The sequence below is a fragment of the Gossypium arboreum genome, chromosome 2 (assembly GCF_025698485.1).
Source record: "Gossypium arboreum isolate Shixiya-1 chromosome 2, ASM2569848v2, whole genome shotgun sequence".
NCBI classification, from domain to species: domain Eukaryota; kingdom Viridiplantae; phylum Streptophyta; class Magnoliopsida; order Malvales; family Malvaceae; genus Gossypium; species Gossypium arboreum.
Window position 1 is genome coordinate 21,118,019 of NC_069071.1, and position 72,089 is coordinate 21,190,107.

General features: G+C 33.3%; 1 protein-coding gene, 1 long non-coding RNA gene and 1 pseudogene across 4 annotated transcripts; all 3 read left to right on the plus strand.

The window, feature by feature from the left end:
• The first annotated feature begins 228 nt into the window (after positions 1-228).
• On the plus strand, positions 229-5,086 carry LOC108467151 (uncharacterized). Of its 3 annotated transcripts, none has more exons than XM_053024435.1 (7): positions 229-304; positions 1,523-1,658; positions 2,465-2,546; positions 3,219-3,394; positions 3,945-4,082; positions 4,164-4,303; positions 4,649-5,086. In XM_053024435.1, the coding sequence occupies exons 2-7, from the start codon at positions 1,534-1,536 to the stop codon at positions 4,909-4,911; spliced, it is 924 nt and encodes a 307-aa protein (XP_052880395.1). In that variant the 5' UTR covers positions 229-304; positions 1,523-1,533; the 3' UTR covers positions 4,912-5,086. The 3 variants fall into 3 exon arrangements, with proteins under 3 accessions (XP_052880395.1, XP_017623179.1, XP_052880393.1); XM_017767690.2 differs by lacking the exon at positions 229-304 and adding an exon at positions 349-977; XM_053024433.1 differs by lacking the exon at positions 229-304 and adding an exon at positions 407-1,059.
• A 13,876-nt stretch (positions 5,087-18,962) lies between these two features.
• Positions 18,963-21,976, plus strand: LOC128283411 (uncharacterized). Its single transcript, XR_008273750.1, has 3 exons — positions 18,963-19,059; positions 19,536-19,623; positions 21,693-21,976. It is a non-coding gene; the product is annotated as an uncharacterized LOC128283411 (long non-coding RNA).
• An 11,514-nt stretch (positions 21,977-33,490) lies between these two features.
• On the plus strand, positions 33,491-34,828 carry LOC108475136 (tubulin beta-3 chain-like; annotated as a pseudogene).
• The last annotated feature ends 37,261 nt before the right edge of the window (positions 34,829-72,089 follow it).

The window sequence follows — 72,089 nt, forward strand, 5'->3', positions numbered from 1 at the left end:
CTAATGAGTTGATAATGATTAATATAAATGTTTACATGATTTCAGATATTATGTCGTGACTTGGTATTGAATGACCTTGTATAGTTGAATTGATTATGCAACTCGTGTATATAGAACTAATATGTATACTTTTTTATTCCACATATAATCTAAAAAAATTATCATGTACATATTTTTAAATATTTTTTATACTATTATATAATACTTATCAACCTTGTAATCTACTTTGTGTAACAAATATTTTTCCATCGCTAATAGATAGTGGATGACGTAATTTTATTGTGATCACGATTGGATGAACAGAGTAAGAAATTTATACAAAAATTTCATTGCTTAATTTCGTAATTTGGGTTATGATATGGTGAGTAAGTTTGAATGGAAGTGGGAGGATATATAAAAATTACATTTGCAAATACTAACAAAATGCCAAAACCTCACACTATTATATAAACCCCTCTTTCCCATGTTCTTCCTTGCTCTCAAAGCCCTTATATATTATATATTTTTCTTTTCTTTTTTTTTTTGAAAAATATTCTTATCAATAAAAAATTGTGTTGATTCTCATATCCAAACACTTCTTATTATCTACCAATTTATAAATTTCCAGCGTAATAAAGAAATCAAACCCTACACTTAGGGTTTCCTCTCTATACCCTTCTCTTAGAAAAAAAGAAAAGGAAAAGCATTTCTTTTTAAGTATCATAATTTTTGACAATTCCAGTTATGTAATATTGACCCACTTTGTTAAGATTAAGAAAAAAAATCATCTTTTTTGCTGTTAAACGAGATTGATCGAAAAGGATTAAGTATTTGTTTTATTGGTTTTTTTTTTTACTATTTTTGTTGTTAAATTGGAGAAATGGAGAAGAAAAAGGTGACTGTGCCATTAGTGTGCCATGGGCATTCAAGGCCGGTGGTTGATTTGTTCTACAGTCCTATAACTCCTGATGGATTTTTTCTTATTAGTGCCAGTAAGGGTATGGGTTTCAGTTTTCATTATTGATTCACGCCAATTTAAAATCTGGGCTTCTTTTGAATTTTATTTTAGTGATCATTTAGGTATAATCAGCTATGTATCTCTGTCCAGTTACTCTAATGTTGAATTGAATTTGGGTTTTTCTTTTGAGTTAGTCTGTTCTGCTCTTCCCGATCATATTGATTTTCTGTTTTGAATTTTATTTATATATTTACTGTTTTAAGCTGGCTTTTTAACTGCCAGTTTTTTTTTTTTTTCCTTTTATTAGTTATATAGTAATGATTTTAGTCTCATTAGATTGAATTGCAGACTCTTAAGTAGACTTGTAGTTATGTGAATTCGATTCCAATGTTGATGTAGATTGCGTTGAGCAGGACTTTAGCTATTGTTTTGTTGTAAAAAACTGTTAAATTATTGTTGTTCTGTAACTTGAAATGGAATAGTAGTTTTGGAGCAGGAAATCTGATTTGTGGTTGATCGGATTGTCAATGGGATTTGTTTTAATGTTAAATCAACTCTATTTCTAATGATGCGTTGGAAATTCAGACTCCAGTCCAATGTTAAGAAATGGGGAAACTGGAGATTGGATTGGTACATTTGAAGGGCATAAAGGTGCAATATGGAGCTCCTGCCTGGATACCAAAGCATTACGTGCAGCATCTGCCTCGGCTGACTTTTCTGCGTATGTAATTTTATTCAGCTATGAAATCAATTTTTTGGGGGAATGATTTTTTCTGTGCGTTCTTGTACATACCCAATTATTCCTCTGCATCCGTTTTTGTTCTCCATTTGGATTTATTTTCTATCAAACACTCCCCTGGAAAAAATGGACCGCATCCTTGTGGGCTACTGGCTCTTTGTTCCTCATTAGCTCGTTCTGAGAAGAAGTATTGTTGATGAGACTGCAAAACTATGCTCTAGAGGGCAAGCTTTAGGATGGTGTATGATCATGAATCTTAGCTTGGGAAGTAGTCTTTTTCTCCACTATGTTGATTTTGTAAAGAGCACTGCACGATAACATGGGTTGGATGCTGTTTATTTTATTTTATGTGTTGTATTATTGATCTTTCCCAAGATGCAACAATAATATACATTCATGCAGCATGTGAAATACATGCTTTATGTGAATGGTTATTCTGGTGTTAGAATTTTTGTTACTTGATAAATTCAGCTGATACTTGTTCTAATCATATTAATGATTGAAAGATATCTTCTATGGGCTTTCTTTGAAGATCTTGCATAATTACCAATGTTCCACCTTTCTTTTTCTTTCGAGAGTCAAATGTGTCCACTTTTCTTAGTATTTAGGTTCGGGAATCACCTGTGTGTTAACTAATAGAAACTGCTTTTCTTCTTATTGTTTCTCTTGCCCCCCTGTCTCTCTGTATACATTTATATATATGATATATATCATAGTGTTATTGACTCATTGTTAATGATGATGGTCAATTGATAAGTGGATTTATCATTTTCGTCTGATATTTACAGGAAACTGTGGGATGCATTGACCGGAGATGAATTGCACTCTTTTGAGCACAAGCATATTGTTCGAGCATGTGCGTTTTCAGATGTAGGGCTTAATTGCCTTTCTATTGGAATTCTTCTTTTGAATATATCTTATAATTTGAACCATAGACCTGCATCTAATGCTTGTGTAATGCACATTGAAAAGTTTTTCTTGATGGTGCTACCTGGATAACAAGTATTTTTTCTTCTTTTTTTTATTCTGAGCAAGTTATTCTGATAATAGCCAGGCACTACTGCTTTCTATGTAGATTTTATTGCAAGAACTTTATATCTTGAAATGCCAGTATAGTTCTTTTTTCAGAGTAGCATGTGTTTTGACCCAGTTAATAAAGTCCTGTACAAATATCAGTGAAAAAAAACTGCGTTAAATTAATGGCTTGGATATTCTTTTTTGAACCTTGTGTTTACATTTTCTTATTACCGTTGAGAGGAGTTTTAGCATATCTTTTTCATTGATTAATCTTTCGGTTTCTCTATTTGTATTCTGCGTTCTTTTATTCAGCATTTGAATGGTTTGCTAGATAATAATCACATATCCTCTTTGATGGACTGAAGTTGGGTCAGTTTAAGTGGCCTCTGGTGCAATTTTTTTCTTTCTGAAACCTTCAGATATTAAAAATGTATTTTTATTTAATATATGGGAGTTTATCTATCTATGCGTTGCCCACTTGTTATCTGTTTGCAGCGGCATCTGAGTAAATTGTTTTATTTACAGGACACACACTTTCTACTCACTGGTGGAGTTGAGAAAATTCTCCGAATATTTGATTTGAATCGTCTAGATGCGCAGCCAAGACAAGTGGATAATTCTCCTGGTTCAATTAGAACTGTTGCATGGCTCCATAGTGACCAGATGATCTTAAGTTCTTGCACTGAGACTAATGGTGTTAGGTACAACTTTATTCAAATGATAGCACCTTTACTTTCCTTTTTCTCCCATTGTTTGCCACAAGATATTTTAGTTGTAACAAAGTATCATATATGACTTGAATTGATATTGTGTCACTCCAGGACTTTTGAGACAAGGGTGACTAATAGGTAGACTACTCTCTTCTTCTGTATTGGATGCATATTGTTTGTCAAGGTTAAAAGTTAAGCATGGAAGTTTTAGGGCATTTTGCAGGTTATGCAAAATGTTCCTTTGGGTTCACTTTACTTAACTGAATAAAATGCTGGTGCCAGTATTGCTGGTTGACTTCATAAATTGATTCTTAGTATCGGGCCAAATGGGAAGTTGTAAAATCTCAATCTCTTGGATGCCTGATGGAATTTATGAAAATAAAAACAAAGAGAGAGATTTCAGTTTAAATTATTGGTGAAGTATTATATATTGGAAATTGTCTTCCATTTCTTGGTGCATTCTCAAACCCTTTGTGTGTTCACATGATTATATGTTTGAGTATGTGACTTCCTAAACCGTTGTTATGTTGTCTACTTGTAGGTTGTGGGATCTGAGAAGTGGCAAAATTGTTCAAACACTTGAGACCAAATCACCCGTCACCAGCTCGGAAGTGAGTCAGGATGGTCGCTATATAACTACTGCTGATGGATCTACTGTTAAGTTTTGGGATGCAAATCAGTAAGTTCATGTCTTGATTATTTGTGCAAGATCTATTCTTTGCCACCATGGCTGCTGACATTTGTATTCGCTCTTTTTTAGTTTTGGATTGGTGAAAAGCTATGACATGCCATGCAATGTAGAATCAGCTTCATTGGAACCAAAGCATGGTAATAAGTTCATTGCTGGAGGGGAAGACATGTGGGTCCATGTCTTTGATTTTCATACTGGAGAAGAGCTTGGTATGTGCCTCGAGATTGTCAGATAAACACTGAATATTTATGAAGACCATTCTTTTGAATTTCATATTCCTTAATGCCTAAAGTGGATCCATTTTTGCATTGTCTTGGAATGGCCGCATAAACACCTCCATTATTACATGGCAATATTTTAAAAGAATATCTAGGTCTCATGTTCTTGTATTGTGCAAATGCTGCAAGTAATATAAAACAATCTGAGAAATATAATGCCGGATCCTCACTGCGTTGGATGAGCTGCGTTATCGTGTGAGACTGATTGGATGATGTCTATATGGGTTTTTGTCAATGTTTGAGAGTTCTAACTAATCTTGTGCTTAATCTTTGTAGGTTGCAACAAGGGTCACCATGGTCCTGTCCACTGTGTTCGTTTCTCACCAGGAGGGGGGTCCTTTGCATCAGGATCTGAAGATGGTACCATTAGAATATGGCAGACAAGTCCAGTGACTCACGATGAGAGTGATCTACTTGGAAGCGAACCAAGTGGGAAAGTGAAGGCTGTCGCTGATGAGGTTGCCCGTAAGATTGAGAGTGGCCTCCATATTGGCGGGGAAGGTAAAACTGGAGATACGGATAAGGCAACCGATGCCTGACATGGTATTAAAATTGTTTAATGCATTCAACGAGTGTTTGTTTCAGCTTGCGTGCCAGGTTTGTAGGATTATGGTGTCTTTCCGCACCTTGCCTGTTCGTCTTTTCTATCGAAATAAAATGAACTGCCAAACTTCCTTTAATTTTCAAGTAAAGTTTGAAGTTTTGATCTTAAAATCAATGAACGTTTTGGCTTTGTTTAAGGTTGGTAGATGCTGTTAAAATTCTGGGAAAGTCGAGGCCATGTCTCATATCAATATCTAATAGATTTACGTCATTGATTCGGAATCCAAATGCGGTACGTAGCAATTAGTTATCGCAGCAGGCTTGGGAAGTGACTATGAAACGGATGAAGATACGAGCTCCAAATAATACTCGTGTAAAAGCAATTTGGTAACAGAGAAATAAAAGAAACTTGGCAATAAGCTTCAAATATAATGCTTTTATCTTGTTACCAATTGAATCAAAAAGTAGATACGTAATTGCTGAACAGAAGCATGGCTTTCCACATAAATCACAGTCGAGAAAAGTTGCAAAGCACCTGTGATACGCAGGGTTTCCCCTGTTTCATTCCCCAGATTGAACCAAGCTGGCTGACAACCTCCGCATCATCAAGCAATATTCTATTCCAACAGCAGTGGTGTGTAATATACTGGTCAGCCATTGATCTCGAGACAGATAAAGTAACTCCGTCCATGACTCTTTCACTCCATATTGTTTCATCACCCATAGATTTATATGATCCTCCACTGGACAAGTTGAGTGGTCTCGAGAATCACAAACATTCCCCCAGTACAGCATTCATATACTCAAAATGTGAACGGTTGCTCCCACATTTTTTCACTTTGAAGCTCGTGTCACCTTCTGGGACTTCATAGTATTCCTCGGTGCCAAGGTCCAGAGCAAAAATTACTTGGTGATATCATACCCAAATCCAAGTATTGGATTGCTATCATGATCCATGGTTATATCATTATCCAACGGTTTCTTCACGGTGATAAACGGCAAGTAAACCATTGCAAGAACCAAATATTCTTGGTTTCAGCTGTTAAAGGGCGAGGAAATTGAACGAGGTTGTTGAGAGAGTCGAAATCCACGGAGTAGGCTTTATCATCGTGTTCAAGACAATTATCAAGGAAGAGTTTGAGATTGGTGTTGGTTGTCAAGGAATGGTCGAGATGGAGTTTGGCAAAATCTGGGTCATCTACGAGGCAATCCCATGACTTGGTTACGCTTTGGAGCGTACAACTGTCTTCATTGGAAGCCGACACAGGATGAGGGATGAAGGTAAAATTACAGTATGAAAAACTGATAATATAGGGACTAAAATTTACAAAAGGGAGAAGAAGGATTTCTTCTTTGTTTAAGAAAAACTGAGAAATATCTTGAATGCCTTCATTGGGGTCTTCCACCTCATTTTATAGGATCATAACTCAATTTAAAAAATTAGAATTCCGCACAATTTCTTGATAAAGATGACATATTTTCTTTGGATAAGGCTGACATCTTTTGTTTAGTTGTGGTTACTTTCACGTTGCTTCCTTTTTTGTCGTTTCTTCTCGTGGTTGTGCTCACGTTGCTCTTTTTTTTCTTGTTTCTTGGTCGTGATTTTTTTGCACGTTGCTTCCTTTATCTTTTATGTCAACTTTCTTAGATATTGTTCAAATTCATTTCTTCAATTTCATCTAAATTTAATGAATCTATTCACAATTCTGGTGAGTTTCAATTTTCTCATGTGTTTTTGATGTCTTTAATTGTATGGGATGAAAAATCATCAATCTCTATTTTAGTTATCTTTTTTGGTAGTTGAATAGATTCTTCATTTATATCATCCTGGTGATTTCTAGTATTATATGCCAGTAATCTTTGACCATCAGTCCAAAATCTATATGTTTTTTTGTTGAAGTAGGTTCTAGGATTTGGCGATTAGATCTATTCCTGCTTGGATTTGATAATAAACATGATTATTATAACACTTGTCAACATATTTTGTCAAGTGCTCTTTTTCTTCTAAAGCTGCAGATATGTTTCTTCCTGTAATCATTTTTGAGATAGTCCAAATTTGGTATGGCTGATAAAATTTTTCACGTTCAACTATATCAATAAGACTATAGATTTCAAGATGAAAATAGTAAAAGAAGTCATCTTCATTTACCATATGCAATAACGAAGATTTAATAAATGTTGGAAAATATTTTAATAAATGAAAAGAAAAATTTTGAACTGTTATTTTTTTAACAAAATCCCATTCAATCTAACTAATATCAAAAGGTTCATGATCAAGTCTAAATTTTATAGTAGAAAATTTTTCATCTAAAATAATTAATAAAACATAAACTTGTAAAAATGTTCGAAAAAACTTTTTGAAATTAAGCTTGCGATTGCAAATAGCTTCATTTATTTTAAAAAATATTTCTATAGGTAAAATAATTCTAGCCTTATTATATAAACATAATCTAAATTTTTATTTATAACTAGATTAATTGTTCCCTTGTTAATAAAATCTCGGGATATATCAAGAAGATTGTTTATCTCCTTGATATCTAAAAACTAATTTTAGTTCTTCCCAATCACGATATAAAATAAATTTTAACAATAAATCATGAGCTTATTGTTCTTTAGTTATTTTTCAACTAAGAATTGTGAAAGCTTAGTAAGAGCACTTCTAAAGTTTGCTCTTTGTCCAATAATATAGGTTTTCCATATTTCATTTATAAAACTACATAATTTTAAGGGTAAACCTAAATTATAAAAATATTTTATTTCCTGTACTTGTTGTGGTTTCAACAAATTTTCTGCCTCACAAAATTTTTCCGCCCCTCAAATGATTTCAGCATAACTAGCTTGGTATATTGAATTTGGATCTTGAGACCATGATAATTGACTTACTAGCTATGATGTAATTGAGCATTGAGTTGAAATTCCAACTGGTGTTCTTATCATTGGATATGAAACATGATATCCTTGATTAGGATAAAATGATACCTGGGAAAGTATTAACACAAATCCTTGATTAGGATATTTTGATTTGAATGTGTTCCATCTGTTGGGCCTTTTATTAATGATAGTCCATTCACCAACTTTTTTTAGAGGTTGTTTACCTCTATCCATAAGGCCTGCTAAGATAATCAGCAATAATATTGTTAGTGCCTTTGATATATAAAACTTCAAAATTAAAAGTACATAATTCATTATACCATCTAATTCTTCTTCGTACAATTTTTAAACTTTAATTAGTAAGAAAATGTTTAACCGATTGATTATCAATTTTTATCATAAATTATACATCCCAAAAACCGGGTTAGAAGAAATTGGGTTAGTGAAACCAAGAATGGTCACGTCTTGATTTTGAGTTAAGATTGTGAAAATTTTGTCGAGTGAGTTAATCTGGTTCAGTGGATAGGTGTTGGGGTGATGTGTGTGAGATGCTGGGTTCGAATTCTTCCCTTAGAATTTTGTTAATTTTGGCTTAAATATAATTTTTGTTCAATTTGTGTCAGAATGAGCTTACTGGTTTAGTGGTAAGGTGTTAGTTTATCTTTTAATCTTGCGCTCAAGTCATTACGTGAGCAAAATGGTAATATTTGCTTCTCCATGTGTGTACCGTTTATGTAGTAGTGGTTGGACGGATTAGGGTACCTAATTTAGTGGGCAATAATTGGTTGTTTTTAAAATATATATTTTTTATTTAGAAAATCTCAAAATTTTCTCCTCTTTTTCCCTTACCCCTTTCTTCATCATTTGTTTCATTTATGTATTTATTTTTCATTCTTTGGCTACTTTAATTCTTTTTTCTTTTTTTGTGTTCCTTCCTTTTTGCTTTTGTTTCCTTTCTGTTTGATTCCCTTTCTTTACATAGTCGACGTGTGTTCCTATCAGGAGAGGAACAATTAACATTCAACGATTTTCCAACGATTTGAATTTGTGCATTGCTATTTATGTACAAGGGTTCTGGAAGTCTCATGGGTGTTTTGCATAAAAAACAGTCAATGTGTGTAATGAAAAACCTGAAAAATAGTGATTGATGCAAAGTAAAAAAGTAGACTGTCGATGCTACACGGCCGTGTGCCAGGCTATATGTGCCATATAGTTGTGTGACAAGCCGTGTGCCAGACTGTGTAAACCACACGGCCTAGGTCAATTGGGCCATGTGGGCCACATGGGCGTGTATGAGGCCATGTGGGTCACACGGGTTGGTTAATTGGGCTATGTGGGCCCAGTTTTTGAAAATTTTCACTTAGGCCTGATTTGATCCATGAATCGTAATTAGACTCTCCGTAGGGTCCATACTGCTTAAATAAGACTTGAAAACAATGTATTTGTTAATATTCTTTCATATGGGATATGTTTAAGGTGTGTGATTTATACATATATTATCTATGTTCTGTTAATTTTGACAGTATGTTTCTGTGTTACTATGTTTGGATGTGAGCATGTGATGTCAGAATATGTTAATTTTTATATCTCTAAATCAGTTATATAACCATGCATGTGACTTCATGGCAAAACTGATGTGTTTCAATAAGGTTTGGTAAATCTGTTCTACAAAGTGTGAACTCCCGTGCCTTTTTTTTTTGTTATTGTACGTTAGCATGTCTTACATGCTTGTCATTCTAGTTCTATATATACATGCCATGATACGTTGCATGAGGTTTGGGATGATGTTGAAAGGAGGAAGATTCTGGTAGTTTAATGATCTGTGTATTCTGGAAGTTTATCCACATTTCTGTTTGGTAGCTTGTCTGCTATTATGGTGGCTCGATCACATATGTTTGTTTTGGCAATTGGGCTGCAATATAGTGGCTTGACCATATATATCCGTATATATATATAGAACCAGAACTATTCGGTTGGTGTGATTTGGTTGGATGAGTTCTGAGAAATTCTATTTCGGTGTGTAGCGGAGTTGGGTAGGATGTTTTCTGAAAAATTCGCATTATGATTTTCTAAATTATACCGTATTTGCATAATCATGCATTCTCAATTATGTTTAATTGATTGTTATGAAATTTTCTGTGGTTCTCTTATTTGTATATTGTATTGTGTATAATCTCAGTTTGAGTTTTAGTTATACATTGATCTTTATAGTTCACCCCTTTCTTTTATCTTTGACTTTTCATGTAAACTGTGAGTTTAGGATCGAACAGTGTACAGGAGCTCGGATTGTTTCTCGGTTAATAAAATAAGATATTTACCTTTTTTTAGTTATTTTGGACTGTAAATTTGTTTGGACTTCGTTTTTTGTTTTTGTTTTGTTTGTTTGTTTTTGTTTTGTTTGTTTGTTTTTGAGTAATCTAACATGAAATTGCAAATTACACGGGTTAATAATTTAAAATTCAGTTTTCAAAATTAAAACTCCAAAAATTTTCTACTATAAAATTAAGTAACCTCTTAAGTGTTTTTCTGAAAATAAACAAATAGTTCTAACGTATGTTTGCCTTAAAGCTGGAAAAGATTTGCCAAAATTATGACTTTCAAAATATGGTTTTGGATACAAATTCTGGGTTTGAAATAAGTGACTCCAGACTTAAGTATTTCTAAACATTTGTGAGAGTTTTGTCAAATTTTATGTTTACGAAACACAATCTGAATTTGATTAAAACAAAAGTTTTTAAACAAATTGATGTAATTCCTCAAAATCCGGTCATAACGACTAGGCCGGGTTTGAGGTGTTCTATAAAATTTTCAGGTGCTAAATATATAAGAAAATTTTTTATTCCTTTTTTATAGCTAATAATTCTTTTTCAAATATGACATAATTAATTTCATTGGTTTAAATTTTCCTGAACTATATCCACATATTAATTCTTCGTTATTTTTGTTCTAACTTTTAAAACACATCCCCAATAATTTTGTGAGGCATCTATTTCAAAAATTAATTTGTCGCCTTGTTTAGGTAAATAAACTTTTGGAATCTGAACTTTTTCAGATTTTAAATTTTTAGTCTTTTTAGACCGGAAAAGGATTTATCATTTTTAATTTTTCATATAACATACTTTTTTTCTTGATAGGTTTGGAAAGAAATTTCTTCCATAATTTATAATTCTTAAAAATTGTGAAGCTACTTCTTATCTTCAATCTTTTCAGAAACTCTTTTATTTTTATTATAATATGATATTGTAGTTTAAGACAATCAGAGATAATTTTAATCTTAAAAATTTTATTTCTATTTTTTCTAGCTCTATTTTCTTTGGGCTTAATATTATCCCATGTTTTATGAATTTTTAGGAAATAATATTTAAATGTTTTCTATGTAACTCTAGAGTATTTGAAAATATCAAATGTCATCTATATAAACTACACAAAATATCTTATATTTATTAAAAATAGAATCCACTCATCTTTGAAATATTTGTGATGCATTACATATTTCAAATGGCATCACTTTCTATTGGTAATGTTTATTGGGTAAACAGAAGGTTGTTAAAGGTTTAGATTCTTCTGTTAGCATGATTTGCTAGAATCCTGATTTACAGTCAAATTTACTAAAGTATTTTGTTTGTTTAGCCTGATTAATTAATACATCTTTTCTTGGAATGGAATAAACATAAATAATAATATTTTGATTTAATCTTTTATAATTAATGAACATTCTAGCTTTACCTCTTTTTATTTTTGCATGATTTCTAACCGTAAAGGCTAGACTAGAATGTAGACTATTAATTTTTTTATCAATCATTTATCTAATAACTCCTTAATTTGTATATCAAATTCTTCTATATCTTGTTTATTATAAATCATTGGTTTAACTCTAATAATTTTACTGGGATTTTCTAATTTTATACTACAATATCTAGGGCTATTTTGCCATAACTTGAATGGTTCATCACTAAAATTATTATCTACTATATTAAACAACCGATGACATATTTTTAGTTATTTAATTTGTTCCTTTCTTGGTGGTCTAAATTTTTGTCACATATAAATTTATGGTTTTCTACTAATGGTATTTCTATAGAAGTTTTTTCTACAAATAACATAATTAAATTTTTATCAATAGAAAATGACAAATGTTGATATATAAAATTATTACCTAATAATAAGTCTCCATGCATTTCTAAGAAGCATAATAATTTGGGTATTACAAATATTACATTATTTATATAAATTGGTATGTTTCTAGCTTTATATTGAATAATGGTTTTATTACCACCTATTCTTATAGCTCTTATTAGATGCTTCAAAGGTCCCACTTTTCTAGAGGAATAACATTTTTTCTTCAACTACTAGTCGTAGTTCCAGATATCTAGTAAAGCATGTAAATAATATGTTTTATATTTTATCAATTGAAATGTTATTTTAATATATGTATAATATTTTCTGGATTAAAAATTTGAGAATGTAATTACATCTCTCGTTCCAAGTTTCATTTGTTGGAGTATAATTAAAGTTTGTATTTTCTTCATTCTAGTGCTTCTAGAAGTTATAGAACTTCTAATTAGTTCTATAAAAAAAATAGAAATATAAACTTTTTCATTCCTATTGGTGTTGAAGAATTTGGAGTTTCCTCATCTTCATCTATTTGTGTATTTGAGGGTAAAATCAAATTATTGTTAGTATTTGCCACTATTGTATTTTTAAAATATAATTTATCTCTAGACACTACATATGCTATTGTAGTAATTGGTTTAAATGTAGTTGGACTATTAATTCTTTCCATCGTCCAATCTCTTGGAATTGATAGATCACTTAGATATAATAATTTTGGTTGTATTTCAATAGTAATTTTATTAAGTTCAATGAGTTCAATAATTTTGTTATTGATTTATTTGATTTCTACTTTTGCTGTATTAGTATATTCATTAATAGAAGTCCAATTGATTGCTAGATCTTCAGCTAATTAAATCATTAATTTCATAATTTTTGTTTGAATTTTGAGACATAAACATTCTTCTATCAATGGATCTGTAATAAAGTGATTAGGTTTAACTTTAAATTCTATTAGTCCCGAATGTAAATTTGATTGAATTCTTCAAATAAGTACTTTTCTTGGATTTTCAAATCTTTTATCTAATAATACTGCTATTATTGGTATATCATGTCATCTTCTAAATAAAGCTCTTATACTTATCATTATAATGCCTAAATGTATGTATCTAACTTGGGGATATTTCTTTTTAATCCTCTTAATTTTCTCTTTAGTGAATAATGGAATTTCTTTTAATCCATTTTTAGTATCTTTGGCAACTGTATTACCACTTATTTTTTCTATATGTCTTTGACACCAAATTTTGTATTTAGATATTTTATAAATTTCCTCTTTAGAAATATGATTTTATTAATCTTTTCTATCATTTCATCGAAAAATCTTTTTCTTCTCCGATTATATTTTTTAATTTTATATCTTATTGTTCATTATTAGGAATTTCTTCTAATTGATTATTTGAACTACTTCATATATTAAATATAAGGCTTAATGATAAATTTGGCCACTAACGTTTGCATGTTTTATCAAAATGACCCTAATTATATTTTTAAGCCTTTTTGGTGATCAACCTTTGTTCTTTTTTTTTATATGTTTTTTCTAACAAATTTAATGAATAAATTTAGGGTTTCAATTTTCTTTTCTTTCAAAAGTTTCAATTTTTCTTATGTTTATTTACTAAGAAGTTTTTCTCTTGAGTTAATTTTTTAGATAATTACTTTTATTTTCTTTAAATTAAGAGTTGTTTTTTAATTTAATGTATTATTTATTTATTTTATTATTTTCCACATGTAATTATCTTATTAGGTTATCTAAGTAATAAATTGCATCTCATTAAAAATATTTCACATATGAAATTTCACATCATCCCGTTAACTTTTTTAACAGTATTTTCATTAAATCTATTAGAAAAGCAGATTGAAAAAAAAAAAGAACAAAGGTTGATGAAAAAAAAAGGCTCAAAAATACAATTAGAGCCATTTTGACAAAACATGCAAATGTTAGTGGCCAAATTTATTATTAAGACTAAATATAAATATATATTCTTCATTATCTGTATCATAATTTGTTTATGATATTCATTTGTATAATATTTCCTTAGGATTATTTCCTCTCCGGAGCAAATTTCTAATTTTTTTTCTTCAAGTGTTTTAATAATTTTTCTTGCACTTTTTCCTTTATTAGGACAATTTGATTCTATATAATCTTCTTCATCACATATAAAACATTTATATTTTTGCTTTTTAGGATTTTTAAAAGCTTTTCTTCTAAGAAATCTTTTATTATTATTATTTGGATTTTTATTTGTTTCCAAGGTTTCCTTCTAACTAGCTTATATCTTCTATTTTTCTTTTATGTTTTTTATAAATATTAGGACCTACTGATTTACATCCAAATTCCCATTCATTATCTAAAATTTTGTACAATGTTTGTTATTTTATTTATGCTTAACTTGTTTAGAAGCCTTACTTTGTAAGAAATAATTGATTATTGTTTCTTTTGCAAAATTAATTCTATTTCCCATAGAATCTATAGTATTTATATGTGCACAAGATATTTTGCTATGTTTTTCTAAATAAGAATCATATTTTTTTATACAAATCTCATTCAATGGTGGTGATAATTTATGAAAATATTTTTTTCAAAATTCTATATTTTTATTTTTTAATTTTGATATTCATGAAGAATTCTTTTAGAAAAATCTTCTAAATATCTAATATCACATAATTTAATTTTTGGCAACATATAACTAGATAGACTATCTTGATCTTTTTATCAAGATAACTACAAAATTCTATTTTTAGAATATAGATTAGTCCTTTTAATACATCTTTGGGAGTTTGAATATGATTGATTAACTATCTTTTTGTTAACTTCCTTTTCTAGTTCTGCCCATCTTCTTAAAATTGTAAAACATTTCCTTGAAATGTTCCAATAAAATAATTAAAATTTTTGTCCAATTATTGTTGTTTACAACTAGAGTCATAGACTATGCCCAATCATCTATGATTTTTTTATAATCTGCTATAGGAATATTTGTAAGATCTAAATGTATTCTTCATTGAGCAATATTTCTTTTGTTTAGATAGTTTATCCTATGTGAGATAGGTTGGGTAGACAACTTTCCTAAATTTTCATATTTTATTTCATTAGTAGCAATATTTTTAGTTTGATTACCAAACATTCTAGTTATATTTTTCAACTTGTTCACAATTTCTATTAAAGGATCTTAAATAATCATATTTTAAAATATCCAAATCTAATTTTTTTTCATTAGGACTTTGATCTGTTTGATCGTTTCTATTAGTTCGGTATATATAATTTCATCATCTGTTGAAGAATTTTCTCCATCGATTTATAACTTGTAACTTTTATATCTTCTAGGTTTATAGAATTATTAGAACTACTACTACTTTATGTAGAATCATAATTTAAGTTATAATAATAATTAAATAACATAAATAACTCTTTATGTTTTTCATAAAGTTGTTCAATAAGTTTTAAATATTCTATTTTTTTCATTTTTATCAAATGTTTGAGTAAATTTAATTTTCCAATGTTCTATAAGTTCTTTATAAGATTGAAAGTCATATTTTGTTGATATGTAAAATTTCTTTTTTGTTTTTAGAATTTTTATGCTTTTCATCTTTTGTAGATGATTCTTCAGAGGAAATGCCTTCTTTTTCTGACAAAGCTAATATTATATTGCTATTACCATAATACAAATGTCCTAAATCTATTTCTTGTTTTATATTTTTATTAATAAGAACTTGTTCTAATTTATCAACTTCAGATAAGATATTTTTAGACTCGTAATTCAAATCTAATTCAGTTACTTCTCCTAAATTATTTATTTGTTGTTCTATTTTATTAATTTTATTATATAACTTATAAAAATATATAGAAGTAATATCCATTAAACCATTAAAACCTTTACTAATTGATGAAATATTATTTTAGTCAATATACATAGTATGATTGCAACTTTTATCCCTATATAGACAATTTATTTCTTTCATGAAATTTATTTTAGGTACCTAAAACCGTCTATTATCTATTAAATTTCTCTTATTATAAAAAGCCGTTGTCTCAACCAGGATAAAAACAGACAACAGTAAGATAAAATAATATATATATATATAAGTTTTAAAATAAATAACAATGAAATAAATAGAAGTGAGAATAAATGATAGAACTTATAATGAATACTAAGATATTATTTTTTCTAGAAACCATTACAAATTTACAGGATGAATACTAAGATATTGTGGGATTCTTCAAGAGAAAAATAAAAAAGTTTGGTTGAATTTGAGAAATAAGAAGTTGTTCAAATCCAATAAACAAACAAGGTGAATGGAAAAAGTGGATTTAGCTTAATTGTAAACTACTATTGGTAAATTCATTATTAGAATGCTAAGTCAAACATGTGCCTTTTTCAAAAAAATCATTCAACTATGTTGTGTCTAAACTTTTAATAATTTTTAAAGCTATCTATAACTACAAACAACCAATTATATAAGGCCACTGAAGATGATAAGGACAAACATGCGAAGTTGAGAAGTTTGAAAAAAAAAAGAAAAAAGAAGGGTAAATCACAAGAATCGTCTACCAATTATGCCTTTGATTCTATTTTAGTCACTCAATTAATAATTTTTTTTTTGATTTAGTCACTCTCCTCGTTAGTTGTTGTTAGGTGAGTGATGAAAATTTGATGTGGGCTTTTTTATTAACCTGATAACAAATTTAGCTTTTCAATATTTACACATTTTATCAATTTAATTCTAAATCTAAAATTTAACAAATTTAACCCTTAATATTTACAAAACTTGACATTTTGGTTTTAATCTAAAAAAAAATCAATAAGCTTAGACCTCAACTTTTAAAAATTTTGTCAATTTAATTTTAATTCTAAAAGTTTCAAAACAAAGAAAAATATTAAACAAATCATTTTTTGATAAAAAATAAAAAAATTTAAAAATATAAAAACTCACAAAATGAAAAATATATCAAATGATTCAAAAGAAGTAAACAAGAAATGAATTGATGGTTAGAGAGAGATGAAGTTGGTCATTTGCATGTAATTGACAAAATTATCTCTCTTGATTCAATTTAGTTTGTATTTTTAATTATTGGACTAAATTATCTAGGACTTTGGATGTTTGATTGATGTACTTGGACTACCTAAATTTAAAAGTTACTCTTTAAAATATATTTATGTAATTAGTATATATTAATATATAAATTTTTATATGTTAGCGTGAAATATGTAAATCAATTACTTTCTTTTAAAATTACGATAATTTATTTAAATTAATTTTTAAAAATATTATATACTTACCAAAATTTATGATTTCACCTTAAATAAATATTTATATTTTTAAATTCCTTGAGATGCGTTTACCTAAAGAATATTAAAATTTTGAAAAATCTGATAATGCTAACGTTAGGGTAATATTTGTGATTATTTCATTTGGATAAATAATTTTTTAAGAAAAATCAAGTCAGTGAAGTTTAGTAAATTAAAAATAATTAAAAAGAAAACTAATGATATTAAAATTAAATAATATAAAACTATGTAATATGAATATTATTACATAAATATTTTTAATAACATAAAATATAAAATATATATTGAGATTCAATAAAAATAAAAATTAAAGTTATTATTATTATTATTATTATTATTATTATTATTATTATTGTGAGACTACATGTATTAAATGAAAAGAGATTTTGAAAATTAAAACCAACTATTTAGGTGGAATTTGAGTTACTTAAAACTCATTTTGAATTTTTTAAAAAAATTAATTATGAGGTGCTACATGATGGTCGCTCGCCTTATCTCTTGGTCATATGGTAGGGGATTCGATTATCACTCATGAGAAAATAATATATTTTATGGTCAATTTTTTATTTCTTCGAAGAGCATTTATGATTTAGAAAATTAACCACTACTATAGGCGATGGATACCCTATTTTGACCAAAATAAATTTATTAAAAAATTTAAAAATTTCTATTATGTTTATCCAAATAAATAATTTTTTAAAATTTTAAAATTCTACTAAAAGTAAAAGTTCTCCAAATCCCTCATCCAAACTTTGAATATATTTATTTCAAAAAAAAAAAACTTTGGAAGTTTTATATTTTGTTAGAGTTAAGAATAAAATTAAGTTGATAGGACAGTTGATAACTTTCAATTTTGAAATTTGATAATATAGGTGAAGTAGGATAGACTGTTTTATATTTTTAAATTAACTTTTAACCCATTAATGATATAATTTTTATAAAATTAACTCATGACTACTATTATTATATTATAATATTATGCTTACAAATTCTTTTTAAGAAATAAATTTGATCATTGTAAATTTCTTTCTTGAAAAATTTAACTCAATAAAATTTGCGGTTTTATAAAAGTATCTGTTATATATTGAATTGTAAAACTAATTTCCAATTTCCAATTTGTAATATGTAATTTTAAAATAAAATTAATGGATAAAACTTTTAACCTACTAATAATATATGTTGCAATATTTAAAAAATTGTAATCTATTATTGAGGATTTATTTTAAAATTTGTAATATGAAAATTTAAGCTAAAATTGATTTTAAAAAATATTTTACTTAAAATTTTTATAAAATTTATGATTTTATTATAAAATAAAAATACAAAAAGTAAAGAACAAAAAGAACGAGAGAGCAAAGAGAAGGCGTATTTTATTGATCAATTAGAATATTTACTGTAATAGCCCAAAATTGGGTCTAGTCGGAACAGTGGTTTCGGGACCACAAACCCGACGAGAAAAAAATTATTTTTATTATATTTTTATAGTCTATAAATTTGTGAAAATATTTTGTAAAAAATTTCGTTCGAAAATTTTGACGTTTGGGCACTCAATTTAGTCAAAAGGACTAAATTGTAAAAAGTGTAAAAGTTGAGTTCTTTATAAATGAGGTGCCTAATTGTTATGAGTTTTAAATTGAAAGTCCTTATGTGATAATTATTCCTTTAATAAGTTAGTGAATGGATATTTGTTTGGTATTTTTGAAATTTGGTTGAAATAAAAAAGGGTAATTTTGTAAATTAATTAAAATAACCTAATAAGACAAAAATGATAAAAGCTATCATTTTTTTTTCCATTCTTTCTTCTTCAACCGTGGGAAAGAACCGAAAATGGCAGCCATGGATGAGCTCCATTTGGCCAAGCTTCTATGGCTTATATAGGTACGGTTTTTGTCCCGTTTTTAATGATTTTCGTATTTTTGAGATCCCCGAAGCTTAAATTTTCTATTTCTACCAATTGATTGAAGAGAAATTAGAGTTTAAAAAATTACCCATTCATGATATGGTTGTGTTTTGATGATTTATAGTAGATAATGAATGCTTGATGTGTTAAATATGAGTTTTATTCAATGAATTTCGGTAAAAATGTCAAAAAGGGGTTAAATTGTAAAAGTTATAAATTGGTCATAAGTGTGTGAATTAGTGAAAATTTGGAGTTTCCATAGAAGAGAAAAATGTTCAGCATGTCTTAAACCTTATAGAAATTGAATAAAAAATTATTTTACGAGCCTAGGGTAAAAGTGTAATTTTTGAAAAGTTAGGGGGCATAATTGTAAATTTTCCAAATTTTGATATATGAATTGAATTGGTTAGTGTGTTGATAAAATGTGTTAAATAAGTGTTATTTGACATGTTAGATCAAGAAAACATGAAATTTTGGATTAAGATCAGGGAAGAACAAAGTTGTGTGCTAAGTCAGAAAAGTTAGCCGTTTCAGCATTTGAGGTAAGTTGGTATGATAATAATACTGCAATAATGTTATTGCCTTGATATTAAATGAGATGTAAGTTTATATGTAAGTAATACATCAATTTTACTTGTATTATGATATTTTATAATAATATTGGAAATATGTTTGTTGATAATTACTTGATTGGTGAAATTATTGGAAAAGAGAGAGAAATCCCGGTTGAACCTTCGGAAAGATTGAATGATACAGATGGTATGTAGCTAGGTCACATGTATGGTGCTGAGTGCACATCATGTGTACAAGAGAGCTACGAGACATTATAATATAGCTAGGTCGCATAGGTGATACTATTTGTACACCATGTAGACAAGAGAGCTACGAGATAAACTGGCTAGATCACATGGGTGGTACTAAGTGTTCACCATGTGTACAAGAGAGCCGAACTATATAATGGGTGGAGCTATGTGCTGAAACCACCAAGTATCGAGTATTGATCCGAAGTGTTCAACAGGAGACTTACTACGTACTGCTTTGTGAGTTTTGTGAGGAATAAGTGCAGGAACTTGGTTATGTGAATGATGTATTCATTAAGTGACTGGGATGTGGTAAGGTTATAAACAAGTAAGTTCGTACGTATTAAGTATTATTATATTGAGCATTTAATGCGTTGGAATCATATAAATGGAATATTTATGAGTATTTTAATGATTAATGATTTATCGACCAAACGAACGGCACTTAGTGTGCGAAGTATTGAGGATGACACTTAGTGTGCAAGACATCCGAAATGGCACTTAATGTGCGAAGTATCGAGGATGGCACTTAGTGTGCGAAACATCCGGTATAGCACTTAGCGTGCAAGACATCGATTGTGCAGCGACATTTCGTGTAAGTATGATTTTGTTATGGATCGGTACAGGTATGTATGAGCTTGTTAATAGCATTATTATAATTGAGATTTAATGCTGTATAATTGAATTGTTGATGATTATGATTGTACGAAAGTATTTTATGAAAATTTGGCATTGGAAATTCCTGTTGAACTTTAGGAATAAATTAGGATACAAAGGGCATGTCATTAAAGTTACATTGATTTGGCTTCGAACCATGATACTGACACTTAGTGTGCGAGATTCCCGAGTATCCAATTTTTATTCCAAATAGTTCAACGGGTATATCAAAAATATGAATGAGTAATTTAGCCTTGACAGATTTGAGTTACTGCAGTAGTGTAACTTTGAAAATACACTAAAAATAGTGGAAAATGAGTTAGAGGTAGAATAAAACATGGGATTAAATCTTAATGAGTCTATTTTCACATGAAAGAAACAAGGGAAGAAAAAGAATTTCATATTGTGTGATATTTGAATTCATGTGAAACAGGGTCTGAATGAATTCGAGATCCCCTGTTCTGACTTTAGAAATTCACCAACAATTGTAAAAAAATTATTAAGAGTCATAACTTAGATACATGGATTCATTATTGAGTCTATTTTTAGGAGAAATAAACAGTATGGTCGTTGGAATTCTGTACAGGGAGAAATTCGGTTCGTAGTGCATAGGGGTCAGAGTGGTCATACCCTAAAATAGGGGAGACTTTAACTAATAAATTGTACTAATTGGCCCAACCAAAAATTATAGAAAAAAATTAGTAAGTAGACATATGAGTCTAGTTTCAAGAGAAATAGACAAGAACATTATTCGAGTCTTGTACTATGAGATAATTGAACTTTAGTACAGAAGGGTAGGAACTGTCAGATAGTGAATCAGGGGTAACTTTGAGGAATAAACTTTACTATTTGGCTTAACCAAAAATTCTGGAAATTTTATGGAAGAAAGGAAAATAAGTCTAGTTTCATGGAAAATTAACGGAACTTAATTCGGAGTTTCGTAGCTCCAGATATAAATAATTTAGTGACTATGATTCAGGAAAATAGCCTTAGCTGATCTTGTGTAAAAAGATGAAATCATGTGATTAATGATTCTATTTTCTTGAGCATAATCATTGAGGAATGGGATAATATTGTTAATTAAATTGCTTATTATTATTAATATTCCAACTTACTAAGCTTTTAAGCTTACACCATTTTCCCATTTCTCTTAGTGTTGTCAGGTTGGCTCGGGGTTGGAGATCGTCGGAAGTATCATCACACTATTAGTTTATCAAATTAGAATAATGGTAATTCTTATTTATTGTTAAATAAGTGGCATGTATAGATAATAAGTTATTGATATTAGGTAATATCATGATTTAGCCAAATGTATAGGCTCATTTTGCTTCATTGTATATAGCCATAAGATTTGGCTCATAATGGTTAAAGTTATGTAAACCTATTTTATGTATGCGTAGATAAATATCTTGGTGTGGCTAAGTTAAGAACACAAAAAGGGCTTGGAAAATAGCATATGATACACATGGGCTTGAGACACGACCGTGTGTCTCAGCCGTGTGAAGAACACGGCCACCACACGGATGTGTGGTCTAGCCGTGTGAGCAAGTCAGTAGCTAGCTAATTTTTACACGGGGTCTAGACATGGGCGTGTGACCCTGCTTTGGTAAAAAAAAAAATTACTAAGTGTCTGAAAGATTTTGGTTTATTTCCAAACCAATTTCAATGATTGTTTTGGGCCTCGTAGGTCTTTTTAAGGGACAAATTATATATGTTTGAAAAGTTTAAAATTTGATGAAATTTTATGTCTTATTTTTAAATGATTACAAGTACTTAAGTCCGGTAATACCTCGTACTGCTCAAGGCCGACATCGGGTAAGGGTGTTACATTTACAATGCTTCTCCAAAGTCTATATTTATAGACATAAGAAGTATAAATGAAATAGAACTATACTTCTAATGACTATTAGAATATAAAATATATCAAAACATATCTTGATTTTAATGAACATCCACTTAATAAGATATTCATAACACTCCCCCTTAGATGTCCATTGGAAGATATTGTGTCTCGTTAAAACCTTACTAATATAAAAATTATCACATCCTAAAAATCAGGTTGGAAGAAATTGGATTGGTGAAACCTAGAGGGGTCACATTGTGATTTTTGAGTTAAGATTCTAAAATTATACTAAGTAAATTGTTCTGGCTAAGTGGTTAGGAGTTGTGCTTGTGTGAGGAAGGTTTTGGGTTCAAATATTTTCAGTTGTATTTTTGCCATTTTTTTCTAAATCCCTAGTTTTTGGTATTTGGTTTAAGAAATATTTGAGTGCATTTATTGATAAGAATGAGCCTGCTGATTCGGTGGTAAGGTGATTGTTAGCTTACCTTTTGATTTTGTGTTTGAGTCATTGTGTGACAAGTGGAAATTGTTTTTGTTTTGAACTATGAGGGAATCTGGTGGGTGGTTAATTGTGGGATTTAGTGGGGTGTGGGTGGTTAATTATGAGACTTAGTAGGATGTGGGTGGTTAAGAAATTATCCCAATTGTCTCTCCTACTTTCACGTTCCTCTCACCCACTTTCTCTTTTCTCAATATTTTCTTTCTCTTTCTTTGGGTTTCCTCATCCTTTTCTTCTTTTGAATCTTTTGAGACTTCTTTTTCTTTTTCCATTGGACATTCCTTGCTGCTGTTGTCTCTAGTGGGATTTTGGTGTTTCTCTAGATTCAATTATATCCAAGGTTAGTGTAAGTTTCAGTTATTTTGGTTGTGTTTTTTGGTTTTATGTTGTTCGTCATAAAAGGATGATTTCGTTTTTATTATCCTCATAGGTTGGTTGATGAACAATTATTGGTTTTCTTTTTATGCGAGGGGGTTTTGAATCGAGAATCTTCAACAGTGTAATCATCGTAAGTTCGCTATTATGGAGTAGGTAAGTATTTGAATGTTGTTTGGGATAATGTTTGTAAGAAAAGAAAGTGTCTTCGAGAAGGTTTTTTGGGATTTAATTGTGTTATAATCAGTTTATTTAAACATTATATGTAAGATTCAGAGTGCATTTGTTGTGTACTCGATCAATTCTACTATCAGGTGTGTGATTCTAACCCAAGTCATTGCTCAAAATTTGAGAAATTCACGAAACAAGAGTTGTTTTCGAAATTGCCTAGCGACTACACGATCGTGTGGTAGAACTTGTGTACCACACAGTGGTGTGGTAGGCCGTGTGGGGCACACAACCATGTGAAATCATGCGGCCCGTGTGGCTTAGCTATGAGAGGCACACGGTCGTGTGAGATTTTGCAGACCGTGTAGGTAGACCGTATGGACACACGGGCTAGCTTTTTGGGCCGTATAGGCCTTTGGTTACAGGACTTGGAAATTAGGTTCGTAGGTATTATGTAGACCTAGAAAAGCATAAATCTCAGTAAACAAACATGGATAACTGTTGGAGGTATGTTAAATAAGTTCCGATAAGTATAATAATGTGTTAGGATTTGCTATAAGTAGGTATGTAAGTTAAGCTTGTGTGTTATACGTATTCTATTATCTGTTCTAATAAGCTATCCGATTCGACTATGTAATATGTTATGCTATGATCTGTGTAATACTCCAAACCTGTCTCTATCTTTGTCATCGGATTAAGGTTACGGAGTATTACTAATTAATTAGAAAACATTTATCATCATAATAACTAATAAATGTGTCTCAATTAGAATCATATCAAACATATGCATTTGGTCCTTAAATCGAGCTTTCGAGGCCCTAAAAATAGCTTAAAAGTAATTCAAGACTAATTTGAAACAAAACAAAATTTTTAAGGCAAAGTTGCAAAAATTGGAAACCAGGGGTCACAAGACCGTGTAACAATAGAACAAGGGACACACGACCATGTGCCAGGCCATGTAACTATCTAACTTGCCACACATGGCTGTGTCGCAGGCCCTGTGTGTAACACCCCAAACCTGGCCTAGACGTCATGGCCGAATCTGGCGAAGTCACATGAGAATGTATGTAAAACCGTGTTTACCCCAAAACTGTTCTAGTTACCACCTTTTACTTAACTCAAAAAACATATATATTGATTAATTTGCTTGAAAAAGTTTCTTAGTTCGTGGAAGCTTAAGAACAAATAAAGTTGCAGTTCTAAAATCCATAAATAGGATTTCAAAATTCCAAACTTAAACCAAATAGTCTGAAACCAGAAATTACATAGTTACCCTCAACTATAGCAAACAAAATAATAAAAGTATTAAAAACCTTTAAAACCAAAGTGTATGTAGCAGTGGTCACCGTCGAGCCCTCCGCTATACCAATCCACCTACTACTGGGGATTACCTGATAGACAAATAAAATAAGGGGTGAGTTTTTGCGCTCAGAGCGCTTCACCTCCTCGGTTATCTTGGCCTTCTCGACCAAGATGGAGATATCTCGCTCTCTCTGAGGAGCTATCAGAACTCGCAGACTGTCTCGAAGACCATCCTCGAATCGAACACAGCGTTCATACTTAGTTGTCGCCATACCCCTCACATAGTGACTCAGTCTAAAAAATTCGGCCTCATACTCAGCCACTGAACGGTCACCCTGAGTGAAATTTAGGAACTCACGTCGCTTAGCATCAGTGTAGCTAGCTCCTACGTACTTACTCTGATTAGTGGTCTTAAACAGTTCCCAAGTGAGTTAATTGGCTGAATGCCCTTCTTAACGGTCAGCCACCACTGATACACCTCATCTCGCAATAATGACACAACCCCCTTGAGCTTCTGCTCATCAGAAAAGTCCAGATCGTCTTTGATATACTCCGTGGCCTCCATCTAGTACCCAGCCACACTCAGAGTAACCCTAGCGATGCCTCTGAATATCTCATCCCCATTTGACCGGAGTCATTCTGTAACCGACCCACGGCCTCCAGATCCAGTATTAGCCCTAGCGACTCTCTCTAGAATTCGAAGTATGGCCTAGGATAGTGTGTCGTCCCCAACTGTATGATCTTGAGACTCAGCACCAGCCTCAGTAACAGGTGACACCGTCATCTCACTAGTGTCCAGATTAAGGATTATATCAGATGCGAAAGACTCAGCTCGAATCCTTCTACGGCCTCTACCTCAGCCTCTAGTACCCCGTCCATGAGTACCACGTGCTCTCATCGTAACTATCGAATTAATCTGTAATTAGAAGTTTTATTAACATCAGTTTACAGTTTTAATAATTATTAGCAGATATTTTATGCGATATAGGAATAGAGTTTCAGACTCAGTTATCGCGAGAAGCAGTCTCACTACAGTTTCAGTCCACACTACCTAAAGTGTTTCAGTAACGTACTACCCATAGTAGCCTCATAACACATACAAAATATTTTAGACAGATACAGACAAAATTTCAGTATAATTATGCTTTCAGACAATATATATTAGAGTTTTAGAGAACTTACAGGATCAATGCTAATGGCTCGGTGTACCACATACTTGTTATCAAAAATATTTCAAATCGCTTTACAAATCATTTTCTTAAAACCAAATTTTGAAACCCAAATCCACATCCGAGTTTTTTAACTTGACTCTGATACCACTAAATGTAACACCCTAAACCCGACCTAAATGTTATGGCCGAATCTGGCGAAGTCACATGAAAATGTATTTAAAACTGTGTTTACTTAAAAACCGTTCCAGTTACCACCTTTTACTTAACTTAGAAAATATATATATTGATTAATTTGCTTGAAAACGTTTCTTAGTTCGCAGAAGCTTAAGAACAAATAAAGTTGCAGTTCTAAAATCCATAAACAGGATTTTAAAGTTTTAAACTTAAACCGAATAGTCTGAAACTAGAAATTACATAATTACCCTCAACTATAGCAAACAACATAATAAAAGCATTAAAAACCTTTAAAACCAGAGTGTATGTAGCAGTGGTCACCGTCGAGCCTTCCACTGCACCGATCCACCTATTGCTGGGGGTTACCTGATAGACAAATAAAATAAGGGGTGAGTTTTCACAAACTCAGTGTGTACATCCGCACAGTAAAGCATGCATGTAAACGAATAGCAGTCAAACAGTCATAATCGAACCTGAGCTCTTAACAGAATCAGTGTAGGCCTTAGCCCACCCAGAACAGTATCAGATACATTCGGGCCTTAGCCCATACAGACATACATGCATATCAATTAGAATAGTTATGTTAGCCTGTACTCTATTTTAGTGTAAATGGACAGAAAGTTACACGGCTTGTTCCCATGGCCATGTCCCTAGTCCATAGGAGCATCTGCCTCTCTTCACACGGGTATGTGCCTCAGCCACACGGCTGTGTGCCCCTTTTTACAAAGGCTTTTGACCTCCCACACAGCCTAGGCGTTTCCACCCGGCCAGAGCATACGGGCATGTGGTTCTAAGACACTTATATTAATTTTGTGTACGTTTTTGATCTGATAATATGTTCATGTGCTTCAGCCCTTAGCTAAGCCTTAGGAATTAAAACTTTGTTTTGGGATACGGCTTATATGATATTGGTAATTGTTGTGTGAGATGTCTAACTCTGAACCTGGTTAGTTGGGTATGTGTGTGCATATCTGTTTCTGTCTGACTAACTATGGATGTGCTTATTGTTTCCTGTGATAATGTAAACATACATACACTTGCATAAAGTTAAGTTTTAGGTTGGATTACGAAGAGAAGGGATTCTGGTTCTAATCTGATCTGGCAATTCTACTGCAACTTATTTATACAACAATTTATCACACTGCATCATAAGTCGTTAGCTTTCTTTGCGACTATTATCTCGATCTGCCAGTTTAAATCGCAACATGACAAGATAGCGTATCATCGCATTGCATCAGATTGCATATACATCAGCCCTGCTGCGTATTAATATCTGAGTGGCTTAGTCCACATATATGGTGCGTGGGGTTGGATGGGCCTTCGAGGTCCTATGTGGTGTGTTTTGGTTAGATGAGCTTAATCAACTCTTATGGGGTGTGATCGGGGGACGGAGAGTTGTGTTGGCTGGTTGGGTGAGTTTTATTGCTTGATTACTTTTCATACACATCTGTTTGAACATTTTGGATGCTAGATGATCTGATTGTATTTCGTCTGACTAAAAACACATATGACTGAGTGGCTGTGCGTGATTTGGTGTGTGTTTGAAATGTTACATTCCGTTGGGACGTTAATCTCGAAATCACCTTCTACTTCTATATATATATATCTGTAGTTGTTTGATACTGAATTGTGTTCTGTATTTCTCTTTTTAGTCTTGATTCAGACTCACACTGAGCTCGAGTAGCTCACCCCTTCCTAGTGTTTCCCTTTCAGGTACCTTTTCTGATTTTTTATGCTAAGCTCAGTATGCGGAGGCCTCAGACAGTCTCAGTGGAAAATAAACTATCAGTTTCTGTTTTCAGTTTCTACTCTGTTATTTAGTTTTGAAAAATAAGGTTTTATAAAACTGTGGCACAAGTTCCGATAGTAAGGTTTTATAAAACTGTGGCACAAGTTCTGATTTAAGTTTATTCCACTCATATATATTAACTTAACTATAATTTTACTAATTGGATTTTAAACGATTAAATGTTACGATTTGACGTGTCAACTTGTTTTGTAAAAAATTACCTACGATCACTTCGGTGATCAATGTGACATCTAAAATTCATTCTAAATATCTAGGCCAGATTTAGGGTGTTACATTTAGTGGTATCAGAGTCAGGTTTGTAAAAACTTGGCCTGTGTTTTTACATATCCAGGTGCGCATGTGGTTGTTTTAAAAAAAAGAATTTTTGAGAAAACTTTACCACAGTAAGCTGAAACGATTTGTGTTTTGGAAAAATTTTTACAGAAAAGAACTGTCTGAAACTTTGATACTGGTCTAGGTAGAAACTCGAAACTGTTTTGTTCTCTGAAAATGTAGATATTCTAAGTTAGCGACAAGACTGATATGGATTCTGAGGGTAAGCAAGATAGGGAGGAGGCATCTACTTCTCCAGAGCGTGAGTCTGTTCAAGAGTCAGGGGTCAGTATGATTCTGCCAATTTCGGGTAGGGATAACCTGAAGCTTGTTATTGAGGCATTGGCTTAGGTAGTGAGGAAAGTACTAGAGAAGGTGTTTGAGGCTAGGGTAAGGGGGACTAGTGAAACAGTTCAAGCTAGGTGTGTAGATTATAAAAAGAAAAGAGATCGCAGTTCTCCGAGGTTGGGCCTCATTCTGTGAAGCATGTTAAAATGCATTTAAATGGCAATAGTGGTTGTGTGAAGGGTGCCGGTAGTTGTGCGAGCACTTTGTTTTGTGAGCACTATAAGAAGTGCCATCCGGGCGATTGCTGGAAAAAGGCAGGAGCATGTTTTCAATGTGGGTCCATAGAACATCGTATCTGGGAGTATCCTCAATGATTTTGGGACATGTATGGATGTGAATGATTCAACGTTTAGATTAGAGTATTGAAAATTATGTCTGATAGGATATTGTGTATCTGCTTCAGTAGTTAAGTGTTTTGGGTGTGTATGAGGTCTTAAGTTTGATTCGGTCCTACTCGGGCTAGAGTGCGCAGTGGGAGTGTGGTGGCATAGGTTGTGTTATACCACTATTCTGTTAGTTGGAAATTTTGGGGACGAAATTTCTTTAAGGAGGGGTAAGTTGTAACACTTCAAATTTTAGGGTTAGGAGTTTTGACTTTTATGGTTAGGGTCAGTGAGAATATTGCGCTATTGTGTTTGGTTGAATGTTTAAGTGACAGAATGGGCTTGCTGGTCTAGTGGTTGAGTGTGTGTTAGTTTGTCAAAGGGTCCTTGATTCGAGTCCTTGTGTGCTTTTTGAGAGGAATACTTTTGTTTTTTTTAATTTAATATATAATTGTTTAATTATTTAATTATTTATTTTTATTTTTATTTTATTTTTGGGTTTTTATTTTTCTTCTTTTGGCTGGGACGTTCTTTTGCTCTTCTATTGGTTTTATTTTATTTTATTTTATTAAGGTTATGGTTTTCTCTTCGATTTTCCTTTCTTTCCTCTGAAAAGTGAGTTTTGTTGCAAGTACAATAAAGAATTTTGCTCTACCATTGTCGAATCAGGTGTGGGTTTCGTATATTTTTCTGTCTTATTTGCGAATCCTGTTTCAACTTTATGAAAAGTCATTATTGTGTGTATGAGTTGTCGCAAACATATTAATACTGATGTTGTTTTATTGTCTTATGCTTAGAAGTTGTATAAATTGGTTTATTTTTTTATCTATCGAGGGCTGGAGAGTGCTTTGTGGCTGATAGCATGTTTTTCAAGGCTATTTTAGGGTGGTTTTGTGACCACACGGGTGTCCACATTGGCGTGTGCTGGTACACATGGCTGTGTGCTTTTGGAAATTAGGGTTTCCGGGCTGATTTAGGTGTCACATGACCGTGTGGCTGATTTGGGGATTTTTGTCCTTTTTCACACGGTCGTGCCTCTCGGGCACACGAGCATGTGTGTTTGGGGGTTAGAGTTTGAGTGATTTTGTGCCACATGGTCGTGTGACTAATTTAGTGATTTAGGGATCCCACTCGGGCGTGTAAGTCCCTCACATGGCCGTGTCAGCCTGTACTCTATTTTAGTGCAAATAGATAGAGAGTTACGCAGCCTGCTCCCACAACCATGTCCTTAGTCCACACAGGCGTTTGCCTTAGTCAAACGGCCGTGTGCTTCTCTTCACACGGGCGTCTGCCTCAGCTACATGGTCGTGTGCCCCTTTTTACATAGGCTTTTGACCTCCCACATGACCTAGGCATTTCCACATGGCCGGAGAACATGGGCGTGTGGTTTTAAGACACTTACATTGGTTCTGTGTGCGTTTTTGATCTAATAATGTGTTTATGTGCTTCAGCCCTTGGCTAAGCCTTAAGAAGGGTAATTAAAACTTTATTTTGGGTTGCGAATTATGTGATATTGGTAATTGTTGTGTGAGATGTCTAACTCTGAACTTGGTTAGCTGGGTATGTGTGTGCATATCTGTTTCTATTTGATTGACTATGGATGTGCTCATTATTTCCTGTGATAATGTAAACATACATATACTTGCATAAAGTTAAGTTTTAAGTGGGATTGCGAAGAGAAGGGAGTTTGGTTCTGATCTGATCTGGTAGTTCTACTTTAATTTATTCGTACAATTATTTATCACACTATACCATAAGTGCGTCAGCTTTGCTGCACACTATTATCTGATCTGGTAGTTTAAACTGCAACATGACTGTACAGTGGACTACCGCATTGCACTGTACTGCATATACGTCAGCTCTACTATGTATAAATATCTGAGTGGCTTAGTCCATATACATGGTATGTGGGGTTGGATAGGCCTTCGAGGTTCTATGTGGTGTGTTTTGGTTGGATGAGTTTAATCAGCTCTTATGGGGTGTGATCAGGGGACGCAGAGGTGCGTTGGCTGGTTGGGTGGGTTTTATTGCTTGACTACTTTTCATACGCATCTGTTTGAGCATTCTGAGTGCTAGATGATTTGACTGTATTCCGTCTAACTAAAAACACATATGACTGAGTGGCTGTGCATGATTTGGTATGTTTGAAATATTACGTTCCGTTGGCACGTTGATCTCGAAATCACCTTCTATTTCTGTATATATATTTGTAGTTGTTCAATATTGAATTGTGTTGTGTATTTCTATTTTTAGTCTTGATTTGGACTCACACTGAGCTCGAGTAGCTCAACCCCTCTTAGTTTTCCCTTTCAGGTACCTTTTCTGATTTCTGACACTGGGCTAGGTATGCGTAGGTCTCAGACAGTCTTAGTGGAAAAGAAACTATCAGTTTGTGTTTTTAGTTTCTACTTTGTTATTTGGTTTTGAAAAGTAAGGTTTTATAAAACTGAGGCACAAGTTTCGATTTAAGTTTATCCCGCTCATATATATTATCTTAACTGTAATTTTATTGATTGGATTTTAAACGATTAAATGTTACGATTTGACGTGTCAACATGTTTTGTAAAAATTTACCTACGATCACTTCGGTGATCAATGTGACATTCGAAATTCGGTCTAAACTTCTAGGCCGGGTTCAGGGTGTTATTGTTATGCTACGAATAAAAATTTTTAGCAAAATTTTATTTCTTTTATAAGTAATATTTCAAATATAATTTACTAATTAAAAAAAAATATACTAATTGAGTATAATTTCCTCAAATAATATGAATTAATTAAATGTAGCTTATAAGTATAGAAACTATTATAGTTAATTCCTAAATTTTGAAAATGGACAATAATATTTTATATTTTAAAAATATTTTGAATATATTTTACTTTGAATCTATATTTAGATTAAGAAAAAAAGTTTCAAACCATTAATAGAAAAAATTATTAAATTTATTACATTTTTAAAAATTAAATCATACTTGAACTTTTTATATTTTATAAATAATATAATAATTCAATTCCTAGAATTAATACTAATTTTGAAATCTAAGAAAAATAATTTAAGGGAAAACTATTTCAATATATAATTGTTTTATATATTGAATTTTTAATATTACTTATTCAAAATTTGTTATTTATAGGTGTATCTAATTTAATATTTATTGCTTACGCGTCAATCAAAGACATATCGTAACATTTCAAAAAATTTCAGTACAATATTAGATATTATTTTGAGAACAAATACAATGAAGTATCGAGGAAATGCAGAAATAAGTTAGTTATAGAAAAATCATAAGGAATTAATTTTATTTTGGAGATGGAAATCAATATAGAGGATTGTGAATATGAAAAAATAAGTAAATTATAAAATTTGAAAAGTATGACGATTAAAGTACAAATTATCCTAATAGAGAAAATATAAGTTAATAATGATTATTTGGAATGATAATTGTTAAGCTAAGTAAAGAATACAATCAAGAGAATATCATCTTATTACTTGATTCATGAACAGAGTAGATATATGCTATTATATACTAGAATAAGCATGCTGACCATGCAAGTTAACTACTAACAGACTAACAGTTAACCCGTTATTAACAGTGGAACTACTAACAGACTAACTAACTTTTATTAGTTATGCTAACATTCTCCTAGTTTCTTCCATTTTTGTTTTCTATCAAAGCAACATCAGCACTGGAGAAGACTTGTAGAGCAGTTCGAAAGGAAGTAAATGCCTTGGGTGTAATGGGCTTGGTGAGAACATCAGCTATCTGTTTTTTAGATGGAACAAAGTTGAATTGCAGGGTGCCGTCAAGAACTTTTTCACGAACGAAATGATGATCAATCTCCACATGTTTCACCTTGGCATGATGTGTAGGATTTGCTGCCATTGAGACAGTAAAGGTATTGTCACACCAAATCACGGGAGGCTAACAAAGAAGCAGGACAAGCTCATTGAGCAACTGTTTGACCCACAGCAACTCAGACACACAATTAGCAAGGCTTCGATATTCAACTTCAGAGGAGGATCTAGACACAACTGGTTGCTTCTTTGAGTACCAAACAATAGGACTGGAGCCTAAGTACACCACATATCCAGAGGTGGAACGACGATCTTCAATAGAGGACGCCCAATCAGCATCAGAATAGAAAACTAATTCAAATTGTCCCTTGGAAAGCAACAACCCATAATCTATAGTGCGAATAAGATATCGCAACACACATTTGATAGCTTTCCAATGAGTATCACTTGGAGAATTCGTATATTGACTAAGCTTATTAACAAAAAAGGACAGATCAGGCCGTGTAATGCAAACGTATGGGAGCATGCCAACAATGCTACGATACAGATGCTGGTCAGCGAATGGAGGGCTCCCATCGTTAGCATAACTAATAAAAGTTAGTTAGTTTGTTAGTAGTTCCACTGTTAATAACGGGTTAACTGTTAGTCTGTTAGTAGTTAACTTGCATGGTCAGCATGCTTATTCTGGTATATAATAGCATGTATCTACTCTGTTCATGAATCAAGTAATAAGATGATATTCTCTTAATTGTATTCTTTACTTAGCTTAACATGGTATCAAGAGCCAATTGATCCCAAGAATTTTTTTTTTCTCTTTTCTCCTTCGTTTATCCATGTCGCAGCCTACCAGTCCGTCAGCTACTCATTCTGATATTGTTGATATTCAGAAACAAGGTCATTCATGTTTCTCTCAGCCTCAGTGAATTCCATTTCATCCATCCCTTCACCAGTGTACTAGTGCAAGAAAGCCTTCCTCCTGAACATAGCGGTGAATTGCTCACTCACTTGCCTGAACATATCCTGAATGGAGGTTAAGGTGCCAACAAAGGTAATCCTCCTATTCAACTACTTCAACCATTTCCGAGCACCTTATGTTATGGGGGCGCTGGGGATTCGATTTTTATGTATGATTTGATTTCTCGTAATCGCCCTTATAATTAATTGGTTTCAATATAAAAAATATTTTCTTGTATTGGTCCATAACCTAACTTAGGTAAATCCATGAACTCAATTTGTTTATTCTTTTCTATTTTTACTAGTCGTCGAACCATGAATTGTCTTATGGCTCATCAATCGATAGATGAACTTTTGAGCGAACTCTTCAATTCAAGGAAGAAGCGATCCTTCTCTCGCTCTCTGGTTGATCCCCGATCTACCCTCCCCTCCATCAACTAATCTTATTCTTGGATCCTGTTTCGTGAAATTGATAAAAATCAATATTTTTATGTATTTTTCTAATTTCTATGTGTATTAAATTACTATAGTCCGATATATTTCCTTCATTTTATTTCTTTTATTTATTGTTATTGTTTTCTTTCTCATATTTCCTTGAGATAAATATAAAAAAAAAAACTCCAGAGGCTATTTTTTCATTTCACGGGTCGAGAAATCCACTTCGAATCTACAATGAGGCTTCTTGTGGAAGGTTTGTCCCACGCGCCGTGCTCATGGATCTTGAGCCTGGGACCATGGATAGTGTGAGAACCGGCCTTATGGTTAGATCTTTAGGCCCGATAACTTTGTCTTCGCCAATCTGAGCCGGTAATAATTGGGCTAAGGGCATTATATCAAGGAGCCGAGCTTCGATTCTTCTTGATGTTGTCAGAAAGGAAGCTGAGAATTGTGATTGTCTCCAAGGTTTTCAAGTTTGCCACTCTCTTGGAGTGGGAACTGTTTCGGGTATGGGTACTCTGTTGATTTCCAAGATCAGAGAAGAATACCTTGATAGAATGATGCTCACGTTCTCAGTCTTCCCATCACCAAAGGTTTCAGATACTGTGGTTGAGCCATATAATGCCACCCTTTCTGTTCATCAGCTTGTCAAAAATACGGATGAGTGTATGGTGTTGGACAATGAAGCTTTGTACAATATCTGTTTCAGGACTCTCAAGTTAACTACTAACAGATTAACAGTTAACCCGTTATTAACAGTGGAACTACTAACAGACTAACTAACTTTTATTAGTTATGCTAACAATAATGACATGAAATATGTATTAGAAAGATAAAATCACTTTTAAATTATAATAAAAAAGATTGAAATGTACATAGATCAAATTGTAATTTTTATCACAAGTAAACTAATATTAGAGTATCGTTATGATTTATGAAGTATTAAATTTGATGTAAAGAAAATGTAGTAAGTGATGAAAAGAGGCTAAAGTATAAATTTGACATATAAGGGCATTTATAAGATGAAAATATTATAAGATGAGATATTTGAATATGATTAAAGCTTGAAGATTGAATGGATCACACATTCCATATTCCTTTGACCATGATTTTTTATATTTGATTATTTTTGAGCTTTGACCACTTTTTTTTTTAAATAAGTAAAGGAATAAAAAGAGTAAGTATTTTTGCTCATTTCTAATTAGGGGTGTTCAAACAGTTAACTGAACGGTTAGCTAAATTAAATTAATATTAATTGAATTAATCGAACTTTTCAATCATTTAACCATTAATTGAACCAAAATTTAAAAAAAAACTAATCGAATTGAAATATTTCGGTTAATTCGGTCGGTTAATCAAAATTTATATGTTTTTTTGTTAAAACAAGTATAAAATATAAAAATAAATAAATTGATAATATTCATTTGATTGAATTATCCGAATTAAAACTACATATAATTTGTGTTATTAATTATTAAGTTCGGGTTAACCGAATTAACCAATAATTGAGCTTTCAAAAAGTCATTAACCGAACTCTAGTTGAATTAGATCGATTAACTGACAGATTAACTGAACTAGATCAATTCAGTCGGTTAATTTGGTTTTAACCAAAGTTTGAACATCTCTATTCCTAAACACCCCCGATTTTTTGTCCTAGCAAAGCAAGGGAGAAAAAAAATCTCTCCCAAACCCTATTTCTTTTATTTCTTCATTTAAAATCCAAATTCAAACCATCCACCTTGAATTCTCACTAAAATCACTTAGTAAATCACTTTCTAAATTCATTTCCACGACCATCTTCTTCATCTAAGCTTAAGGGTTCATGAGTTTAGAGAGGAAATACTTTGACTATGTAGAGAATGCTTCAAGAAGGTAAAAAAAATCATAGATCCACCATCTCCTCTTTAAGTTATTTGAGATTATTGGTATATATATATATATATATATATATATATATATATATATATATATATTTCTAAGAAAAGAGAAAATGATGGAAAGTGAAATTCTAAGACAGAGAAAAAGAACATCCAAGTAATGGAAAGTTCAGTTTTGAGTTTTAGTGCTTACTTAAGGATTTCATACTTTCCTTATAATGAGTATGATGATGAGATTATTAATAAGTAGTTTAGTTGGATATATTTATTGCATTAAAAATTTATGACATAAAATTATTTAAATATTTAGTAAGTTAAATTTTGGTAATTATGAAGTATGCTAATTTTTTAAAAATGAGAATAAACTATAATGTGCCACAATTATGTAAAAAAAAAACATTAGGGAGAGGATGAATGAAATTAGTTGGTATTTGATTTGATTAGAAAAAAGTAAATGAAAGTGTTAGTGGCTAAGGCTTAGTTGAGAATTTGACCAAAAGTAGTTAATTAAAGAATATGTAAGCAGTTTTGTAGAAACAACAATAGTGTTCCAACTTTAAAGTGTGCCAAAAATTGTAGAAATTGAATTAGATGGGGAGCTTTATATTATTGTAGAGTTGATAAGTTTGGTTTTAAACTGAACTAACCAAAAAAGCATTCAAATTTTTAGCTAGGAGAAAAATATAATTGAGTGAAAAGGACTAAAGCTACTAGATAACAACATTTGAGTCAATTTTAAAAAATTTCTAGTATTAATGTACTTTGAGTTAAAATTTAAAATTTTTATGGTAAAAATTTCATCGAGTCTAGTTTTTAAAATAATAAATGGATCTTAGTTTCAAATTTTGCAGGCCAAGATACAAAATAATTTAGTGATTGGTGTACAACTAAACACCCTATTTTGAAGGGCTGGAATATTAAATTTCTTTGGACGCATGAGTTGTAATAGAAAATGTGTCTTTTGTGAATAAATTGAATGTATAAAAAATATATTTAGTGAAGGGTATATGTGTTATTCTCTTTTATTATAAATTGATGTGGATAATGTTGACTTTAAGTGGAATGAATGGATGATGTGTTGAATGAACTTGTAAATGTTATGAGAATTGTGATTAGCCCTACTAATTTGGTGGTACTTAGTCACGATGTAATTGAAATACCAATAGGAATAAAATAGTGTGTGAGGTAAGAGATTTGGGGTTGTACCGGACATGATGAATTCGAGTTTATTATGTATATGGCACTTTTGCGTGCTTATATTGGAGTGTGGGATGGAGCATTACAATGCATATTTCTATTAGAGTGTAGGTTGGAGCACTATGGTGCAAATTTATATTGGAGTGATGAATGTACATCTGATGTATGAGTCACCAAAGGTTACTAAGGGTCATATGTTTAAAACTATGTTAACAAATGATTAAATAAATGTTCTTGTAATAATGGGATAATAATAAAGTGTTTTGTTACAATTGGGAAATAAGTGAATATTTGATTTAAGTTGCAAAATATGCGGTTTGATAAGAAACCTAAGTCGAGTTATCATTTGTATAATAAAGAAATAGAGATTTTAGAATGAACTTTGAGTTTAATGTCATAAAAGATAGGCTAGGTTATTAAGATGAATCCATAAATACATAACTTGAATAAGGTGATTAAAGATAAAATATCATAAACAAATGTCCATTCTCTAAGTATGATTTTAATAAGTTGAAAGCACCTTGAGATTGAGTAGAGATTCATTAAATGAACTAAACTTAAGTGACTTAAGTTTTATGATAAACAATGAAAGGTTTGAACATATCTTTTCATATTAAATGTTATAATTGAACATATTTTTATTGTTTAAAAGGCACAACCGCGATAAGAGGGTAAGGAAAAGTAGGAAAATCTTAGTGTACTTACTAAGCTCTTTGAGCTTGACACGTCAGTTGTTTAAACATGTAGGTGAAAAACAATTTCCAAGGAGCTTGAGGTCGTATCTTGGAAGGATGGTATCATCGTTCAAGGTTTGAAGAGTTTTAGTGTCCTTGATTGGTATTGTTTTAAGTTTAGTATTACATGGGCATAGAGAATTATATATAGGGTAGATGTATATCGAATGGTTATTTTTTTGTAAACTCGATTTTTTCATCCATAAGCTAGAATAAAACTGTTAAAATGAATTTTTCATTGATAATGTTATTAATTTATTAAAATTTTAATTAGATTTTAGTTGGGTTGTTGAGTAAATTGAAATATTAAAGAAATTGAATGGTTAATTGGGTAGTTAAAAACTTAGGATTGATTTGTAAAATAAAATAAAAACAAGGTCTTATGTTGTCATTAACCTTTAGAGCATTTAACAGAGAGAGAGAGCTCCATGCCATTTTATTCTACAATACTTGACCCTATTAAATAAAAGAAAGAAAAAAATTGTTTCACTTTTTTTTCGTTCGTGTGCCTTTTTCTACTAAAGTAATCAATAACAAATTTTTTCTCTTAAAACCCTTTCCAATATTGAGCCCATTCAATTCTTCAAAAATTTAAATCATTCTTTTATATTTTTTGAACTAATCAATAAAATTTTTCACATTTTAAATAGATTTTCATCTCTTTTCGCACCTTTGTTGTTGACTTTTGGTGTTGGAAAGAGTGTTTGATTTTTTGAGTGGCTTTCATTAGTTGCTGGCTAAAAATATAGGGTAACGTTTAGCATTTGATTCAATTTACAAATAATGGATTATGAATTTTAGTATTGATTGTTTGTTATTTTGAAAATTTCGAAGCAAACGAAGTAGGTGAATGAATCCAGCACTAAAGGGAAAATGATCATCAAAGATTAATCGAGCCTAGGAGCTAGTTAATTCAAACTTCAATTTTTTTCTGTAATATCCCTCATCTGTCCTGGCATTTGATATGAATGAAAGATGCTACCAGAACATGTACAAACAAAAAAAATCTTGAAATATTAAATTTTTTTATGAGATTAATAAATCGAGCTTAAGAAAATTTAGAGTCTTCAGAATAAATTTAAAATCACTAGGATAATGATAAACTTTCTAGGACGATGAGGGGTGAACCTCACTAAATGTGAGTCTAGGAAAACCCCTATCATCTAAATCACCAGGAAAAGAAAAAGCCTTTGTGGTGATCTTGGTCAAAGGAAAGCCTTTGTGGCAAGTACTGAATGTAAATGACAGCCCTTGTGGCAAATCTCTAGACAAGAAAACCTTTGTAGCGAGTATTGAAAGTAAAGGATAGCCTTTGTGGCACAACTCTGGACATGAAATCCTCTATGGTGAGTATTGGATGTAAAGGATGCCTTTGTGGCAAAACTCTAGAAATGTAAGCCTTCATGGCGAGCTTCTTGAAGGATGCTCTTGTGGTGATGCTCTGAAAGGAAAGCCTTTGTGGAGAGTACTTAATTAAAAGGATGACTTTCTGGCAATTTCTGGGTAAGGAAGTCTTTGTGGCTATCTTTGAAAAAGAATGCCTTTATGGTGGACTTTGAACGAAAAGAAATGAACCTATGGCAAACTCTTAAAGAAAGGGCTTCGTAAGAGGTGTTGTGGCGAAACTAGTGTAGTAACATGGTAAGAAGAACGAGACTAGAATGCGCCAGTGTGAGTGGCAAACCAAAGATATTTTTTCTATAAGGCCCTTTGTAACAAGAATGGTTATGATATTACGAAAGAACAACCTGAAGAATTTGATTAAGGTAACGATGATAGGTGATGCATGTTATGATCTTAGAATGAAACGAGACACCAACAATAAAATGGATAGGATCCAAAGGACGTATTTGCTAGAGTCAAGCTAAAGAATAAGAGCAATGAGATAGTTATTCTCGAATAGGATTTAGGTCAATTAAGGTTTACTCACTAAGTTCTATCGAACTTCCCTCTGTGTCTTCTTGTAACAGGTAAGCAGATTAAAGGCTACGCTAAGAAGGACCACGCCAAGGCTATGCTGAAGGATTGGCGAGATGGGCTGTTATGCATATAGAAAAAGAGAAGTGACGTATTCAAGTCCGATAGAAATATTGTGAATAAGTTATGAAAATTGTTTATAAGCCTTATGGCATGTATAGAATGTGTTTGTATTATAAACGCTGCCAATAGTATTGCTTAGAGGTAAAATAAGTAAAGTAATGTAAATAAGCAGGATATATATACTTGTAAGTCTTCGTCAAGTGAAAGGTCTTGTTAAATGGTTGTAAGTACACGTTGTACGCCTAGGCAATGCTATTAAAGAAGATGTGTTGTTGAAAGTTGTATGTTTTGATTAAGTATAAGTTTGTGTTAGAGTGGTAACACCTAGTATTTGGATACGATGAATCGAATCAAGCTGAGGGCGTTACAATTCACATGAGTTGAGATTTCTCAACTAGGTCCTTGGATCACATGGATTAAAATAATCATTCATTCATATTTACACATTAGTTAATGTTAGAATTACATAATGTTTTAGCATAACATGGTCATTCTTAACATTTTAACATTTGTTTCATATTTATATATTAATATAGCATTATATAATCACTTAGCTCATTAACTAACACATGCTATTCATGTTCATAAAGTATGAATTTAATCTTTCATTCCATTTTTAGCTTTCACACATCAAATTCATCTTGTGTCAACTTTCATTATTGTTGAGCCATACCACACACATATAAGTAAAGCACAATAGATATAAAATAAGTATAGTAAGTTCAACTAGACTTACTTATCAAGGTGATTAAAATAAATGAGAACTTATTCACTGATCATCACTTTAAACTTTCATTTTTCTTTGCTTGCCTCAACTCCTTTTTAACTTTTTTCTCTAATCAAGCATATAAATATGCAATAAGAAGTCATGAACTTAACATATAATAGCCACTCAATGGTTACCAATGTCATGAGATATATAACTCTACTTAACCTTTTGAACCTTATTGTCTGAAATCCTCGTATATTTTAATTATCCTGATCGAATCAAAATATGGTTTCATAATTATTATCTAGGAACCTCAAACTATCATTTTATACCAAAAAATCCTAAAGTTTTTTTTTCCTTACAATTAGGTCTTTAAGAAATCAATAATGACTATAAAGTTCTAACTCAATTCAATACACACCAAGTTAACCCACTTCACTATCAACACGATCTCACATAAACTAAGCTTGATACTCAATCTGTTGTTTCTAGCTTTCAATTACAATGTATCCAACAATGAGAACTCACACTAACTCTCAAGATTACTAAATTATCAACTGGGTTGGTTACACTAAGTTTTCTACTTCATAAATCTAAAGAAAATTGTTGAAAATTTAACTTACTTACCCTTGAATTTTTATCGGAAAATGAAGATGAACTTAACCTTATTTTTATAATCGATTATGGGAGGAAGATGATAAAAATATTATCTACTTTCCCACTAGCATATACATATTTATATACTTAATTTATAATTAAGTATAATAATAAATGGCTATCAGTATGATTCATAACATAGTGGGAAATGATGGCTTTCTTTAAGTCTAGCCATTAACCTATTAAATTTGGTAAAATTGTTTTATTGCATCATTGGTTTAATTGCACATTAAATGCTTGCTAAATATCCTGTTGGGAATCGACTCGATTAAGCAACGAACAAGTAAAAATAGCTGAAGAAATTGAGAAATTAAACACACAAATTTAACGTGGAAAATTCCCTCCAAAGAGGATAAAAAAACCATGGGAAAAGATAATTTTACTATAATGAAAAAAGAACGAAGACTATAAAGATGGAGATAAAAACTAAACCCCATAAATCAAAAAACAAATAACCCTCAAAATGTAAACACAAAAATTCTCCAAAAGTGTTATGAGTTCTAATCTCTAAGGAATGTTTTTTCTAATATTGTAAAAGAGCTTATGTAATAGCTCATTTTTAGAGAAATCAAAACAGTGGTTTTAGGACAAAAAATATGATGAGTAAATTAATATTTAATGTCTTTGGAATATTAGAAAGGTCATATAAAAATTTCGTTAAGAAATTTTAACGTTTGCATGTTTAATTATGTAAAAAGGACTAAATCGTAAAAGATGCAAAAGTAGAGTTCTATTAGTTAAAAGGGTTAAAATGCTACGGAAATGAAACCAAGTAGACTTAAATGGTAATTAGACCATTCTTGTTGTTATTGGACATTCATGGCAAGGTTTTATTGAACTTATCAAAGTTTTAAAGGTTATTTTGATAAATGGACAATTATTAAAAAGTTAAGTAAATTAAAAACAAAATGATGTCATCTTCTTTATTCATAGCCTAAAAGCCCTGAATTTTCATTGTTAAGAGGGGGAGATCTTTCAGCTATGGAAAATTCTTCATGCAAGGTAGGTTTTCAAGCCTATTTTTAATTATTTTTTATGTTTTCAGGATCGTTGTAGCTTAATCTAGCTAGCCTGGGGATTAATTTGCAAAATTTTTAAAGAATTAAGGTTTAGCTGCCTGAGCATCGAGTTAAGGACTGCCCGTTGATAGCTAATCAGATGCAAGCTCCGATTAATAAGACTGCACAGCCGCCGAGAGTGGTTTAGCTGCCACTTAAGGGTCGAGGACAGGCCAGGGGTGGTAATGGCATGGGCCGAGGGCAGAGAGCACCGGGCAGAGGTGCTGGGTCGATTGAGATGAGGCAAACTATTTTGGTTTATGCTACTCGTCGCAGTGAGGATGGAGGTGCTCTGAATGTTATCACGGGTACATTTTTAATTTTTAATGTACCTTACTTTGCATTGATAGACATAGGTTCTACACACTCTTATGTAGCTAGTACCGTGTCTGAGACCTTGGGGTTACCGTCTAAGAGCACTTCGAGTGAGATAACCGTGGTGAATGCGTTGGGGCAGTCAATTGGAGTCAGTAAATTATTTAAGGACGTTTCGTTAGAAGTCCAAGGGACGGTATTTTTGGCTGATCTAATGGAGCTTTCGTTTGGAGAGTTCAACATAATCCTGGGTATGGACTGGTTAGTTAAACATCGAGTGAGTCTAGATTGTGCAACGTCTGAGGACCGAGGAGGATAACGAAGTAGTTGTAATTGGAGAATGACGAGATTATCGAACTAATGTGATTTCTGCGTGGGCAGCCGAAAAGTTAGTGAGGAAAGGATGTGAGGCATATTTGGCTTACATCAGTGTTTCTGATTCTGTGGGCTCTTCGATTAAGGATATTAGAACTATGAGGGACTTTCCAGATGTATTTCCAGAAGAACTACAAGGATTGCCTCCGAGTTGAGAGATAGAATTTGGTATCGAGTTGATTCCTGGTACAACTCCGTGTCTATTGCCTCTTATCTTATGGCACCGAAGGAGCTGACTGAACTTAAGGCTCAAATACAGGAGTTGTTGGATCATGGATTTATTCAGCCTAGCTTGTCTCCATGGGGAGCACCTATTCTGTTTGTAAAGAAAAAAGACGGTACAATGAGGATGTGTATCGATTACTGTTAGTTGAATAAATTAACGATCAAGAATAAGTATCCACTTCCAATGATAGACGACTTATTCGACCAGTTCAGAGGGGCCTCGGTGTTCTCTAAGATCGATCTGTGGTCAAGTTACCATCAGTTGAAAGTAAAGAAGGCCGATGTGTATAAGACGGCATTTAGGACTCGGTATGGACATTACGAGTCCTAGTTATGCCTTTTGGGTTGACGAATGCACCAGCGGCATTCATGGACTTGATGAATTAAGTGTTCTAGCCCTACTTAGATCAGTTTGTGGTAGTTTTCATCAATGACATCTTGGTATATTCTAAGATCGAGGGTAAGCACCATATGTATCTGCGAGTGGTACTGTAGATTCTTCGTGAGAAGAAGCTGTATGCGAAGTTCAGTAAGTGTGAATTCTGGCTTTGAGAAGTGATATTTTTGGGACATTTAGTTTCTACAGAGGGGATTAGAGTGGACCCTCGTAAGGTTGTGGCTATGTTGGATTAGAAACAGCCGAAGAATGTGTCTAAGGTTCTTAGTCTTCTAGGGCTGGCAGGATATTATAGACGGTTCATAGAGGGGTTCTCCTTGATCGCAGCTCCATTGACTAAGCTTTTGCGTAAGGGAGTTCCTTTTGGTTGGACTGATGCACAGCAGGAGAGCTTTGATAAGCTCAAGACGGTGTTAACTCAAGCTCATGTTCTGATTCAGCCTGAATCTGGTAAGAATTTTGTGGTTTTCAGTGATACGTCACATGTGGGTTTGGGTTGTGTTCTGATGCAAGACGGTAAAGTTGTTGCTTATGCATCTCGGCAGCTCAAGATTCACAATGTTAATTATTCGACACACGATTTGGAGTTGGTGGCAATAGTCTTTGCTTTTAAGATCTGGAGGCACTATCTGTACGGTGAAAAGTGTACCATCTACACTGACCACAATAGCCTCAAGTATCTCCTCACTCAGAAGGAGTTAAACCTTAGGCAGCATCGATCGGTTGAACTACTTAAGGATTATGACTGTTGTATCGAGTATCATCCTAGTAAGGCCAATATGGTGGCTGATGCGTTAAGCCGTAGGGCTATGACCGACTTGAGAGTGATATTCATTCGACTCAATTTATTTGATGATGGGAGTCTATTGGCCGAGCTACAAGTAAGACCGACATAGATTGATAAGATCAGGGATAAATAGAAGGGAGATAAGTCTCTTGAGTTGAGGTTTCATCAGGTGGAGAGTGGGATCACTTCGAATTTTGGGATTAATGATGATGGAGTATTGTGTTTCCGAAGACAGATCTGTGTGCCGAAAGATGAGGACTTAAGACAGTCGATTCTAAGAGAAGCACATAGTAGCCTATGCTATGCACCCCGGTGGAAACAAAATGTACCGAGACTTGTAAGAGTAGTATTGGTGGCCAGGGTTGAAACGTGAGGTTACCGACTTTGTTGCTCGCTGTTTGATGTGTTAGCAAGTTAAGGATGAACATCAGTTACCTTCAAGTTTACTACAGCCGGTTAAGATACCGATGTGGAAATGGGAGCGAGTAACGATGGACTTCGTTAGTGGGTTACCTCTAACACCCATTAAGAAGGATTCCGTTTGGGTCATCGTGGATCGATTGACCAAGATTGCACATTTCATTCCGGTCAGGACAGACTTCTCCCTACAGAAGTTGGCTAAGCTTTACATCTCAGAGATAGTGAGACTTCGTAGGGTTCTTATTTTGATAATTTCTGATGGGATCCTCAGTTTACGTTTTGATTCTGGCAGAAGCTTCATGAGGCTTTAGGTTTGAGATTAGACTTCTGTACTGCTTTCCATCTTTAGACAGATGGTCAGTCGGAGAGGGTGATCCAGATATTGGAAGACATGTTGAGGGGTTGTATTATAGATTTCCGAGGTAGTTGAGAGGAGTTCTTGCCGTTAGAATAGTTCGTTTACAATAACTGCTATCAATCTAGTATACAGATGGCACCGTACGAGGCACTATATGGTCGTAAGTGTCACACTCCTTTACGCTAGATTGAGTTAGGTGAGTGACGTGTTCTGAGTTCGAAAATGGTATCAGAGACAGAGGATAAAGTCTGTTTGATTCGAGATCGACTGAAAGTGGTGTCTGATAGATAGAAGTCTTATGCTGATTTGAAGAGGAAAGACATTGAATATTTTGTGGGGGACATGGTTTTTCTTAAGGTCTCGCCATGGAAGAAGGTGTTGAGGTTCGGTCGTAAGGGTAAGCTAAGTCATCGGTTTATTGGGCCGTACTGAATTTTGAAGCAAGTAGGACCAGTCACATATCAGTTGGAGCTACCTCCAGAGTTGGATCATATACATTATGTGTTCCATGTCTCGATGTTGAGACGTTACCACTCTGATCCTACACATATTGTGCCTGTAGAGGAAATTGAGGTTCGATCAAATCTGAATTTTGAAGAGGATCCAGTTCAGATTTTAGATTACGATGTTAAAGTTCTGTGTAGGAAATCCATCCTCTTAGTGAAGGTGCTGTGGCGGAATCATCGCACTGTGGAGGCTACTTGGGAGCCAAAGGATTCGAGGCGATAGCAGTATCCTCACCTTTTTTGATCAGGTAAATTTCGAGGACGAAATTTTCTTTTAAGGGGTAGAGTTGTAACGCCCCAAATTTTATATTTTGGCTTTTGTGATTAATTGACATAATTTTGTATCTGCTTTAGTGGTTAAGTGTTCTGTGTGTGTGAGGTCCTGAGTTCAAACCTGAACTTGGGAAAAATTTTGGCTTTTTATATGTATGAAGCCTTGTCTTAGGTTATAGGGCTTATAAGTAATTGGTTGGAAAAGCTTGCAAGAATGGATCTGCTGGTCTGGTGGATAATGGGAGTGTGGATGTAAGGGAGGTCTTGGGTTCGAGTTTGAATGAAGGCATTATTTTTGCTACTAATGCCGTGGGGGTGTTTGAGTTGGCTTTTGATACTGAGTGTTTGCAATAGTTGAAGTTTAGTGGGAGCAAAACAATGGATTTGGGAGTAACCCAAATCATTTCACTCTCTTCCTGCCGTATCTTCCTGCAAACTTCCCCTCCATATTTTTCTCTATTTTCTTTCTCTTTCCAGCTGAAAATCCCCTGTTGCTACTGAATTTTGCTTTATTTTAATATTAGTTTTTGGTCATTTTTTGTCATCGTTACTTATCTCTGCGTTTGGTGCGAATTTGGTAAGTGTTGGGGTGCTTTTTGTCTTGTTTTTATGTTTGTTGAGTCTTTAAGAGACTCTTTTCTATTTAGGAGACAATTTAGGCGCTGTGGATTGCTAAAACGACACTTTACAGCAAGGAACTGCTGTTGATTGTCAGAGGTATGGACATCGTTAGCTTTCAGGATTTGTCGTTCTTAGAAACTTGGTTTAAGTGACTAACTAAGGGACGTGTTGTTTGATATTAGGTTCTGAAGTGTTTGTGGTTGCCTTAGCTTCGAATCTATACCAAGTGTATACTCCAATTACACAAAAAAATGAGGTTCGGCGAAAGTTGAAAAGTAAACTGTCGACGCCACATGGTCGTGTGGACTACCCATGTGGTAGGCCGTGTGGCGATACACAGCCGTGTGGTAGATGAATCAGGTCGTGCGCATGTGACACGGACGCACGACACGGCCTTGTGATAACCAGCTAGGCCGTGTGCCAGACACAGGCTGACCAATTGGGCCGTGTGGGCCAGAGGGTAAACAACATGGGCTTGTGGAAATTTTGGCCAGGTCGTGTGATCCGTACGACCAAGGCTGATTTAGGCCATGTGAGCCACACGGGTGTGTGGGCCCACACGGGCATGTCGCATGGACGTGTGAGCCTATTTTTTTAAAATGTTCTGTAAGGTTACATGGGTCGCCCAAGTCGACTGTGACCGGTTATAGGGTTGATAAACATTATTTAGACCTCTAATTTCTGTAGATCTGATCTGATTATGTGAGGTATGATTAATGCATGTGCTAGTTAGCATGTGTATCTATTCTATTCTGTATATGGGTATATGTATGTTAATCTGTTTATTAGCATGTCATGTTTGTATGCTGCATTGCATTAGGGTGGGTTTGATGAAGTGAAGGAAGTATCTAAAAAGATTCATAAGCCTGTTGTCTGGCAGCTAAGTTGCATATTTATGACATGTGCTACATTGTGGTGCCTTATAGTGTGTAGGGTTGGATTGGTCGATATTATCCCCATGTTTGGTGTGTAGGGATGGGTGATTCGATTTTATCCCCACATGGTGTGTTGGGTTGGACGGAGTTGGTGTGCAGGATTGGTGGGCATATTTTTTCTATATATCTAATATGTTGCATGCTATATCTAACTTCGTGGGCTAAGGCCCAACTTTATATATACATCTGATTCTGTTTCTAAATGGGCTAAAGCTCACACCGATTCTATAAATGGCTTAGGCCCGAAGTATGACTATTTTCTGATATTTGTCTGTATGCATGTTGAACTATGGGAATGTACACACCGAGTTGCGAAACTCACCCTTTTTTGTTTTATCTGTTCAGGTAATCCCTAGCAGTAGTTAAATTGGTGTAGCGGAGGACTCGTTGGTGACCCTAGTTTTCTACTTATGGGTTTTATAGTTTAAACATTTTATTTCATTCCTTCTTAACTGTTTTGGGAATTTTGGATGTAATCTTGGACTTGGACTTTCGGTTTTGATTTGGGATTTGAACTATGAATTCAGATTTTAGAACTGCAATGCTAGAGAATGGTTTTCTCGAAATAACTAAGGTTTTCGTAACATAAATTGGTTTTGAAAGCTTCTGCGATTTGAAATATGACTGTAGACTAAATTAAAGATAATAACTAGAATGGTTTTTACGTAGTGAAAAGGGTTTTCCAAAAACACTCACATGTGACATCGCCAGATTCGGCCATAACGTCTAGAACGGGTTTGGGGTGTTACAGTATGTTATGTTTATGAAAATGACACACTCAAAAGTAGTATGTGCATGTACAAATTGCTTTCCTTGTGATAATTCAAATGAATTATATGTTAATGCACTGACATGTGTTGTTGATGGTGCTTAGGCGTATTCCAAGCTTATGGTTGGATTATGTTATGCTTAATCTTAATGTTATGCATTGAAATGGTAAGTTATATTCATGTTTTTTGAACTTACTAAGCATTGTGTGCTTACGTAGTTTTCTTTCCTATGTTTTATAGATAATCGGAAGCTCGATTGGTTTGGAAGCTCGTCGGAGATCTATCACACTATCCAACAATTATATCAGTAGTTTTTACTATTTTGGCCAAGGTTATAATGGCATGTATAGGTGGACTTCAATTTGATGTTTTCTTGAATGCATAGATGTTGAATTTGGTATGTATGAATTAGTTGTTTTGGTACCATTTTGATGATGGTTGAGTTGTGTCAATTTGGTACATATGATGCATGAATGGTATGGCTCAAATGGTAAGTTTATATTGAAATGGTATATGTAGTAGCCCGTTTTTAGTGAAATCAGAACAGTAGTTTCAGGGCCACAAATTCGAGTCAGAAAGAAAATTTATTTTAATAATATTGTATGATCTACATTATGATAGGAAAGATGTATGAAAATTTCAATAAGAAAATTTTACCGATTTCATGTTTAATTATAGAAAGGACCAAATTTCATAAAATGCAAAAGTTGAATTCTAGTAGCTAGAAGGGCTAAATAGCTATGGATTCAAAATTTGAGGTCGTTATAAGGCAAATAGACCATTAAGAGAAGTTTGTAGATATTTGTGATGATTCATCCATGGAAATTTAAGAAAAGAAAATGACTAAATTGGAAAGTGGAAAAATAAAAGATGATAATTAAATTACATAACAAAATATCATCTTTTTCATCATCTTTCCCCAAATTATTTTCATGGAAACCCTAGCTAAGAGAAAAGAGTTCAAGCTAGCTAAATTGGCCTAATTGGGTAACATTCATGTCCCATTTTTAGTAATTTTATATTTTCAAGATCGTAGTAACCTAATCTACCTATTTTGGGGATTAATTTGTAAAGTTATCAAAGTATTAAAAGTTTTCCATAGATGAGTATGCTAAAATTTTGAAATTTATGGTAGAAAATGAAAGGTTGTTGATAGATAAACAACTTTTATAAAGTGAATTTTGATGAAATTGTGATTTAGGAACTAAATTATAAATATGTAAAATTCATGGAAAATTTCTAAATTTTATGAACTACATGGGCTGTAAATGTTATATGAAAAATCCAGTTAGACTTGGAATAAGGATTAAATTGCGTGAATTTCATTTTCCAAGCCTATGGATGAAATCGCCATTTATTAGAAATATAGGGGCAAAATGGTAATTTTGCCTCAGATATGAATTGGATGAAATAGAATGTGAATTTTATTAAAATGAGTTAAATTTACTCATATACCTAGATCGCAATTGGATCGAGAAAAATAAAAAGTATCGGATTAGTAGCCTACGAACACGAATAATTATCGAGGTAAGTTCGTGTAACTAAATTTTGTATACTTATATGATTGAATTGAATGTTGTATTTGTGAATTTGTGTAAATCTCATATATATATGAAATTGAACATATATCTAATGATGTTTGATAAATATAAAGTCCCATTTGAATAAATGAAATTCGATGGATACAGGATTTCTGGTATTGGATATGGTCTTGCATATGTTGCAGACACACTATAGCTCGAAAGAGTGTTCTGTTAGAAGCCCTCTCGAGCTTTTCGTTACATGGTTCCTACGAGCATCCCCAATTGGTATTGACCCTGCATGTGTTGTGGTCATACTGCAGCACTTTGTGAGTGTCCTGTTATATGATCGGTATGGATCCTGCATATAATGCTGACATACCGCAGCTCTTTATGAGCATCTCGATATATGCTCTTTATGAGCTTCCTGATATAGCTCGCTTGAACTTCCTGATATACGGCTATCCGGAGCTTCCTAATAATAGCTCTTCGGAGTTACCTGTTAAGCTCACAAGAGCTTTTTGTTTCAAACTTTTATGAGGTTCCTGTTATACTGCCCGAATAAGCTTCCTGTTACATGGTTCATATGAGCTTCCTGTTATATGGCTTTAGAGAGTGCTTCCTGATTATGTGCCCTAATGGGTACCCCTGAATATGAGTTGACATATTACAGTTTTGTACACTTTGAGTGTACTACATGTTTATCCATTGATATTTCAAATAAATTCAACAGTCTAATTTTTGACATGGTTAAACTGAGCTTAAGATGATTTGTCATGGAAATGCACATGTTAAATGGAAATATGATATGAAAAGCATGTGTATATGAAAATTATTACATGATGAGCTCATCCTTGATTCTTGATGTTCACATGTAATACATGACTAACAAGTTTCTTGAGATTATATGTGTTTAGGAAAATTGCCAAATTTCTTTGGATGAATTTTGTATGCTTATCTTAAATGAAAATGAGTGGTAAGTTAATTTTCGGTTATACGAACTTACTAAGCATAATATGCTTACTCTGTTTTACTTCCTCTGTTTTATAGTACTCAGAAGCTCGTGAAGGTTGAGGCTCGAAGACACATCACACTATCCCTTGGACTTCTCGGTATATAAAGCAAACTAACTTTTGGCACAATGGCATGTATAAGCTAAGTTAAGCATAAAGAAGAAATATTTTGGTTGGAACTAGCCATTGGAATGGCTTGTAATAGTTATATTTTGAAGTAAAAGTATATATATTTGTGTGTAGCTTTATCATGCTTGGTATGTGCTTGAAATGGTTAAGTGATGCAAAGCATATCGTTATATTGATGGTTAAATTGGGTTAGCACATTAAGCCCAACATGCATATAGGTGATACTGTGTCATACTTAATACATGAATTTGGCTTGATTTGAATGGTTTGAATTGGTTGGTGAACATGTTTAAGTGTTTTTGTAGGTAGAAGGCAATTTGGGTGAGAAATAAGGCTTGGAAATGACCCTATTTTTTCCACACAGGCGTATGTCTCAGTCTTGTATGCACGGCCATGCGCACGGGCGTGTGGTTTGGCCGTTTGTTCCCTGCATCTTAAAATTTGAGAAATAGAATGCTTCGAATTGCTCACACGGGTAGAGATACGGGCATGTATCTCAGTTGTGTGTGTCACACGGCCTAGCACATGGGCATGTGACTTGGCCGTGTGACCCCTGCACCTAATTTTTGAAAATTAAATTTTCCATATGGCTTGGCACACGAGCGTATGGCTGGCTGTTTGACCCAAGTTAGAGAGTTACACAGGCATGGACACGAGCTGGGACAAGGCCGTGTGCCTCACATCGAATGCCCATACGGCCTGGACACGGGCGTGTTACTTGGCCGTGTGAGCCACACGGAGGTGTGTCCCTTACATCTAAGAAAATTTTTGAGATTTTGTGAAAAATTCTTTGAGTTCCTGATTTAGTCCCAACTTGTTTATTATTGAATATGTATGATTTCGTTTATGATTAGTAAATGGTATGTGTAAACTGTTTTTAAATTTGTAAACTCTGGTAATGCTTCGTAACCTATTTCGGTGACTGATATGGGTTATAGGTGTTAAATTTATTAGTATCAGAGCTATGATTTAACCGATTCTCAGACTAATGTAGCAAGTACGAGTTTAGCTATACACGCCATTATATAATCTGTGATAGTGTGATATCTTCTGACCATGTAAACATGTTTTTCATAGAGTAATATCGTCCAACCAAGCTGAATCTGAGAAAGATGAGAGCAATGCTCAAGCTTCTGTTGAAAGAGATGTTTCCAGTAGTAGAAGGCCCGTATTTGAGGGCCAAGGTGAGAAGGCTAAAGAAGCCTTATTTCAAATGATGATTTAATGGTTCACTGAATATTTGAGAACAAATCCTGTTATACAACAGCCTCCCATTCCTGTTCCTCAACTGGTTCTTGATATGCCATAAGGTACAGAACCTGTTAGATCTAATAAGCTTCTGGTAGATAAAATTTGAAAATATGGGGCAGAAGAATTTAGAGCTACTACTGAAGACGATCAAAAAAGAGCTGAATTATAGCTAGAAAATACTATCAGGGTTATGGATGAATTATCTTTCATGCCTGACGAATGTTTGAAATGTGTTGTATCTTTGCTAAAAGATTCTACTTATCAGTGGTAGAATACTCTAGTTTCTATTGTACCGAGGGAGAATGTTACATGAGAATTTTTTCAAATGGAATTAAAAAAGAAGTATATTGGCCAGGGATTCTTGTATCAGAAATAGAAGGAATTTTTAGAGCTCAAACAGGGGAATATGACTGTATCTGAATACGAGCGGGAATTTGTCAAATTAAGTAAATATGCCAGAGAGTGTATCCCGACTAAAGTTTCCATGTGTAAATGGTTTGAAGAGGGACTAAATGAAGACATTAAGCTATTAGTTAGGATTCTGGAATTAAAATAAAAAGCCAAAGAATTAAGTAAAGAAAAGAGACAGGCAAAGATAGAAGCCCGAACCTTAAGTAAAATATTTATGGGAAAGTCACAACAATCAGCTTCAAAGGAATCAAAGAAATATCATGATTGTTCTACCATATCTGTGGGGTATTCTGGGAAAGACCGAGGCTTTCAATGCTTTAATCCAAGATCTCTGGCCCCATCAGTAGGAAGTGCTGGAAGTGTCGAGAATCGCAAACCTAAATCAAGCATTGTAATAAATTTTGTTTTGGCAAATGCCGCATGAAAAGCAGAGCCTGTTTTAGATGTGGTTCTCTTGACCATTATCTCAAAGATTGCTCGAAAAGGATTGAAAAATACACTGTTCAGAATTCAAAACCAAACAACCCTGCATTGATAGGTAGACCACCTCGTAACCCCGGCAATGCCAGTGGTAGCTAAGGTACAACAAAAGATCCAACTGCTAAATCTGAAGCATGAGCACCAGCAAGGACATCTGCTATTCGTGCAAAGAGAGAATGCCTCTGCACCAGGCGTCATTACTGGTACTTTTTCTCTTCTTGATACTGATATTACTACTTTGGTTGACTCTGGTTCAACACGTTCATATATTTGCATGAATTTAGCATTTATCAAAAATTTATATATTGAATACACTGAATTCGTGGTCAAAGTATCAAACCCCTTAAGCCAGTATGTGATAGTGGATAAAATTTGCAAGAAATGTCCTCTAATGATAAGAGGTTTCTATTTTCCGGATGATTTGATGTTACTACCATTTGGTGAATTTGATGTAATTCTGGATATGGATTGGTTAACTTAGCATGATGCAGTGGTAAATTGTAAACAAAAATATATTGTATTAAAATGTCAGAATGGTGAATTGCTCAATGTTGAATCTGATAAACTGGATGGGTTGTCTTATGTGATCTTAGCTATGTCAGTACAAAAATATATCAAGAAAGGGAATGATGTTTATCTTGCATGTGTGTTGGATACTAAAGAATCTGAATCAAAGATTAAGTATGTGCTAGTTGTTTGTGAATTTCTTGATGTGTTTTTGGAGGAACTAACCGGATTATCGCTGGCTAGAGAGGTAGAATTTTTCATATATCTTGTTCACTACAGGAAAATAGGGCTTTAGCGGCGTTTTTAGTGGCGTTTGAACAAAAAATGCCACAAATATTATACATTAGCGGCGTTTGCAATAAAACGCCGCAAAAAATCGAGCAATAGCGGCGTTTTTGATAAAAACGCCACTAAAAACTGAGCAATAGCGGCATTTTTGGCCCAAACGCCGCTATAGGTCGAGGTTTTAGCTGCGCTTTTAGAAAAACGCCGCTATAGGTCGAGGTTTTAGCGGCGCTTTTGGAAAAACGCCGCAAAAAAAGTAATTTAGTTTATGGGTTATGGTTTAGTGTTTAGGGCCTATAGTTTAGGATTTAGGGTTTGGGGTTTGGAATTTAGAGGTAAATATGGTAAACTACTTAACTTGTGTATCTTGGATTTGTTTTATAATATAAATCTAAATAAGATAAATATAATATTCAATATAAAAATATATTGATGTATTTATTTTTAAAATGTGTATGATTAAATCAAAATTAAAGTTTCAATTATACATTTAAACCACAATTAGAATTTCACATCTACAATTACACATTAAATCGAAATTCATATATAATTATGATATGTATCTCTATCAAAATTTAGGTGTATACATATAATTAAATATCTAATTATGGTTTAAGGGTTGGGGTTAAGGGTTTATGGTTTACGTTTTATGGTTTAGAGTTTAGGGGATAGGGGTTATGATATAATGTTTATTATTTTGGGGTTTAGAATTTATGATTTAAGATTTAAGGTTTAATGTCCATGGTTTAAGAGTTTAGGGTTTATGATATAATGTTTATTGTTTTTGGTTTAGAGTTTGTGGTTTTTTGTTTTACAGTTAGGATCGTAGTACTGTTCATGGATTTAGGGGTTAGGCTATTAAGGTTTAAGAGTTAGGATTTTTGATAAGATAACAAAAAATCAAATTATTTTTGGGATTAGGTAAGTAATAAGATTCTTTTTTAATTACTTTTATCCCATGTAATATATATATTTAGGGTTTAGGATATAGGTTTATAGTTTGGGGTTTAAGTTTAGGGTTTCTTGTTGGAAAATTGAAGCAACATTTGGATTTTATTGAAAAAATTTAAAAGTAAAAATATAGAAAAACACATGTCAAAAATGAAAATATTGATATAATCGTAAAGAGACAATATTAATTTTAAAATATTGAATTAATTATCGTTATAGTTTAGGGTTTACGGTTTAAAGTATATGGTTAAGGGTTTAAGATTTATAAGTTACTATTTTAAAGTTTATGGATTGTGGTTTAAGGGTTGGGGTTTAAATATTAGATTTAAAAAAATATTGATAAATAAATAAAAATATTGATAACAAAAAAAATAAAATACAAAAATAAAAATAAAATATAAAATAGAGATTAATGGCGTTTTTATGAAAAATGTCGCAAAAAAAAGTAATAGCGGCATTTTTATAAAAAACGCCGCAAAAATAATTTTAATTAAAAAATGGCGCCTTTTTATCCCCAAATTCCCTCCCTGAAACCCCTAATTTTTCCCCCTAACATGGTATCTTCAAAACACCCTTTCTCTCTGCCGCTTTTGCTACTTTAAGCTCCTCTTCTTCTCAGTCACCCTCATCAACAGCAGTAACTCTAGAAGAAAAGCAAATGGAGAGTGAGATTATCTTTGTTGCTCGTTCTTCCGTATTTGCTACTTTTTTACTCCCTTCATCGGACTCTCTCTCGTTTTATTTTATTTTATTTTTTTATCTTCAAGCTATTTATATAAGAAATATCGAACCCGATAAAAGAAGAAGAAGAAGAAGTTAGAAGGAGTAGCCATGGAATCGTCGAGTGAGCTTGATAGGAACGAGCGGCCATGGAATCGTCGAGTGAGCTTGATAGGCTGCTCTTTTTTGAGCAAGCTCGTAAAATTTTCGAAGCTACTTATGCTTCCAATCCTTTCAATGCCGACGTTGGCTTCATCATTCTGTTGATCTGTTTTTCTCTTCTTCTTCTTCATCTTTTTTTTCTTTCAATTAAAATTGATTTTTGGCTAATTTATATTTATTGTTTGCAGAACTTAACAAGATGGGCTGGAGCTTTACTTGAGTTGTCTCAGTTTCAAAGCGTTCCAGATCCACAGAAAATGATTCAAGGTTCTCATAATATATATGCACATAATAAATTTAATTTCATTCATTAGTAATTCAAATATTAATTTTCTTGGTTACTAAAAATTAATTGTGAATAGATGCTATTTCGAAGCTAGAGGAGGCTTTGTCGATTAACCCTAAGAAGCATGATGCTTTATGGTGTTTGGGAAATGCTCAGACTTCTTTTGCATTTTTTACTAACAAGGAAAGATGAGGCCAGGCCTTACTTCGAAAAGGCAGCTCAATATTTCTAGCAAGCAGTTGATGAGGTTTTTTTCTGTAGTTTTGTTTGGCTAAAGTATCAATTACCTTTATACGAATTGCAAAAGTCGAAATTATGTTTAAGTAAATAAATGATTTGCTATTAATAAATTATTTGCTATTTTTCTTAGGTTGCGGATAAGAGAATTTTAGAGCTCGAATCTACACGTGACCTTTCTAGGATTTGGTTACATGTAGATATGGATGCTTTTTATGCGGCTGTTGAAACTTTGAGTAATCCTTTGTTGAAGGGTAAATCGATGGCTGTTGGTAGTATGTCTATGATTTCCACTGCTAATTATGAGGTTTGAATCGCTTCACAAAATTAAATTGGTGAAAACTGATTTGTTTCGTAAAATTACTCTTACTTTCATTCACTCGTAGGCTAGCAAATTTGGCGTTCGTCTTTGCCATGATGGGTTCATTGCGCTTAAATTATGTCCGACTTGATATTTATTCCCACAGTTAAACTCCCATTGACTTGGTAAAATTACTTTTACTTTCATTCACTCTGTAGGCTCGCAAATTTGGCATTTGTGCTGCCATGACTGGGTTCATTGCGCTTAAATTATGGCCAGACTTGATATTTTGCGATTTTTAAACAGAGTTCTTGATGCAATTTTGGGTTATGGTTTGCTGATCCATTATATTGCATATGTTCCTCTATGATAGTTTTTTGGGACTATGATCCTAATTTCATGGCTGCCAGTTTGGATGAAGCTTACCTTGATATTACTAAGGTTTGCGAAAAAGAAGCATTCTTGATGCGTAAGTAAGTTTGTACTATCGGTTTGTTTTACCTACCGCTTAATCGAGGATCTTTTAAGCTGATGCCATCTTTTGTCTTTCTATTTAGATTGCTAAAGAACTCGGATCTAGAGTATATGAAGAGACCGGTTTGACATGTAGTCTTGGAGTGGCTCCAAATCGCTTACTTGCTAAGGTTCTATTTTCATTCTTGGCACATAATTGCAGTTGAGAAGGTGCATCTGCAATTGTCATCACTATGAATTTAGCTATTGTAGCATTGTCAAATCAAAATTTGAATATTGTATTTTATGCGTAAATTCTACAATTTTCCATAGGATGTTATTTCTTCAAATTGATGAAGTCAGTAGTGATGTTGGATGAAAATATGACAACTCTTTTGTTGATTAACAATACTTTGTTCTTGACTGTTAACTTGTTTGGATTATGTTTACCAGATTTAGTTTTACAGAATATAGAATATTTCAAATTCAGTTTGCCTATCACAGTTTCTGTGTGTAGTCAAATCATCAAAAGCAAAGAAATCACAGTGGACATTTCATTTTATGTTATTGTTAGAAGATCGAAGAGGAACTACTATAGCTTGTACAACCATGATTATTATGTTGAATACCATGATCGGGTAAGGTATTTTGCTTAATATTTTGTGATAGGCATTGCAGAGTGGAAACTGATGTGGGTGATTGGTGCTGCATATACAAGAGAGTTTAGCAGGTTTCTTCAAGTATTAATGCTGATTATATTCTTGGTCTAGTTGAAGCATGCCATTAGTTAACAATGGCAAGCCATCTTTGTTTCTTCTAAAGCCATGCCAATTTCCTTTTTCTTATCAATATTTTTTGTTAACCCTTTTGGGGCACCCTTTTTTTGGCTATTCTAGGATATAGTTTCCCAGATGATACTTGCTTTATTTGTCCTTGTTTTATTATTGCTAAATGTTCTATATTGTAGCTATTACAATTTAGTACAATCTCAACTAGTTTAAGGACATCTTTTATAATGCATTGATAAGGAAAATTTTTGTTGTGTTAAATTTTCTATGTGTTCAATATCTTAATATAATTGTTAATAAAAATTTTAAAAAGAAAAAATGTTGAATAGGATAAAATATTACAGATAAGATAGTATCTTGTTCAATTATTACATCTATTGTATTATCATCTTTAAATGTATACATTGAGTCACTTTAAATATATATATTTAGTTTTAAAGTTAAAATTTTAATAGAAAATTTAATTTAATTAATATTTTTATTTACCCTTAAAAGTATATAGTTTAAAGTTTCAAAATAAAATATAATATAAAAATAAATATTATTTAATAAAATATATATTTTAAAGGTTATATTCTTTAGCGGCGTTTGTCGAAAAGCGTTAAAGGTTTATTCTATAGTGGCGTTTGTAAAAAAAGCGTCGCTAAAGGTCATAGTTTTTAGCGGCGTTTGTGGAAAAAGTGCCGCTAAAGGTCATGGTCTTTAGCGGAGTTTTCGGGAAAAGCTCCGCTAAAGGCCATGGTCTTTAGCGGCATTTGTGAAAAAAGCGCCGCTAAAGGTCATGGTCTTTAGCGGCGTTTGTAGGAAAAGCGCCGCTAAAGGTCATGGTCTTTAGCGGCGTTTGTGAAAAAAGCGCCGCTAGAGGTCATGATCTTTAGCGGCGTTTTTTTAAATAAACGCCGTAAAAATTTGCGGCGTCGTCTATAGCGGCTTTTTTGCAGCGCTTGTGAAAACGCCGCTAATAGTTTTAGCGGCGCTTAAAGGCCAAAAAAAAACGCCGCTAAAAGTCTATTCTCCTATAGTGGTTCCTGGAACAACACCTATATCTATAGCACCTTATAGAATGGCTTTTACTGAATTAAAGGAGTTGAAAGCTTAGATGCAAGAACTAAGGGACAGAGGTCTTGCTTGACCTAGTTCTTTACCTTAGGGTACTCCAGTTCTGTTTGTTAAAAAGAAAGATGGGTCGTTGAGATTATGCATTGATTACCAGTAGCTCAACAAAGTCACTATTAAGAATAAGTATCCATTGCCTCGTATTGGTGACTTGTTCTATCAGTTGAAAGATGCTACTGTGTTTTCAAAGATTGATCTTCATTTTGGTTACTATCAGCTACGGGTGGAAGATTCAGATGTGTCAAAGATAGCCTTCAGAACCAGGTATGGGCACTATGAGTTTCTTTTGATGCGGTTTGACTTGACTAATGCACCTGCGATATTTATGAATTTAATGAATAGAATTTTTAGACCGTATTTGGATAGATTTGTGGTGGTATTTATTGATGATATTCTGGTATACACCCGAGAAGAAAATGAAGAAAATGAACATGTTGATCATTTGAGAATTGTTCTGCAAACACTGCGTAAGAAATAGTTGTATGCCAAATTTAGTAAATGTGAATTTTGGCTTCGGGAAGTTGGTTTTCTTGGGCATATAGTATCTGCTGAAGGCATCAGAGTTGACTCGAATAAAATTTCAGTAATTGTTAATTGGAAACCACTGAAAAATGTATATGAAGTTAGAAGTTTTCTGGGATTAGCTAGTTACTATCATAGATTTGTAAAATAATTTTTGATGATAGCTTCTCCAATGACACGATTGTTACAGAAAGATGTGAAGTTTGAATGGTCTGATAAATGTCAATAGAGTTTTGACAGATTGAAAGCTTTGTTGACTGAAGCACCAGTTCTAGTTCAGTCTGAATCGGGTAAGGAATTTGTAATTTACAGTGATGTATCATTGAATGGTTTGGGCTATGTTTTGATGTAAGAAGGTAAAGTAATATCCTATGCTTTTAGATAGCTTAAACCACATGAAAAGAATTACCCGATACATGATTTAGAGTTGGTAGCCATTGTGTTTGCATTGAAAATTTGGCGACACTATCTGTTTGGTGAAAAGTGTCATATATTCACTAATCACAAGAGTTTAAAATATTTGATGTCGCAAAAGGATTTAAATTTAAGACAGCGTAGGTGGCTTGAATTATTGAAAAATTGTGATTTGGTTATCTACTATCATCCAGGAAAAGCCAATGTGGTTGCAGATGCTTTGAGCAGAAAGTCTCTATTTGCTTTGCGAGCAATGAATACCTGATTTTTGTTATTTGATGATGGTTCAATCATAGCTAAGTTAAAAGTTAAACCGACATTTCTACAACAGATTTGTGAAGCTTAGAAAAATGATGATAAATTACAAGCTAAATGGGTACAATGTGAGTCAATTTCTGATTCAGAATTTCAGATTGGGTCTAATGATTGTCTATTACTCAGAGGCAACATATGTGTACTGAAGAATTCAGAACTTGTATAGAAGATTTTGAACGAAGCTCATAATGGTATTATATTTGTTCATTAGGGAATTAACAAAATGTATTATGATTTGAAAAAGATGTATTGGTGGCCGAGAATGAAAAGGGATATTTCTGAATTTGTATCTAAATGTTTGATATGTCAGCAAGTTAAAGCTGAACATCAAGTAGCTTTGGTATTATTATAGCTAGTAACAATACCGAAATGGAAATGAAAAGGAGTTACCATGGACTTTGTATCGGGATTACCCCTATCCCCAAAAAGGAAAGATGTTATTTGGGTAATAGTTTATCATTTAATGAAGTCTGCACACTTTATTCTGGTACGTATAGATTTTTCCCTGGATAGATTAGAAGAGTTATATATTTCTGAGATTGTTAGACTACATGGAGCACCGGTCTCCATTATTTCAGACAGGGATCCTCGGTTACCTCTCGATTCTAGAACAAGTTGCAAGAAGCTTTAGGTACACAATTACATTTCAGTATCGCATTCCATCCTCAGACTGATGGTTAGTCTGAGCGTGTGATTCAGATTTTAGAAGATAAGTTTCGGTGTTGTGTACTAGAATTTGAAGGTAATTGGGAAAAGTATCTACCTTTTGTTGAATTTGCATACAATAATAGTTATCAGTCCAGCATTAAAATGGCACCATACGAGGCTCTGTATGGTCGTAAATGTAAAACTCTGTTGTATTTGACTGAGCTCAGTGAGAAAAAAAATACATGGAGTTGATCTAGTTCGTGAGACTGAAGAAAAAAGGAAAGTGATCAGAGACAATTTGAAAGCAACTTCTGACCGTCAGAAATCCTATACAGATTGAAAACATAAAGAAATAGAGTTCCAAGTTGGTGACAAAGTATTTCTAAAAGCTTCACCTTGGAAGAAAGTTCTTCGGTTTGGTCATAAAAGAAAACTGAGCCCATGGTTCATTGGGCCATATGGGATCATCGAAAGAATCAGACCTCTAGCATACCAATTAGCATTACCACCAGAGCTTTACAGAATTCATAATGTTTTCCATGTATCTATGTTGTGACTATATCGGTCAAATCCTTCACATGTTATTTCTCTAACAGAAGTTGAGATTCAGCCTGACATGACTTACAGTGAAGAATTGATCAAAATTCTTGCACAGGAAACGAAAGAGTTAAGAAATAAAAAGGTAGCTTTAGTGAAAGTTCATTGGCAATAACATGGAATAGAAGAAGCTACCTGGGAACCGGAGGAAACAATGAGAAAGCAATATCCGAACCTTTTTACTGGTAAAATTTTCGAGGACGAAAATTCTTTAAGGGGGAGAGTGGTAATAGCCTATTTTTAATGAAATCAGAGTAGTGTTTCGGGACCACAAATCTGAGTCAGCAAGAAAATTTATTTTAATAATATTGCATGGTTTGCATTATGATAAGAAAGATATATGAAAATTTTGATAAGAAAATTTTACTGATTTCATGTTTAATTATAAAAAGGACCAAATTGCATAAAATGTAAAAGTTGAAATCTAGTAGCTAGAAGGAATAAATAGCAATGGAATGCAAAATTTGATGTCTTTATAAGGCAAATAGACCATTAAGAGAAGTTAGTAGATATTTGTGACGATTCATTCATAAATATTTAAGAAAAAAAAAGGACTAAATTGGAAAGTGGAAAAATAAAAGATGATAATTAAATTAAATAGCAAAATATCATATTTTTCATCATCTTTCCCAAATTATTTTCGTGGAAACCCTAGCTAGGAGAAAAGAGTTCAAGTAAGCTAAATTGGCTTAATTGGGTAAGCATTCTTATCATGTTTTTAGTAATTTTTATATTTTCAATATCGTAGTAACCTAATCTACTTATTTTGGGGATTAATTTGTAAAGTTATTAAAGTATTAAAAGTTTTACGTGGACTAGAATGTTGAAATTTTGAAATTTATGGTAGAAAATGAAAGGTTGTTGATAGATAAACAACTTTTGTAAAGTGAATTTTGATGAATTGTGATTTAGGGACTAAATTGTAAAGATGTAAAATTCAAGGAAATTTTCTAAATTTTATGAATTACATGGGCTGTAAATGTTATATGAAAAATCCAGTTAGACATGGAATAAGGATTAAATTGCATGAATTTTATTTTCCGAGCCTAGGGACAAAATTGTCATTTATTAAAAGTATAGGGGCATAATGGTAATTTTTCCTAGAATGTAAATTGGATGAAATTGAATGTGAATTTTACTAAAATGAGTTAAATTTACTCATTTAGATCCGGATAGACCTAGTTCGGAATTGGATCGAGGAAAATAAAAAATATTGGATTAGTAGCCTACAAACACGAACAATTATCGAGGTAAGTTCGTGTAACTAAATTTTGTATATTTATATATTTGAATTGAATGTTGTATTGGCGAATTTGTTTAAATCTCATATATATATGAAATTGATCATATATTCGATGATGTTTGATAGATATAATTTCTCGTTTGAATAAATGAAATTCAATGGATACAGGATTTCCTGTATTAGATGTGGTATTACATATGTTGCAGACACATTATAGCTAGAAAGAGCATTTTGTTATAAGCCTTCTCGAGCTTTCTGTTACACGGTTCCTACGAGCATCCCGGCCAGTATTGACCCTACATGTGTTACGGCCATACTGTAGCACTTTGTGAGCGTCCTGTTATATGGTCGATATGGATCCTGCATAAAATGTGGACATACCGTAGCTCTTTATGAGCTTCCTAATATAGTTCGCTTGAACTTCCTGATATATAGCTATCCGGAGCTTCCAGATAATAACTCTCAGAGTTACTTGTTAAGCTCACATAAACTTTCTATTTCAAACTCTTATGAGTTTCCTGTTATACAACTCGGATAAGCTTCCTGTTACATGGCCCATATGAGCTTCCTGTTATATGGCTCAAGAGAGTGCTTCCTGATTATGTGCCCTAATGGGTACTGTAACGCCCCTAGCCCGAGTCTGATCACCGGTTTAGGCTATGAGGTATTACCGAGCCAAACAATTAAAAAAAATTTTTGTCCATATAATCAATCAACAAAGACAGAAATTAAGCTGAGTACATACTGATCTTTAAGTTATATAAATGCCATTTTCATATGGTTAAAATATTTACAATACAAAACATAACCGCACCTACTTAACCTATACATGCCATACCAAGGCCAAAATATAACTGTACCAAAAAGATCGATAGTATGATGAACTGCTGATGATCCCCGAGTCGGTGGCCAAAATTGACAATCTATAAAACGAAGAAATAAAATAAAACAGAGTAAGCTTTCAAGGCTTAGTAAGTTTTAAGTGTTTCAAACAATTAAAACGTATCATTTAAAATCTAACATTAAGTATCACAAGAACCCAAATTTAATTTGTAAATTACTTGGCCAAAAACTCACAAGTACATTAATTATAACCTATTGGCTGAGTATATATATATATACATGAATACACAAGAAAATTCTCAATACATATTTCACTATACTATATGGTTCATAAAATTTCTTTAAGACACATGCTTTTACAATGACATACATTGACCAAATAAGTCATTCTCTTATTCATAAATACAGATTTATTCACATACATATACACACATTCACATATATATATATACCATTCTTTGATACTATTAATTCGTTTTGAAGTCAATTCACTTATGAGTACGTAATACGTACCTTAGCAGGTATAACATATATAATACTTACTCGTACGGATATTCAATGTCGTAATCATACTTAACTTACTGACACCGATCCTATCAAGTCTTAGGACTCAAAACACATATCTAGCACAGCCTGCAGGTTTTTAACCCGGATGTCATTCCAGTACGAAGCCTGCGGGTCTTTAAGCCCGGATACAATTCCAGCACGAAGCCTGCAGGTCTTTAAGCCCGGATACAATTCCAGCACGAAGCCTGCAGGTCTTTGAGCCCGGATACAATTCCACATCAAATAACATGTCTTTTTTTTTTAATCATATTCTAACACATTTTATAGAACATTTCACATTATTAGTAGCCATTGGCTACATTCGGACATGAGCTTCTTATGAACACCATTATTTCATTTCAGCCTAAAATCATGCATGAATATCACACGTACCTTTCATCAATCAAGCTTAACCCTAATTTACCATTCAACTATAGGTCATACACTTAGATTATTTACCATTCAACTTAATTTAAATAGAACCAAAAAGATCAAAATTCCTGTAGTAAATATATGTCAAGGCATTATAAATTTTATACTGAAGGCGATTACTCAAAACTTACCTTGTATCTTTCTGAACAAATTTCGGGTTGGCTATTCCGCGACTTTAGCTTTTCCCTTATCCGAGGTTGCCTCTCTATGCTCTTGAGCTTTAATTCAATAAATTTTAAACTAATCATTAATCAATTATTCAAGTATTACTTTCAAAATATAATACATATATATTCGACTTTCACACATACAAATTATAGTAAGCTTATAAGAAATCAATAAGCAATTCATTAGCAAACTTTTTCTTTTATCAATGTTTACTATATAATCACAATTTCACTATAAGCTGAATTCCTGAGAAATAGTCATTAAATTACTTATAAATGGAGCTACGAAACTCCAAATCAATTGCCGTAAATTTTTCTTGAAAATAGACTCATTTATCTTTTATCCATAAAATTTTCATTATTTTTAGTCTAGCCAATCAATACCAGATTTTTCCTAAAGTTTCCCTCGTTTCACTGTTTGACAAATCTGACCATTCTTCACTACGAAATAAATTTCTCATTGTACAGAAATCAAAATATGTTTTCATTTATTTCATTTGAAACTAGACTCACTAAGGAGTCTAAGAATATAAAATTTATTCTATGACCATTTTATACATTTTATAATGATTTTATAAAAAGAATCAGGGATCTAGAAGTCATTTTGACTCATCCCATATTACTTCAAATATTTCATGATCGGTAATTCTTTTTACTTTTACGGTTTCTATTATAGAAAACTAGACTCATCAAGCTTTAATTACATAATTTATTCAGCTCTAATTCAACTCCTAAAATTTATGGTAATTTTGAAAATCACCTTCATGCTCATCGTCATAAGTAGATTATTACCAATTCACTCTTTCACACATTCTTTACATACATATTATTTAAGCATGTATCTCACCAATCAATTTCATTATATATATATATATAAATTTACTTATACATAATATCAATACCACATTGTGCTCAAATCATTTTTCAAGTTCAATTTCACCAAGCTTCAACCTAACTTAACCTATAATAGTTCATAACACATTTAAAGCACATACCTTACTAAATTTTATCATAGTCCACAATCAGCCATAGTACATTCGACCATAGCATAGACACAAATACATTTAACTTGATTTCTTTATGAAAAATTAAGGCTATAACCGAATAGTCTTTAACCATTTAAACTACAAAACACAATTTATAACTTCAATTTTACAAGCTTATATCATAAGTGTTTCTCCATTAAAATTTTCAATGTATAATCGGCTATAAGACAAACACTTAATCTTTACAATTACAAATTCAAAACTTAACATACTTTTATAATCTCAACCAAATAGAGTACTTTTATTGATTCACAACAAAACATCAACATAACATTTCTAAATGAAAAATCCTCTCATGACCGATTGCTCCTATAGCTACCAAAATGAAAATTTGCACATGGGTTATGGAGGAATTAAGAAACTATCCTAAAACACACAAGAAATTTCTATCAAAACATTTCAAACATACCTTAATCAAGGCTAGGAAGGGGTAGCCGAATGTTTGCTTTCCCCCCTTGTCTTCTTGAAATTTTCGGCCAAAGAAATCAAAGGATGAACCAACTTTGGTTTCTCCTCCCCACTAAGCCATTATTCTTTTATTTTTATTCTTTAATTCATTTAGTTTAAATTAATGTTAATATAATATACATATAATATATATGAATCAACTACATGGCCGGCCACTAAAGAAAAATGGATAATTTGACATGCAAGTCCATTTTTTTTAACATGCATTAGTAGACCATATTTAAAATTACCTATCACATTTCACAATTGTCTCACATAAGTCCTATTTAATAAATTTTACATACAATTGACAAAATTAAAGTAAGAAACTTTCACACATGCAGGTTCACATACAATAAGCATAAGATATAACGGTTAATTATTTTTGTGACTCGGTTTTGTGGTCCCGAAACCACTTTCCGACTAGGGTCAAAAATAGGGCTGTCACAACTCTCCCCCACTTAAGGAATTTTTGTCCCCTAAAATCTTACCAGTGAATAGATTTGGGTATCGTTCTTTCATAGAGTTCTCGGCTTCCCAAGTAGCTTCTTCAATCCCGTGTTTGAGCCATAACACTTTTACTAACGGAACCTTTTTGTTTCGCAACTCTTTTACCTCGCGAGCTAGGATACGAATCGGTTCTTCTTCATAACTCAAATCAGATTGAATTTCAACTTCTGATAGATTAATTATGTGCGATGGATCAGATCTATAATGTCGAAGCATCGAGACATGAAAAACGTTGTGAATCTTTTGAAGTTCAGGGGGTAGAATCAATCTATATGTGACTGGCCCAATTCGTTCGGATATCTCATACAGCCCGATGAATCTCGGACTCAATTTGCCTTTACGGCCAAATCTGAGCACCTTTTTCCAAGGTGAAACTTTAAGAAACACTTTGTCTCCGACCTGATATTCAATGTCTTTTGCTTTAAATCAGATATGACTTCGACGATCCGAAGTCGCTTTCGACTTTCACGGATTACTTTTACTTTCATTTCAAGATCTTTAATCAATTCAACCCCGAAGATTTTACTTTCACTAAGCTCGATCCAAAACAACGGTGTACGGCATTTACGACCATACAAAGCCTCGTAAGGTGCTATCTTAATGCTTGATTGAAAACTATTGTTGTAAGCGAATTCAATCAAAGGTAAATACCATTCCCATGAACCACTAAACTCAAGGATGAAACATCTCAACATATCCTCGAGTATCTAAATTACCCGTTCGAATTGACCATCGGTCTGGGGATGAAAAGCGGTGCTAAAATGCAACCTGGTACCCAATGCTTCTTGCAATTTCAACCAAAATCGTGATGTGAATCTCGGATCTCTATCCGACACAATAGAAATAGGTACTCCATGTAACCTTACAATCTGAGAAACATACATTTCAGCTAGCTTGTCAAGGGAATAATCTGTATGTACAGGAATAAAATAAGCCGATTTTGTCAGTCTATCAACAACAACCCAGATCGCATCTTTCTTGCTTGACGACAATGGCAACCCAGATACAAAATCCATCGTGACTCGATCCCATTTCCATTCGGGTATCATGATTGGCTGAAGTAGCCCTGAAGGCACTTGATGTTCCGCTTTCACTTGTTGACATATCAAACACTTCGAAACAAAGTCAGAAATGTCTCGTTTCATACCAGGCCACCAAACCGACGTTTGGATCGTTGTACATTTTCGTACTACCCGGGTGGATTGACATGCGGCTACTATGAGCCTCGCTTAAAATCAAAGAAATAAGTTCTGAATTTCTTGGATCACACAGTCGACTTCTGAACCTCAAACAATCGTCATCATCAATTTTAAACTCTGATTCCATATTTGAAACACATTCAACTCGTTTAGCAACCAATTCATCGTCAACTTTTTGGGATTCACGTATTTGATGAATCAATAATGGTTTGGCCTTTAATTCTGCTACCAACACATTATCGGGTGAAACAGACAGGTGTACATTCATTGCTCGCAAAACAAACAGTGATTTGCGACTTAAGGCATCGGCAACCACGTTAGCCTTTCCCGAGTGATAGTCGATGACAAGCTCATAATCTTTCAACAACTCGAGCCAACGTCTTTGCCGCAGATTCAAATCTCTTTGAGTCATCAAGTATTTAAGGCTTTTATGATCCGAATATATATGACACCTCTCTCCAAACAAGTAGTGTCGCCAAATTTTCAAAGCGAAAACAATGGCAGCTAATTCAAGATCATGGGTAGGATAGTTTTTCTCACGTGGTTTCAATTGTCTCGACGCTTAAGCTACTACTCGACCTTCTTGCATCAACATGCAACCCAGCCCAAGCAAGGATACATCACTGTAAATGACAAACTCTTTACCAGATTCAGGCTGCACAAGCACTGGAGCTTCAGTCAAATAAGTTTTCAACTGATCGAAACTTTTCTGACATTTTTCTGACCATTCAAACCTAACATCTTTTTGAAGTAGTCTCGTTATTGGTGTGGCTATCATCGAGAAACCCTTTACAAACCGTCTGTAATAACCAGCAAGCCCTAAAAAGCTTCGAACTTCAGTAACATTTCTCAAGGGTTTCCAATCAAGTATGGCTGAAATTTTGCTCGGATCAACTCGAATTCCCGATGCAGATACTACATGTCCTAAAAAGCTAACTTCTCTCAACCAGAACTCACATTTACTGAACTTAGCATACAACTGCTTATCCGGTAAAATCTGTAACACTAATCTCAGGTGCTCAGCATGTTCAGTTTCATCATGTGAATAAATCAAGATGTCATCTATAAACACAACTACAAACCGGTCCAAATACTGCCTGAAAATTTGGTTCATCAAATCCATAAATACCGCAGGGGAATTAGTGAGCCCAAACGGCATTACTAAAAACTCGTAGTGACCGTATCTCGTCCTGAAAGCAGTTTTAGGTATATCTGAGTCTAAAACTCGCAACTGGTAATAACCCGATCTCAAATCTATCTTTGAAAACACTGAGGCTCTCTTCAATTGATCAAACAAATCATCAATACGCGGTAACGGATATTTATTCTTTATTGTCACTTTATTCAACTGACAATAGTCGATGCACAACCTCATGGTTCCGTCCTCCTTTTTCACAAACAATACTGGTGCACCCCATGGTGAAAAACTCGATCGAGCGAAACCTCTATCTGTCAACTCTTGCAACTGAGTTTTCAATTCCTTTAATTTGGTTGGTGCCATACGGTACGACGCTATCGAAATTGGTGTAGTCTCAGGTACAAGTTCAATACCAAACTCTACCTCCCGAACAGGTGGTAACCCTGGCAATTCCTCGGGAAAAACATGATACAATCCGCCTCAGGGTGAGTCGAGTCGTATGTGAGTTTGCCCGATCGTCTACGAAGAAGTAGCGTTAGATTTGTTCAAAAGGATGTTTTAACAAAGTTTTTGTAGGTTTGGTTATAATGAAACGAAAAGATGGATTGGAATGGAAATGAAAATGATCTCGAAAACAGACACGAACCAATATTAGAAAATATTGATCCAAATGTTTATAAGTTTTCAAGGTGGTCGAATGGAGAATATGAGAACCTCGACCCGCTACTTAGCAAAGTAGGAACCTTAGTATGTTTGAACGCCACACTACGAGTAGTGATAAGTTCAGTTTTCAACAAAGAAAATGGATGACACAACTAGAACACTAGGTAGCCAACAAATCTTTGAACGAAAACAGAAAAAAGTTTGCCTCACAAATTTGGCAGAATATCATTCAAAAATGTCCAAAAAGTGGTCTCCAAAAGGTTTGGTTACAAGAATTTATAAGGCTAAAATGAGCTAGCCGAATGGTCACATAGTAAAGTGCTATTAAAGGGCTAATTATAAATCAAAGACTTTTGAAATTCTAGAGTCAATAACTCCTCTCTTTAACTAGCTGAATTAATGTCCTTAAAGGCTTGAAAAATGACTCTTGATTTTCCCTTTGGCTTGTTGAATAGACTCAAGCCACTTTGATGAAATTTGCAATGCATAAATTGTCCATTAAGTAGCAAAAAAAACGTTGGGGTATTTGAACAAGTTGCTACAGATTTTAAAGGACATGAAATGCTCCTTTAAACTCTCTTTAATGATGCTTAATGCTTCCTTTATAATGACCCCTCTTTTGTAACCAAAATAACTTGAAAAGTCTCCTTTATTGAATGCGTAATGCCTTTGTGAATTAAAAAGTCACCGCAATTAAAACATATGTAACCGTCACATTTATTCAATTATTAAACTTTAAACAAATTAACAACTACGTAAATAAATGAACACACACTTATGCATCATTTATTCCAACAACTAGTTAATTAAAAGAAGTATTTAATGAACTTTAACTCATGCACCAATAAATTAACCTAGTAACTAGATTAATTAAAGAAGCAACTCATTAAATTAAATTCATTAAATAAACTCATTTAATTAAACTAAGATGAGTTGTATTAATGACCAGCAACTCATTTATTAAACTAAGATGAGTTGTATTAATGACCAGCAACTCATTTATTAAACTAAGAGGCTTAAATGCAAGTATTAAAATGCAAACTAAATGCAAAGCTAAAAGAAATAAATAAAAGTTCAATTTAGTTGGAACGGGTTCAAGGAGCGGAAATTGAGCTGAAATTAGTTTGCAAAATGTTGCAAGGACACTTTATTAAGCTGGTCCCAACTCGATCTATTTCTCCAACCAAAGCCTCGCCCCACACTTGATTAACTAAGGCTGAAACGGCCTCCTTGAATTGCTTAGCTTGAGCTCACGTAATTGGTCCTTGAGGCAGCACCATTGAGTCCTTGCTCGAACTTGATGCACTCCAGGTCGCGATCGTATCAAAACATCTGGATACTCACAAACCACTGATACTGATTCAAGCTTCTTTTCTGATTCTTTACTGTCAATTACGTACGCAAGATACGCCTCACACCCCTTTCTTACATATTTTTGAGCCGACATCGAGGATATTATCATTGTTGACAATCCGTTGAAATCAGTAGACTCAACTCGGATTACCTCATTATTTGTACATCTCAAATCAACGGTCTTACTTTTGCAATTCACTACTGTATCATGTACAGTCAACCAATCCATACCGAGGATAACATCAATTTCATCAAACGGTAAAAGCATCAAATTAGCCGAAAAATAGGAACCTCGGATTTTTAAGGGGCATTTCTTACACACCTTATCGACAAGCACATATTGACCCAAGGGATTTGACACTCTAATAACGAACTCAGTAGACTCAACAGGTAAAGTCTTACTGGATGCTAAAGTCTCACATACATAAGAATGGGTAGAACCAGGGTCAATCAAAGCAATCACATCAGTATCAAAGAGAGTGAAAGTACCAGTAATAACATTAGGTGAAGAAGCATCCTCGCGTGCACGTATAGCATAAGCTCTAGCAGGAGCACGAGCCTCGGATCTGGTTGTAGCATCTTTAGACCCTCTCTGACCGCCTCTAGCATTCCCCGTATTCCTAAGTGGTCTACCTCATGTTGTAGTACTCGGTTTCCCACTCTGATTCATATTATGTTCAGACAATCTCGGGCAGTCCTTAATAAAGTGGTTGGCTGATCCGCATTTATAACAGGAGCGGTCATGAAATCTACAACTCCCCGAATGCCATTTACCACAATACTTGCACTCTGTCCTGTCCTGACGATCATTTTCAACACTGGCAACTGAAGTGGCTCATGTACTCACAAGGGGTCGATCGTGGTCTCGCCTGGAAAAACCCGAAGTATTCTTTGATCGGCCTGAATCATCTCGAAATTTCTTCGATGATTGCTGAAAAGACTTTCCTGAAGATCTTTTACGAAATTCTCCAGCTTCAACATCAGCTTTCTTTTTTTCTTTACTAAGTTCTTCGGCTTTGCAAGCTCGCTCGACAAGTACTACGAACTCTCGTATTTCTAGAATGCCTACCAACATCTTTATATCTTCATTCAG

Coding starts and splice junctions, on each gene's coding strand:
- LOC108467151 (XM_017767690.2), top strand. CDS start 860: ATGGAGAAGAAAAAGGTGACTGTGCCATTAGTGTGCCATGGGCATTCA. Junction 1,659..2,464: donor GCCTCGGCTGACTTTTCTGC/GTATGTAATTTT, acceptor TGATATTTACAG/GAAACTGTGGGATGCATTGA. Junction 2,547..3,218: donor GAGCATGTGCGTTTTCAGAT/GTAGGGCTTAAT, acceptor TTTTATTTACAG/GACACACACTTTCTACTCAC.